The sequence below is a fragment of the Pinus tabuliformis genome, chromosome 7 (assembly GCF_031772625.1).
Source record: "Pinus tabuliformis cultivar Carrire ecotype Pingquan chromosome 7, CPIR1, whole genome shotgun sequence".
Lineage (NCBI taxonomy): Eukaryota > Viridiplantae > Streptophyta > Pinopsida > Pinales > Pinaceae > Pinus > Pinus tabuliformis.
The window spans coordinates 271,132,253-271,204,341 of record NC_142293.1 but is presented as its reverse complement, the minus strand read 5'-3'; positions in this window follow the sequence as shown (position 1 = coordinate 271,204,341).

Here is a 72,089-nt window from a genome sequence, read left to right as displayed (position 1 = left end):
ATCAATGTCTAACGATGTGCAATTTTCTTCAGCTAATAATTTGGCAAGCCCCTGACCTCTGACTAGCTTGGTGGGCTCCAGCTCTATGTTAAATTCTATCATCTTTGCAATCCATTTTGCCCTTCTTCCATCAACATCAGGTTGATTCAAGACACCTTTTATTGCAACAAAAGGCACATATGCAATTATTTTTGAATGCAAGATATAAACTTTGAAAGCCTTTAAGGATTTAATAAGAGCATATGCTTGTTTTTCTATAATATCATACCTTAGTTTAACATCCCTCAAGTTCTTGCTGAAAAATGCTACTAGATGTTCTGAACCTTCTTCATTTTGCTGCAATAAAACTGTTGCAATGGTGTCTTCAGAGGCAAAAGAAAATACATTAAACTCCTTGCTGTAATCTGGACTGATTAATGTGGGAGCCTCCATAATAGCCTTTTTAATAAACTCAAATGATCCTCTTGCTGCATCAATCCATCTTATCTCTGATCCTTTCTTCAACATGGAGGTCACATGCTTAACCAATTCTGCAAAATTTGGAATAAACCTCCTCACAAAATTAATTTTGCCCAAAAAGGACTGGATATCCTTCTTTGATCTCAAGACAGACAAAGTCTATATTGCCTTTACTCTTTATGGGTCAATCTAAACACCTGCAGCAGACACAACATGTCCTAACAGCTTGCCTTCTTCCAAAGAAAATTGTGATTTTTTGGGATTGACTGAGATTCCAAACCTCCTGCACTTCAAGAATACTTTTTTCAAATGCTGTAAATGATTTTGATGGCTGCTGGAGTAAACTGTTATATCATCAAGGTAGATGAGGACAAATTTATCCTTCTCCCCCACAAATGCTATATCCATAGCTCTCTGAAAGGTTGCTCCAGCATTCATCAATCCAAAAGGCATCTTAGCATACATAAAAGTGCCCCAAGGAGTGGTAAATGCAGTCTTTTCTTGATCATCTGGGTGCACAACAATCTGATTAAAGCCTGAAAATCCATCCAAGAAAGACATTACTTTAGCTCCTGAGACTTTTTGCAGCAAATGCTCCATCTTGGGCAGAGGATAGTTGTCTTTCTTGGAGCATTTGTTTAAATTTCTGAAATCAACACAGAGTCTGATTTCTCCACTCTTCTTCCTCACCACCACCAAATTGGCTACCCATTTCGCAAACCTCAGAGGTACTATGATCTTGGCAGCTAGCAACTTTTTAATTTCTTTTTCAATCAGAGGAAGAAGCATAGGGTTTATCCGTCTCAGCTTCTGTTTGAAAGGAATCATGTCTTTCTCCAGAGGGATTTTATGCTGAATTATGTTCTTATCATACGTTTTCAGATCACTATATTCCCAGGAAAATACATCAGCAAACTGCCTCATTAAATTACAGTAGTCAACACTTTGATCAGCAGACAAATGAGTGGACAAATTCACATACCTAGGCTGACCTGGACTTCCTATATCATGCTTACAGACTGATGATTGATCTTCTTTTTGGGCAGCCTTGTAAGGCACATAATTTTGGTCAAACAATCTTTCTAAAGGAATTAAACCCCTAGGAATATGATTGATGGGAAGTTGAACAATGTTGTTTTTACCAATTTTATTTCTAAGCTGGGACTGGGGGTTTTCTAACAAGACATCATTTTCTTGGTCAATTTGCATTTCAGAGAACTCATCAATGACTTGAAGGAACCTATTTATCTCATCATCATCATCAAAAACTTTCCAATGGTGGACATTATCAGGCAAGGAAGGTCTGTACTTCATTTGGACTTCATAAACTAATTTGGGAGGCATGGGAGGTATAAATAGACTAGCAGAAATAGCAAGGGAATTAGCAAGCTGATTTTGGGCTCTAGGGATATATGAAATATAGAAATAATCAAAAGAATCTCTGATTCTCCATACCTCATCTCTGTATGCTTTCAGCCTTGGGTGCTTTGCTTGAAATGTTTTATTTACTTGCTGTATAATTAAATCAGCATCTCCAAACACCTTTATGCTTCTAATTCCTCTGTCTTTTGCTGCATTAAGGCCCAACAACAAAGCTTCATATTCTACTATGTTGTTTGTGACTTGAAAAACCAGCTTAAAAGACAGCTGAATGCTTTCTTGTTGTGGAGATACTAGCACCACCCCTGCTCCTGCAGTCTCCCTGGTACATGCTCCATCAAAGAACATCTCCAAAACCTGACTTCCTTGCTCTTCTTAAGCCTGAACTGTTGGTTTCCTAATTTTCATTGAGGCCTTCTTAGACTCTTCTATTTGGAGAATACAAGCTCCAAAATCAATGTCCACTGCATATATGGGATGATTTGTAGGATTCTTCTCATCGCTAATGATGTATGCCAAATGTGCTTCTCTATACAATCTCCTGCTTTCTCCTCCAAACACTGGGACAGGCGCATAAGATAAATCATTCTGTAATGTCCCACCTAGTCTCTTAATCCACCCTCTGGACAACAACATGCCTAACTTAGGAGGGACATCTGCTACCATAATATCCATCATCATACTCTTCATGGGCAGCTGAGTTAAGGTAATTTCCAGATCCTTAATCAAACCTAGGCATTTCACTTTCCTTGAATCAAAAGAAAATAAATCATGATAGGGTCTAGCGATATCAAGGCCTAACTCTTCCATGACAGCTTTAGGCATTAAATTGTGGTTGGCCCCTGTGTCTAGCAGGAAATTGTGGAGGATTTTGTCATGAACGGTTAATGAGACATAAAAAGATGGAGAATTATTATTAGCAGATTCAATCATAGGACTGAGCACAATGGCAGGCTTGTCATCTTGCAAATTAACAAAGTCAGTGGAGGTTTGTGTGGTTTCTAGCTCAAGGGCTTCAAGGATAGGCTTTCTAGATACTTCATTCTTCACCAACTCTACCAGAGGCACAACTGTTTTCAATTTCTGAACTTCTGACTCAAAGTTGAAAGAAGAAGATGAATTATCAGAACTTTTTACCTCTTGAATTGGAGCTTTGAGGATGACTGGATCAGCTGCTGGTCTTCTCTGCCTACTATTCTGTGACTCTGTTTGGACAACAGCTCTTTGGGCAGGATTCTCTTTGACATTTTTTGCATTTGATCTCAGGTTATACCTCTGCTGCTGTTCAGCTTGTAGGACAGCTTCTCTATCCCATTCTTGACTGTCTTGTTCCTACAACAATGATTGTTCATACTCAACCAATGTCAAAAACGCAGTGCTGCATTTATCCTCCATGCAGTGAATTTCATCCTCATCTTCTTCAAAATGTTCCTCCTCCATGACTACATTTTGGAAAGGAGCTTTAACTTTCTGATCTTCTTTTGATTCTTCACCCCTCTGCATAATTTTTAACTACTCATTTGCTCTTCTAAATGGAATAGGATTTCTTGGAGCAAATGTATTCTGCTGTCTTGTTTTCCCTGAATTCTATTCAACTCCCAGCTTAGAAATTTCAGCAGCCAATGAATCTATCATCTTAGTCATTTTTTCTAATTTAGGCTCTGAAGATGAAGCAGAAGAAGTATAAGCTTGAGCTCTCTGCCTCCTTCTGTTAGCTTGATTTTTTAACTTTCCTGCTGCCATGATATTAGACTCTAGTTCTAGTGCTGCGTCCTGCATGTCTGCTAGAGTAGCACATCTCCTTTCTCTCAACAACAAGCAGAAATCAGAGTCAAAAGCATTGGCATAAGTGAGTTTGGTGGAGGTAGGAGTAGTCTTTACCTCAGCTGGTATCTTACTATACATTCGATTGAATCTTTTATTAAAATCAGACAAAGATTGACCATTTTCCCTCTTCAGATTACCAAACTTAGTATGATAATACAACAAGTCTTTTTTATCTCCCCATTGATTCAAAAATGCATCATCTAATGCTTCAATATCTGTTATAGACCTTTGGGATAATTCTCTAAACCACTTCTTAGCCTCTCCATCAAGGCTCTGGATGAAAACTCTCATCCACACATCATTTTCACTTATATCTAAATTATCGGCATAACTGTAAAAATATTCAAGGTGTTCTTCTGCTATTACCCCCTCTGTTCCAGTGAATTTAGGCATATATTTTTGATATTCTCCCACAGGCATAGGATTTAAAGGGACAGGCAAGACTAGAGGTCCATATTTAGCAGCAACAATTCTTTCTATCTTTGTGGGTGCTTGTTGTCGTGCCATGATTGGAATATGTGGAAGAATAGTAGCAGATTGAATGGTAGGGAGTAATGTGATGGATGGTAGAGACAAAGGGATGTTTTGGACTGAATGGGAAGCTTTCTTTGGACTGAGATTCAAAGGGGAACTAACTGCACAAGGAGCTGAATTAATCTCTGAAGGAATTTCCTTAATAACAGTGTTGTGCTCTAAATCTTCAAACTGTACATCTTTAGCTACAACTTTATCTTTCAGAGATGAATTAGATTTCTTAGGCTTACCTGATCCTGATGCCCCTTTCTGTGATGCTTTTTTTGATTTGATAGTCCTCTCAGGGTCAGGCACTGATTTAGTTGGTGATCTTTGAGGATTTCTTCGAGTATGTCTCACAAACTGAGCTAGAAATTAAATGTGGAGTCACCAAAGGATGGTCTTCCTCCAATGGAGTCGCCAGATAGATGATTACAACAAAAAACTGTGTTCAAACCTTGTCTATCATCAAAGCTTGAAGCTGTGTCGTTCTCCCAAGGAAGCTGAGCTTCAATTCTCCTCTCCCCGGAAATGGCACCAATTAATGTTATCACCCCAAGAAACTCTCCTAGGTTGTATATTAGAGATGCTCAAGAACATTACAAACTCAACCAAAATATTGGAAAATGGTGGATGAATGAAAGAAATGCTGCACATTCAAGCCAGATAACCACTTTTACTATGTTTAACCCCAGACATGGGTGAACACCGCCAGACTACAAGGCTTTAGACCACCAATTACTCACAGTTTTAGGGAAAATATGAAGATGGAGAAGACTGATCACACCATCAGATGCACAGGACCTTGAGATGGCCAGCCGCAACCAGTTAAAAGGTCTGTCAATCTATTTCTTAATGCACAGACAGGATGATAGCTCTCTGGCATTAAAACAGCAGAAACCTGCATACAAATTCAATGATACAGCTAGATTCTAACACAAAGGTGGGATGACAGCCCCTCTAATGCTAAACATCAACAGCACATGAATAAATACATAATAGGCACAACCTGGAACAAAGAAGAAGAAGTGGAAAGTGAAAAATCAACCAGAAAAAGAAGCTTGTATTAGCTAGAAATGAAGACCAGAAGCTGCAGGTCTCATAGTAGTTACAGTCTCCAGGAGTTGAAGTTTTCAACAGAATAACACTCATCAACCTGACTACATTTTTCTTTTGGGTATATATAGAGTTTGTTCACAAAAAATCTCTGCAGACCCATGAGTGGAGGGGTAATAACTGACCACCAACTGCATTTACAATTAGATATGGGCTTTTGATACAGTTTGATTGTTTTAATGGACAAAATGACATTTACTGGTACTTTTCTGTCCTTCTTGAACAGGTGAAGTATGATTTGAATGCATTTCCATAACTGTTGCAGTCATTGAGCTGCTCGAGGATTGTCCTTCTCGTCCTTGACCGTGTTGTTCTTTAAATGTATTAGCTGAGGAATTCATGTGCAGATTGCTGGATCATCTCTTCCTTCTTCGTGTGCATGAGTCAAGCCAAAAACACTGAAAAATACATTAAAAATGGACGAAGAGCTGAGAAAGAACGCTGGCCGTTAGATCTGGTAGATTGACGGCTGAGATTGGATCTGAGAGGGCTATCGGGAGAAAGTGTGAACAGATGAATGATGGCCGTTGGATCGCGGCGGGAATGATCCAACGGCTGACGGGAGGCGGAGATGGGCACAAGTTAACGAGCGGGGAGACAGGCGGTATCGGGGCAGGCGGTATTCCCCGCACCGCTCTACGGGAATGGGCAGTTTCCGTATATGGAGGAGTGATGCAATAATATGATGACGCATGGCAGGTAGGTCGGTGGGGAAAACCACTTTCCCGCGGGCTAACAGTCGCGCGGTTTACGGAGCGGGGAAAGCGTACACTGTCGGATCATTGCGGAATGATCGGATGGCAGTGGAATTAAGACATGTGCTTTAATTAATATGACAGGTGAAAAGACCCCATGTGCTATGATCATGGTCATATGGGTTATCAGTGTTAGGACTTAAGCGCCCGGGGACTAAACGAAGAATGGGTTAAACAGGGTTTTAAACGGGTTATGAGGGTTTTTTAAGGAATTATAAACAAAAAGCGCCTAGAAGCCATTTTAAAGGTTTATGTGGGGTTATGGGAGGAAAACAAGGACAAAGGGGTTTAAAAGAGAATAAGGAGGATTTAAGGGGAAGGATGAAACGGAGGTGTGGGGAGTTATAAGGGAATAAGGCAAATGAAAGGGAAGGATAAAATAAATAGCTGCAAACCCTTTGCAACCCAAACCAGCAGTGTCTGACCTGATTTAATCCATCAAATGTTGCAAACTGTAGCAGAGCTAACAGTTCTAATCTTGGCTATATTAATTTTCTTCTTTGAGCTAGTTAAAACATAGAGATATTTTTAATCTTCTAGGGTGGGGTTGATGACCTCCTTATAATATCTTAATTTTCTTTTAGCTGCTAAATATTTCTCACACCACATTTTTTCTTTGAACTTATAAGTAACAATATTTTTAACGTTATTAATGTTTTGCAATACAACATTCTTGTCGATCTCCCAATGGATTAACTAGGCCCTGGTGTCTTTATACCAACCTCGTTTGAGCCTTAGGTGGTTTTGGCTAGAATTTAAAGCTAGCTTAGGAAGTTTATGGTCTCTTATGTTATTGAGTTTGTGGTTGTACAACAGAAGCCTAGTCATAGCTAGGCTCTTAATAGGGGAAGAACCCACTTCTATAAGGAGAATAGGATAGGGTGTGTTGCTTTTAATTTTGAGGTTATACGTTATAAAATGCTTCTGGAGTTGCTAAATATTTATCGAGGATTCTCTAGAGATGCTACAACCCCAAACCTCACATCCATATAAGATAACCGGAGTGACTAAATTTTCAAAGAGGAACTTATTTCTATCACACATTACAAGGTTTTTCGTTTTACAATTATTTTCAAGACCAAAATAAGCTTTCCATCCCCCATTAATCATTTTCTCAATGCTATAGTTCCAGTTGAGCTTGTGATGAATATCAATTCCTAGGTACTTGTAGGAAGATACTTCCTCCAAGTAACTATTGTCATACATAAAATTAGCGTAAGTGTCCTTCTTGGATTTAATAATCATAACTTTTGTTTTTTCAATGTTAACAATCATACCCATGGTAGAGCAGAAATCCTTAAGAAGTATAAGTTGCTTATCAAGATCAGATGGGCACCTTGCGAGAAGAACAATATCGTCAGCGTAGAGAAGAAGGATGATGACTATCCTAGCTAAGATCATGCTAGCACATCCTGCTTCCTCTAAACAACCTTCTAGCTTGTTGATGTAAATGCCAAATAGAGTAGGGGAGAGGGGGAAACCTTGTTTAACTCCGATGTTACACTTAATATCTTTCGACCACCCCTCATTTCTCTTTAACTTGGAAATTACATTCTCGTATAACCTTATAGCGACAGCTCTGAACTCAAAAGGAACCTTTAGCTCTTCTAATATGTTCCAAAGCTTGTTTCTAGGAACCGTATCGAAAGCCTTTCTAAAGTCCACAAAGCAACAAAAGAGATTAGATTTATCATTGCGGCATTCCTCCACAATGATCCTAAGCATAACGATGTGGTTTGTTGTTGAGTGCTGCTTTTTAAAACTTGCTCAGCCTTTAGCCCGATTACCTTCACTTTCAAGCCATATGCTCAACTTCCTTTCCAAAATAATACCATATAACTTGGCTAGGAGAGGGCTGATCATAATTGTTCGATAATTAGAGGGGTTATTTGTATCCCCACTTTTAAAAATAGGGATAATGAGGCTTTGAGTCCATGGTTTAGGGAACCCTTGCTTGACCGCTTGATTGAAAAGCTTGTGAATATGGGGGATGAGGATAGGACCTCCAATTTTTAAGATTTCAGCCTAGTAACCTTCAATGTCCTTAGCTTTCCCATTAGCCAAGCGATTAACCCAAAAATCAATATCTTCTAATGAGAAAACTTCTTTCATTATGAGCATGGTTTCAAAGTTATCCATGACATTTGGAGATTCATAAAGCTTATTAAGATAGAAATTCCAGTCGTGTAAAGCAATTTTATTATTATCTTTAGTTTGTCTAGTTAGAATTCGCCTCCATAATTTCTTAGGAGCTACCTTAGAGAGGTGTAAGAGATTCTCTTGTAATACCATTTGTCGACGCGTTTCAAACCAACTAGTGTGGTTCATCGTCAGGACAAATATAGATTCTCTTGTCTTTTACGAATATAGTGCCATTTTTTCCTTTTAGTTAGGGCTTTGTATATTTTTATCTTGCCAATTTTAAGAGCTTCATCAACAACTTCCTTAATTGCTCTCCTCACACTTTTGCAATCTTTGTCATACCATGGGTTGGTTTTGATATTTCTTTTATTACTTGAAACTTCAATTGAGAACTTGTTAACAGAATATGAGAGGGTTGTAGTAAAATTATGATAGAGATCTTCTATGTTGTCTATACTAGATAAAGGAAGAAAATTAGTTTTTAATTCATTTAGAAAGAGATATTTTTATTTCTATCAAAGATTAACTTCTTTTGGCTATAAGGATTATATTCTATGGGATCTCTATGCATGACAAAATTGAGAGTTATAAGTAAAGGCCTATGATCAGACTCAGGCTCGTGGTCGTTTAAGATGTAAAAATTTGTTATTTCATTGTATAGAGGGAGATCGGAGATAACATAGTCTACCATGTTGCTACCAAGCCCATGGATGCAGGTCATCTCGCTAGAATTGGGCCACTTCTTTAGACCGTTGCAAATTATGAGATCCTGAGCACTATAGATCTTGACTAGCTCCGACCCAAACAAATTCTCCTCGAGGTCTTAAGAGCTCCTTTTGTACCGGCTAGCTAGAGGAAGGTCTTTGTATAACCAAAGAGGATTAGGGTTGGAATGATTACTTAGAATAATAACTTGGTTGCTTGAAGTTCGAGCATAAAAGTCACCCATTAAAAGGATATTGCCTTCATTCCTTAGGCTAGAAATATCATTCTCTAAACCATTGTAAGGACTATTTTTATCTAGATTCTTTTTCTTATAGAAGTTAGAATTGATGGGGGGAAATAACAGATTTCTATGTAGGTCTTTTGATCATAAATGTCAGTAATTTCTTTTCAACTATATTGGTTGTAAGGGTTGTTTTAATAAATCCTAGCATGGGGAGAGATGTTCTTCTTAATGTAACAAGCTATATCCCCAATGCCTCTATGAGAGGATCGCTTATTCTAGGTAGACCATAATGTAAAGCCATCTATGTTAGGGACCTTAGATTCTTCGTGCTCCCAAGTTTCAACAAGCAAAATAATATCAACATCATTCGAGATCCAACTTAGCTTGGGGCCTTTGTTCCATGGAAAGCCCCGACAATTCCAAGAAAGAATCCGGAGCATGTTGAATTGCTATTTATTATTATCTTTTTGGTTTCTATCTCAAATAACGGCTTTTCTATTTCTGATTATTGCCCATTTTCCTTCCTTCTTAGCTTCCTTTACCTTTTGAACTTCCTTTCTCAATTCTTCTTGATCTTTTGGAATGAGATCTTCGTTTATAAATATTCTCGTTCCTTTTAGACTTGAGGTTTTACTAAGTATGTCATACTTATGATCAGTAGAGCTCACCTTTATTCGGATCAACCTTCCTTTATTCTCAGTTAGTTTCCCTAACCTTGTTGCTTCTGTGAGACACGTTGTTTCAATTCGTAATCTATTATTTAAATATAATATAAATAAAAATGGTTTATATATATATATATATATATATATATATATAATATTTTAATTTTGAAATGAGTTATAGTTTTTTGGCATGTATAACGTAAAAGTATTATATTGGTCCATGATATTGTAACAAACTTAAAGTAAAGTATTATGATACATGAAAAATAATCTTCATTATTTTTAGATTTATTTTCTTTTATTTATATATACTAGATTTATTTTATTTTATTTATAAATAAGAGTTCTTAACCAAAACTTGACTTAACAAAAATCCACAAGTGATTATAATAAAAATCCAAATTATGTCACACATAAATATGATGTGAAATCAAACTCAATTTCCGCAATCTTAAACTTGAATAAATTTGAAATTAAAACACTCCTCACAATACTATCATTCGTAACATTGTTCATTTACTTTAAATCAACGACATTAAAAGCCTAAGCATATAATAAATGTCAATCAATCCACCGAATCTTTGGGATGTTCGTCGTGAGGACTTTCCCGGCAAGTGAAGATCAGAGGTTCACACCACTGTTATTTATTTCTTTTATTTTGGATTCATTCATGTTTACGTACATTGCAATCTCCTTGCCAGATAACGAGACAATATACATTTTTGTGTGAATCTCATAAGATCAGGATTTGGGACTGTAGGCGAAATACGAAAGACAATACCAAAAAATTAAAACATAAAATTTGTGCAAACATCATATCAATTAATTTGAAGAATCAATTTTGTGGTATAAGTTTTAGTTGTTTTGTTTGTTTATTTGTTTGTTTTTTTTATTCGTCACTTGATAATTATAAGAGATATGTCATTTTCACATTTATTTTATTTTATTTTATATTTAAATTATTATTTTTCAATAATTTACATTAATTATAAAAAATGAAATTTTTGAATTTCAAAAATTATTTTAATTTCAAGAAAATTCATTCTAATGCGATAATTTCTAATAATTTTATAAATTTGCAATAAAAACCTTCATTTAGGCAAAGATAAAAAAGATGAACATAGATAAACATTTGGACTAGTAATAAACATTTGACCAAAATAAATATGATCTTGTTTTAGTTATAATCAATAAGAATTGAACCAAATTATGAATCCTTGACAACAACATGATATAACCAATAATTAAAATAGATAAAAATAGATGAACATTTGGATTCGAACCCAAGTAATAAACCCTGACCAAAATAAATATAATCCATGAATGAATGAATAGCATACGGGTGATGCTTAGCCACCCTTCCCCAAAGTGTTAGTGATGACGAGGTTTCAACCAGAAAAGATGAGTGTCAAATTTCAAGCGGAGGTTTAGGGTAGGAGACCATGAAGTATGATGTTTGGAAGTTTGGGAGACTTCAAAGGGTTTTTTTTTTAAACAATAAAGGTATTTACGAAGCTTGGAACACTTCAAAGATTTTTTTAAAACGACAAAGTGATTTACCTTTTTTAAATTCTCACGGGCTATTTTTAAAAGTATAATTCTTAAAAGGGTTTCATTTTACGTGGCTCCAATAATATTGTGTTAAAAGGCTCACATGATTTTTAATGGCTGCCTTGAAGTTTCCTTTCTATTAACAAAAGGAAAATCGTATTCAAAAAAATGGGGTTGTAAAAGTTTTTTCTTATTATTGAAAATAAATAAATAAAAGTTATGTGGAAGCATTTCCATTATGAGAAAGCTTTTAAATGTTTATGTTTTCAAGGTTTCTGTGAGAGGTTAAAGTAAAGAGTTTCAATTTATTGTTGATTTTGATAAAGATTTGAAGGTAAATTTATTTGGGATTCTTGATATGTGTAGTTGTTATTGTTCATGATTCAATTTGCTTGTTGAGTCATAGTCAATCAACACTTAATAAATGGGAAAAACCAAGAGGCTAAGATAGTCAAAGCAACAACAAGAGTTGTTTCCGATATATTTGAACGAGTTGGAAGACAAAAGGCAAAATAATACATTCGCATTAAAACACATAAAAGAATGTGTAGATGATAACATTTTTCCTCTCATTGCAGATGCAAAGACAACGAAGGAGTCTTGGGATGCCCTTAAGAGGAGCTTTGGTGTAGGGAGGCGGGGGGTTGGCAGGGGGGGGAAGGGGGGGTTGAAGATGAAGGTGGATCTATAACAATAGATATACAACAAAATGAACAATTTGGTGTATCCCACTTTACAACAATGTTGGTTTGATCTCTTGAGAGATCAACCAGTTCTCAAGTCTCGTTCTTCTCTATGGTAGAAATTTCTTGATTCATTGCATCAACCCAATGTTTCTCTTTTACTACCTCTTCAAAATGGGTTCATTGAAAAGAAAGAAAGACAAACATATTATATTAATCAAAGTCATGCTTATGCTCATATATTTCTCTAATGCTTCTAGTTTTCTGATTGTCTTATGGAGATGATGAATCATTGTTAAGATGTACCATTTTCAGAGTGATATGGCTCTTCCTGAACCTGAAATCTTGAATGATTATTATCTCTTACTAGAAGTAAAAAAAGAGCACAAAAATGCTCGTGAATCCCACTGTGCTTAGCCACAAGTGAATGATGAATGTAAAGAATTTGCAGAAGAAGCAGAGAAAGAGCACACAGAGGCTCTTGCATCCCATTATGCACAACCACAAGTAGATGACGATTTTGTGAATCCAGTGTTAAAAAATTATATATTACGGAGCAATGGAACACATAAAATATTGCAGAAATATAAACACAGCAAACGCACAAAACAAGAGAGACACAGATATACGTGGTTCACCCAGTTTGGGCTACGTCCACCCGAACAGCCAGTCCTTCCTTTCTATTATCCAGCGAAATGAAGAGACACAACCTACAGAAAATCCGCTGTAATATCCTCTGTTTTCTCTCACAGTCTCACCTCTCTTTTTCTCGCTCACACAGAATACACATCTATCACACAGCCTCAAATACAATACCCTCATACAAAGAGAGGGGTTGCCTTCTAGGGCAAAAAACCCTAAACAAACATAAGTTCTACCGTCAGATCATCCACCTAATGAACGGCCCAGATTGACTAGAAATTACTATACTTTTACAAGGCAATTTTACATTTATTTTTGGCTTCGGGGGCGCTGCCCCCGAGCCCCTATCGGGGGACTGTTGGCCCCCGGACCCCCCAGCCGGGGGGATGGGCCCCCCCGGACCCCCGCGGGGGGGAAAAGTTCCCCCCGCGTGGAGGGGTGTACAAAACTTCCTGGGGTATACATCCGGCTGAAACAAAGACCTCTGAACAATCATGCTCCACACACAACAATCTCCCACTTGGAGAATGATTGTAGCAACTCCAACGCTGCTTCATTTGCTGGACAATGGCTCCTCTTTGGACCTAGTTGTTTCTCATCTTCATCGTCATCCTTGAAGACCAATTGAAACTGAGCATGTTCTCAGTTTCTCCCTGGTTACAACTTCTATTAGCATATCTGCAGGATTCTGGCTAGTGTGTATCTTTTCCAGCTTCAACTCTCCATCTTCCAACACTGATCGTATGAAATGATACTTGAGCTGTATGTGTTTAGTCCTGGAATGAAATGCGGAGTTCTTTGCAAGATGAATGGCACTTTGGCTATCACTGTATAACGTGCCCATATCATGCTTCTTACCCAACTCACCCATAGACCTTTGTAACCAAATCATTTCTTTACTAGCCTCTGTAGCAACAACATACTCTGCTTCTGTTGTTGAAAGTGCAACAACACTTTGGATTTTTGAAACCCAACTGACAGCTGTTCCTCCAACAATAAATACATATCCTGTAGCGCTCCTCCTGTTATCTCTGTCACCTGCCATATATGCATCAACATATCCTTGTAGGGAGATGTTTGAACCACCAAAGCATAATGCTTGATTTGTGGTACCTTTCAAATATCTGAGAATCCATTTCACTGCCATCCAATGTTCCTTTCCTGGATTGTTCATGTACCTGCTTACAACTCCCACTACATGTGCAATATCAGGCCTTGTGCAGACCATTGCATACATTAAGCTTCCAACTGCTGATGCATATGGAGCTTTAGACATATAATCCATGTCTTCTTGCGTCTTTGGGCACATTTCCTTGCTAAGTTTGAAATGGCTAGCAAAAGGTGTACTAACTGGTTTTGCATTGTGCATGTTAAATCTTTTCAACACCTTTTGTATATACTCATTCTGAGACAATGTTAATTTACAATTTTTCCTGTCTCTAGTTATTCTCATACCAAGGATTTGTTTTGCAGCTCCCAAATCTTTCATTGCAAATGAATTTGCCAATTTTCTTTTTAGCACATTTATTTCCTGCATGTTAGATCCTGCAACAAGCATGTCATCTACATACAATAACAATATAATATAGCTGTCATCATTTTGCTTTTTCAAATAAACACAATGATCAGAGTGACATCTAGTATAACCTTGTTCAGACATAAACTTGTCAAATTTTAGATACCACTGCCTTGGAGCCTGTTTTAAGCCATACAAGCTCTTCTTCAACCTGCACACTAGTTTCTCCTTCCCTTTCACCTCATATCCTTGTGGCTGCTGCATATATATCTCTTCCTCCAAATCCCCATGGAGAAAGGTTGTCTTTACATCTAACTGCTCAAGATGCAAATCTTCAGCTGCTACAAGACTTAAAATAGTTCTGATTGAAGTCATTTTAACAACAGGAGAAAATATTTCATCAAAATCAATACCTTTCTTCCGTGCAAACCCCTTCACCACAAGTATAGCTTTATACCTCTGTTTTCCTCCATCTTCTTCCTTCAGCCTGTAAACCCATTTATTCTGCAATGTTGTTTTACCTGCAGGCAACCTGACTAAGTCCCAAGTCTGGTTATGTGCTAAGGAGTCCATCTCTTCTTTCATGGCTTGCTCCCACTTCTTCCTGGTTTCTACCTGCACTGCTTCTTCATAACATTCGGGTTCACCAGAATCAGTCAACAATAAATAATATAATGAAGGAGAGTATCGTTCAGAGGGTCTACTTATCCTGGTAGATCTTCTAACACCACTTTCAAGTGTTTTAGGTGCCTGTTGCTGTTGTGGTGGTTGCTGTTGTTGATTTTTATTATTTTCAAGCACCTTTACCTTTTTAGTGATGTCATCAAGAACTGTGTATTCCTTGTTTTTGTTTTCTTTCTTCTTTTCCTGCAGCTGATTCTTATACAAGACTTTTTCATTGAATATTACATCTCTGCTCCTAATGATTTTGTGATTTTCATAATCATATAAGCGATAACCAAAATCATTAACACCATATCCAATAAAGGTACATTTCTTTGACTTTGCCTCAAGCTTTGTTCTATTTTCTTTATCAATATGGACAAAGGCCTCACAACCAAAAGGATTTAAAAAAGAGTAGTTTACCTTTTTACCTGTCCATGCTTCCTCCAGAACACCACCATCCAAGGAACTTGAAGGCCCTCTGTTTATTAGATAAACAGGAGTATCTACAGCATCTGCCCAAAACTGTAAAGGCAATCCTGCATGCAATCTCATGCACCTTGCACGCTCCATGATTGTTCTGTTCATCCTTTCTGACACACCATTTTCTTGTGGTGTTCTTGGAACTGTCTTCTCTCTGCGAATTCCATGCTCTGAACAGTACCTATCAAACTCTTTGCTGCAATATTCACCTCCATTGTCTGATCTAAGACACTTCAATTTCTTTCCTGTCTCAATCTCAACCAAAGCTTTCCATTTCTTGAAAGTATCAAATACATCAGATTTATTCTTAATACAATAAATCCACGTTTTTCTAGTTGCATCATCAATAAAGGTAACATAATAACGAGAGCCACCAAGAGATGATACCTGAGCAGGTCCCCATACGTCTGTATGCACAAGCTCTAATTTTTCGTTCTTCTTTTCTTTCCCAACTCTAAGAAATCTGACTCTCTTCTGTTTTCCATAAATGCAGTTCTCACAGAAGTCCAAATCAACATTCTTCAAACTTGGCAACAAATTCCTTGGGTGAAGAATCTTCATCCCCTTTTCACTCATGTGTCTGAGGCTATGATGCCATAATTCTGCATCTGCTCCTTTGGAAGTTAAAGCATTAACAGAGTTAGAAATACCATTGCATAACTACAATGTACCAACCTTTTCGCCTTTTGCTATTACCAGGGCTCCTTTGGTGACCTTCCAAGCTTTATCTGTGAAATTTGTCACACAACCTTCACCGTCTAACTGCACTGTTGAAATCAGATTTTTCTTTAGATCTGGAACATGTCTTACCTCCTTTAATAGCCATTGGTTTCCATTCTTCTGTTTTACAAGAACCTTACCCATTCCAACGAGACGAACTTGTCCAAAATCTCCTTGAACATAGTCATGAAAGTATTTCTTATCAGGTGTGGCATGGAATGAAGCCCCTGAATCTACCACCCAGTAATCAGTAATATTTTTGAAAGAAAGAATCAAAGAATCTTGTAACACCTCACCTGTCACATTTGCTTCATGATTGTTTTCTTGCTGTGCATCTCCTTCTTTTCCCTTCCAAGATCTACAATCTTTCTTTAGGTGTCCTTTCTTTCCACATTTCCAGCACACTATTCCCGATCTGGACTTGGATCTGCCTTTCTTTGATTTACTACGATATCCTGAGCTCTTTCCTTTTTCCATTTTTCTTCCTCTAGACTCTGCACTCAAAGCATTTCCCGATGTCTCACCGGAGCTTTTCCGTCGCATTTCCTTGCTAAGGATAGCACCGACAACATCATCAAACTTTAAAGTACTAGATCCAGAAACAGAGTTACTAATGGCCATTGCCAAACCATTCCAACTTTCTGGTAATGAGCACAAGAATAACAGAGCTCTAACTTCATCATCAAAGTTTACCCCTACAGAACTTAACTGACTTGTAACTGTATTAAAATCATTTAAATGGTTTGCAACAGATCCACCTTCTGACATATTCATATTAAATAACCATTTCATAAGAAATACCTTGTTTGAGGCCGAGGGTCTTTCATATAGTTTCGACAACGCCTGCATCAAACCCTCTGTCGTCGTTTCCTTCGAAATGTTGAAGGCGACTGATGCATCAAGGCACAACCGTATTGTTCTGAGTGCCTTTCTATCGAGAAGGTTCCATTCTTCGTCTTTCATACCAGTCGGCATCTTTGTTTTTCCGCCCAATGGTAGGTATAGATCTTTCTGATACAGATAATCTTCCATCTGCATCTTCCACAGCGAGAAGTTTTGGCCGTTAAATTTCTCGACCCTAAACTTACCATCTTCCGCCATTGCTCCCACTCGAACTAGGAACCCTTCTTTCCTACGAGTTTATCAACCAAATAGACCTTCGGCTCTGATACCAGTTGTTAGAAAATTATATATTACGGAGCAATGGAACACATAAAATATTGCAGAAATATAAACACAGAAAACGCACAAAACAAGAGAGACACAGATATACGTGGTTCACCCAGTTTGGGCTACGTCCACCCAAACAACCAGTCCTTCCTTTCTATTATCTAGCAAAATGAAGAGACACAACCTACAGAAAATCCGCTCTAATATCCTCTGTTTTCTCTCACAGTCTCACCTCTCTTTTTCTCGCTCACACAAAATACACATCTATCACACAGCCTCAAATACAATACCCTCATACAAAGAGAGGGGTTGCCTTCTAGGGCAACCCCTCACCCCCCCGCACCCCCCCGTGTGGAGGGGTGTACAAAACTTCCTGGGGTATACATCCGGCTGAAACAAAGACCTCTGAACAATCATTCTCCACACACAACATCCAGAAATAATGTTTGTAGATGACAATGAAGTTCCCATTTGAGCAACCAGTGTTATGGTGAATACCAATTCAATTTGTTGATGTTCAGTTTGATGAAGACTAGTTGGCTAATGATGAATGGTTACAGATCATGCAACAAAAACATATTATTCACATGATGTTATTCGTTGAGAAAATCCCACTTAGGTTTGAAAACTAAGTGCAATACAACTTGTTTGGAGCAAAATAGGTTAGTAGAGAACTGTAAGCGAGAGAGGTAGAGAAGGAAGCACAAGAAGAGAAAGCTCTCATTACAAAGCAAAAATAATATGGTTTTACAAATATTTTTAAACTTAACCTTGATTTTGAATGTGCAGATGTTAGCAACAACCAAGAAGAAGCAACAAAATTTGAAGATGAATTAAGGTTCTTTGAAGCATGGCTTGCAACACCATGTTTTGATAAAGTCTGCATTGAAACTACATAGATGAATGTTGAAGATAACTTGGATGATGAAAGCATTAATGAAATATTCATGTATTGGAGTTCTGAAGAGATAAAATTTTATTCTCATCTTATGTTGGAGAAAATTGATGTTCAAAACACTAATGATGAAGAGCACACTATAGAAGATGATGTGTGGCAGCAAACCACATATAAGCAATTTTTTAAAGAAATAGATGGTATCCATGGACAACCCAAGAAACAATGGAAGAGTTGCACCAACAAATGAAGAAACTAAAGTTTGCAGCGTCAAACAAAGGGACAAAGTTGAAGCAATTTAGAGGATATAGGATTTGGAAGAAAATGAAACCTAGCTGATGTCAAAATTTTTAAATTGTAAGCCTAATTGAGACTTAGACTAGCATGCATCCTAGTTTATATTTTTTATCATTGTAATTAAGGGGGGATGTTGTAGAAACTAATTCCAACCACATGCTAGGTGTCATAACTATGAAACCAAGTCTTATAGTCAATTTGAATTTAGTCTAGTTCGGTTGAGTTCTAGTTGAGTCATTTATTGTTGATGTCTCTTATTGAGCTGAGAGGCTCATTCTACAACCTAATATGAGGGGGATGTGTAAGTTTGTCTGTCCTTCTACTCCCCTTTAAAATAAAAAATAAAAATAAAATTTATGTTCTAAATAGAAAAATAATGTCAACTATAATAATAAAAATGAATAGAAATAAAAAAATGTATGAGTAAGATGTTTAAATCTTATACTTTTCAAAAATATATCAACAAGAGATTTAAATGAACTATTTGAAGATCTATGTTAACTAATTTATGTTGGTATCAACTTCATATATATCTATATATAGAAAAAAATTGTTAAAATATAAAATATTCAATGCTATATATAAAAAATATTCAATGTGGGTTATAAATAAAATATTTTAATAAGAATTAATATTAACATATAATTAAAAATATATTAATAATAAAAGACAATTTTGTTTGTGTGATAAAGTGTCTTAGTGTACATGTGATGTAAAATATTTTAATGTAAATTAAGTATATATTATATATCATTTAATTTTTTTTTATGTATATATGTTTGCTCAAGGGGCTTAGACCCAGGTTCAAAGTGTGTTGCGCACAAACAAAACCCTCAACCACGGGCCCTTTTGGCAACGACCTGCAAGAAAATCACAGTTTCACCCAAAGCAGTTATGCCAGGTTGCAAAACCAGGTTTCTGCAACCAGAGGGATATTGCATTGTGGCACCCAGTGTGCTTTTTTATATTTTATACTGATCTACAACTTTGCATACATAAAAGACTTCGCATTGATGCTTCACTTCATAGATTTGTGCTTATTACACAAACATTTCATAGAATAATATAACATGTACATAAATAAGTAAAAAGCATGTATATCAATACATATGAATATAGATTATGAATACAGATACACAAGATTTTGCCAAAACTTCTTATTCTTTATTAAGATAGATCTTTTAATACATACAACTTCTAGACTTGCGCACCTAGCTATAGGCAGTCTGCGCACTCAGCTACGGAGCCTTCTCTTTTAGACCCAAAATACAGAATAAAGACAGAAAGTATGATCAATACATCTATGACTCCCTTCTTTTGACAAAGAATTACATCTCCTTATATATATTTCATTACTAAAAAATCATGGTACAGATACTAGGATTTGAAAATACAATGAGCTAAAACCCCAATACCCATTACAAAATGAGGGGCTTTGACCCATCCCAAAGCCCCTAGACATTGCGTGATAAATAGAACTTTGCGGACTCCGGGAGCTCTGCTCCTCAAAATGTGGAGTCTTTGACCAAAACTAGACCAAGTTGGGTCGCACCCAGTAGGCCCCCAACACTCACATGTGACTCGTCCCGAGTCACTCAGTTGTTGTGTCCTGAATATTTGTTACGATGCTCATGTTGGCGGAATTATACTACTAAAGTCTTTCTGCTACCTGCTTCTTCTAGCAATGCCTCTATGGTTGGTCTAGCAGTCTTATGCAACACTTATTTCTCCCTCCATTGTAGTTCTGTTAGCTTATTGTCGATTGCATGCAACAACTTGAAGGCCTCATCCTGCCACAGTTGAGTCCTTTCTGTTAAAATACTTTCCTTTCACCAAAGATCTTCAATTTGCTTTTGAAGAGTCTTTCCTTCCGCAATCCTTGTGAGCCTTTGTGGGACTGGTAAGGTCTTTGCAGTAGGCCAAATTTTGTCGAACTACTTCTGTTTCATCTAGAACTCCTCATCAATCATGGAAAATTTTAGGGGCAAAATTTCTCCCTTAGGAAAAATTAAGGGGTTTTAAATTTTTAATGGGCGAATATTTTGTATCATAGTACATTTTTACAAATCACCTCAAATAGCCCACCTTATTTTAAGGGAGAGGGTAAAAAAGGTAAATTTAGCCCTTGGGCCAAATACCATATTTATAAAAGAGGTATGGTAAATTAATAAAAATATAAATAAATGAGAGGTATGGTAAATAAATAAAACATTTTTTTTATTTACTCCATAAGTCACCTTATATACATGCAAGGGTGTAAACAAATAAAAATATAAATAAAGTGGAGGTATGGTAAATAAATAAAACCTCTTTTTATACTTACTCAAAAGGTATGGTAAATAAATAAAAATATAAATAAACTAGACGTATGGTATATTTAGTCCATAACCCTCATTCTATTTATGACGGCTAAAAAAAGGTTTTATTTAAGTGAATCCTATGGTCCAAATACCATATTTGTAAAAGAGGTATGGTAAATTAATAAAAATATAAATAAATGAGAGGTATGGTAAACAAATAAAACATTTTTTAATTTTTACTCCATAAGTCACCTAATATTTACGAACACTCAAAAAATGCATTATATTTAGGTGAAACCTATGGGCAAAATACTATGGGCCAAATACCATGGGCTAGATTATTATTAATACCATGCAAAAAAACATTATTAACCCTAATATTAGTATCAATAAAAATAAAATGGCACATGGTATTGACCCATGGTATTCACATGGAATGTAGCCTATTTAAATGGGGGAATTAAACCACCATAGATCCATCTTTACTCTAGATCGACCAAGCCCCGAGAGGGATCAAATATCGTGATATGCAAACTAGCATAGAGTGAAAAAATATTTGATCATTCTCAGGGCTTGGTGGATCAAGAGTAAAAATGGATGTTGTAATTTAATGTAAAAATTTTTAACTTGGTTAAAGTAAAAAATAAAATAAAAATCAATTATTAATTTTATTAATTTTTATAAATTACTAATAGTAATTTTTAAGCTCCAAGTTTATGTTAACCCATCGTATTGACCCAAGGTAATACCATGGTATTCATGTGAGCATAGACTATTTAAAAGGGAAATTCTATCATCTTAGATCCATCTTAATTATGGGTCTACCAAGTGCTCAGAGGGATAAATAGATTTCATCCCCCTAAGTGTGGTAGATGTGGAGTTAAGGTGGATATAGTTTGGTTTTTATGATAATGAAGATATTAAATAGACTTAGAAAATTATATTGTAAAAACATCTTAAGGTGAATGGTTAAAGCTACATTTAGTCACTTCACAAAATTTAGTAAAAAATACCAATATCTCCATTAATATTGGTTTTTAACTTTTTCTTATTTAACAAAAAAAATTCAAAACAATGAAACCTTATCACTCTTTCCGCATCTCACTTGCAGATGATTTCTCACCATTTTTCAAACATTCTCAATATGATATCTTCATGAAAAACTTTAGGTATTGATGTTAGATTAGTTGTTTGAAAAATAAGCTGGTTTGGACAACCTTTCATCTTCTGTGCTATTCTTAGTTTGTCCTAATGATCTGTAGGGGTTGGAGCCACTGCACCATATTTTCCTAAAAGGTGGAGAGTGTTCACCAAAAAGGAAATTAATCTACATGTTACAACATTGTTAAAAAATATGAGACCTATGAAGGTAGTGAATTATGCTAATAAGCACTTTCGATTGGGAGAGATGTAATTAAATTTTATTATTTAATTGAAGATTTCCAATTAAAATAATAATAAATCTACATTTATATATTCATATATTGATTGGAAGGATTCTCACAATGGTCACTTCTTTCAATTAGATCCCCTTCAAGCCTTTGGGATACCTAATACTTTCTTATATAATATAGTTGGGGCTTGCTACTTGTTGGTGTGTTGGGGTAAACAAACTTGATGTGTTTTTTTTTTATCTCGCAGTTGGAGTCTATGGAATAAGAAAGAAATTTGATAACTTGAAAAATTGGTAGCTTGACAAAAGTTGTAGAGAAAAGATTAATCTCTCCTACCTTGACAGAACTCTTTGTCAATATCAACACCTACAAAAACTTTGTTGTGGAATATTATCAAAACTAATAGAAGGATATGAAAGAGTGTATTGTAAGAACCTTGACAAACATGGCCACTGAAACATGGAACATTGTTTGTAGGAAGAGAAAATTATGTTTCTTTTTTCCAAACATGTATGTTAGTATATTTTTTCCACTGGAAAAATATGTAATTTTTCATTATATATAGAAAAATTACATATTGTAGATGCTAGAGCATATGATATAATTGAGTCACCACGGACCGCCACAAACTTTTGTACTACTATTTGTCCAGATACAACACGCAGGGTGACTTGTCATAATTTTCATTGTAAATTTCCTTTCTTTATGCCTGTATAAGTTCGTATAAGAGCCACGCAGGGCCTGTTCAGATTATGTAACTATATATATAAGCCTATATACATTACAAAAATTTGTTGTTTTTACAGTAATGTGCAAAATAACAGCAAAAAATTTAGGGACTAATGTCCCTCTGATATCGCTGGTCTATGTATGGCCGATGAAAATAGCGGTATTCATCTGTCCCCCTTTGCTCGTGTATCAACCACTCTCCTCTCGGTAATGCTGCGACCTCCTTGGATAGTTGGCCAGCACTGCAGTTATGCTCCCTGTAGATATGTTTGCAAGAGATATTGTTAAATTCAGCCTTGTACATATTCACTTCATTCAAAATGTTACTGAGTGTGTGTATGTGACATGCAGTAATGCCATTGAACCAATCTATGATGATCTTTGAGTCCCCAAAGATGTTTAAATTGATGTAATGATGCCCCAGAGAGAAATGAAGTAAGTGACGGAGGGTAATGAGTTCCGCAAAGTTATTTGTTCCCTCTCCTAATGCCATCTTGACCTTGTAGAAATGTTGTTCATTAATGTGTAATAAGAAACCTCCCCCGCAGCCCCATTGATTTGCAGCGCCATCAAAGAATGCCCAAGGGGTGCTTTTGTCAATGATTGGCGAGGCATGAGTTCTGCGTTCTCTGGGTGGTGGTGGGTCAGTCAGTTCATTATATGCAGAGATTATACCCGCCACAATGTGAGGCCATTTTGCTGGTCTGTTTTCAAATATGCAGCGATTGCGGGCCAGCCAGGTGTACCAACTGACAATTAGAGGAAGGGACTATAATTTTGATCCCTTATGGCGAGAAGACCAGTCATCCCAGGCAGTACCAAGGTTGATGCCTGCCCACTGCCCAGTAAATCGAATAGAGAGTGATATATCTTGCCAAAGAGAGTGTATGATGCTGCAATGTAAAAAAAGGTGCTCGGTCGATTCAGATGCACATTTGCATAATATACACCATGTTGGGATGGTAAAGGATTGGAGAAGGAGGTGTTCCCCTGTGGGTAATTTATCTCTGAGGATGCACCAGAAGAATAATCTGATGCGCGGCGGTGCAGTGAGCTTCCATATGTTTCTCCACCAACTTGTAACCTGTTCAGGTCTTCTGTGATGGATCAAGGAAATATATCCAGACTTTGGAGAGTATCTGCCATTCTCCGCCTGGCTCCATATAAGTTCGTCCGGTCCTTCCTTAATCCTGATGTGAGATTCGGTGAGCGCTGATATGTAATCCTACCATTCCTGGTGCCAGTGTGGGGGTAGACCTAGAAGACGAGCAGATTTCCAAGCTTGTGAGAAAATACCTGTGTTTTGTGGATCAACAATGTGTGAAATAACCCTGATCTCATGAGAATGGAGATACTGAATAAGGTCTCTAGAGAGCAGATGCCTTCCTCCACCTCCAGTCCATGGGTCTATGCCAATCCGAGCCCGGGATCTGTCATTTATTCTCCACACCAGATTGTCTCGAATGTGAGGGAGGGAGTGAAGCAATGCCTTCCACACCGATGAGATGCCTGTCATTAGCCACCTAAGCAGATGAACCCGGTCCATGATGTTCTGTGGCCAGATGTATTTATGATATGTAATGTGGGTCCATAAGTTCTGTCCTGTCAGCAGGGTCCATCCCATTTTTGCAGCAAGGGCTTGCGCAAATAGAGGGAGATCTTTTAAACCCCACCCACCCCACTTCTTTGGCAGTGCGATCTTTTTCGAACTAATCCAGGCAAAGATTCTTTTGTCTTGATTCCCATTCCATAGATATCGATTGCACAGTTGTTGCAGATGGGATAGGATATTCCTGGGGATCCATGCTAGTGCCATCCAAAATACATGTGTAGCTTCCAAAACTGATTTGATGAGGACAAGTCTGCCTGCCCTAGATAAATATCTATGACTCCAGATGGACAGTTTCTTCTCCAACTTAGTGATAAACCAGACCCAATCAGCAACCCTTTGACAGGTAGGTTTTAGCCAAAAGCCCAGATATTTTAGACCTCTATCCAAGGGGTGAATACTATAAGGAAAAAGCTGATGGGCAAAATGGGATTCATGGACAGAAGTACGGGCAAAAGTGATGGTGGACTTTGTTTGATTGGCAAGCATCCTAGTGGCGCATGAGAAAAGGAACAAAATCTTGGAGAAAGTGAGGGAATCGTAGATGCTTCCATCCATCAGGATAAGCACATCATCTACAAAAAGGAGATGAGTGAGAAAACAATCATCAGAAATCTTGAGGCCGCACAGGTCTCCTGCCCTTTTAGCCGATGCAATGAGTCTACTGAGCCCTTCCATGACAATAAGAAAGAGGAGAGGAGGGAGAGGGCATCCTTGTTTAAGCCCTCTTTCAGAATGAAAGAAATGAGATGCCAAGCTGTTTATGAGGACACTGAAGGTGGGAGTGGTAATACAGGCCATGATCCAGGTGATGTAATTAAGTGGAAAACCCAAATGGATGAGCAACATCTTAATGTATAGCCAGCTGACCCTATCAAAGGTTTTTGACAGGTCAATTTTGAGAATGATTCCCTTCAATTGTCTGGTCCAAATAGAGTGGATTGTTTCCTATGTCGATCCAATGGCTTCGTGAATCTGTCTAGAATAGAGGAGGGAAAATTGCTGAGGGGCAATATGCTGGGATAGTATAGGCCTGAGTCTGTTAGCGATGATCTTAGATATACTTTTGTAAAGGCAATTGCACAAGGAAATAGGCCTATAATCATCAAAAGAGGATGGAGAATCGGACTTTGGGATGAGAGCAATGAAGGTCGAGTTGATGGCATGGTATAGTGATCCCGTAGTTCTACTCTCCTCCACCACTTTCAATAGATCCTGCCCCAAGATCTCATAGAAAGCAAGATAGAATTCAATAGTCCAGCCATCTGGCCCAGGACTCTTATCCTTCTTGAACCATTTTAACGTGCCTTCAAGTTCCCCAGAGGTGACCGGAGCATAAAGCTCTTCAGCTTCTTCATCGTTGACAAATCTTGGAAAGTGACTAGCCACATTGATAATATTAGCAAGATTTTCTCCAGGAGGACTCTTGTATAGATTCTAGAAGTGATTAATGCCCAAGTGAGAGAGCTTGTTGAAAGAGTCAGCAAATCCTCCCTTAGGTAAAGGAAGTTTCCATATGGTATTTGATACCTTTCTCCCCTTTGCAAAATTTTGATAGAATCTGGTGTTATCATCGCCAGCTTTTAGCCATGTGGCTCTGCTCCTTAGTCTCAAGGACTCCACGTGCTCCTTTAGGATGTGAGCCTTCTGATTTTCAATTCTATCAAATGTGCTTTATTTGCTGCAGAGTTGAACCCCGGACTTCTTTCATCAAGTAAAGTGCTCAACTCAGATTCAATTTGGATCAGCTGAGAGTTCTCCCGAATTAAATTCTCTCTAGCCCAGGTTATAGAGATATGTTTAAGCTTGGAAAGGTTATTACAAAAACCTTTCGCCAAGGATTCTGCTTGATTGATGGGGTTGGCAGACCAGAATCCCGTAACTAAACTGATGTATGCAGTCTCCTGCAACTAGACATGGTTGAATTTTAACAGGGCTTTAGGCTTATGATGTGGTCCTAGAATTTCCAGATATATAGGAGAGTTATTCGATAAGCCTCCTGAGCCCACCCATTGTTTATAGTGGTGGAGATGTTGTATGAGTGGGCTCTTCATTAAAAATTGATCAAGTCTGCGGGCTAGAGTAGCTTCTCCCACCCTTCTGTTTCTCCAAGTGGGTAGGGGTTTGTGCATGGGGACATCTACAAAATTTGTTTGTTCCAATAGATTTGTCATGTACCCCGAGATAGCATCCACCTGGGCTGAAGACCCCCAAGATTCCCTGAAACCCAAGGAAAAGTTTAGGTCCCCTCTGATGATGATGTGATCAGCAACAAGGATCAAGAGGGTAAGAATATGTTGCCAAAAATGTTCCCTCTGATGACAGGGCCCGTATACATTCACGATCCTCAGATTTTTCCTGAGCTCAGCTGAGAATATATCTATGCCCATGAAACCTGAGCCTCCCCAAGAGGCATCCACCCTGATGGAGCAAGGGTTGTAGCCAATGGCCAGTCCCCCAGATCTCCCTACAACATCCATAGCCACAAAAGACCATCTCGGGGCTAGAGATTGTAAGGCACGGGTGATGTGATCAGCCATGCCAAGAGTTTCTTGTAGAAAAATAATATCAATCGGGTTTGCCTCAAAAAGTCTCTGCAGGGCTAGTTTCTTGGAGGCACTAGCCATGCCTCTACAATTAAAAGATAGAAACTTCATGGGGGAACTCCTCTCGGGGTATTCACTGCTTTAAGAACCCCATCAAGTGTGGATTGGCGGCCAGAGGCTACCTCTACCCCAGCTCACTTGATAAATTTGGAGAGATCAGACTTCCTATCCCGGGTTGACAGAGTCACAGAGACAGGGATGGTAAGTCCTAAACCAGATTAACTAACCAGGGTACCATTTGCGGGAGTTCTGGAGCAGAGGAAATACTGATGTGAAGATGAAAACCCAGAGGGTGATGGCGAGATGGAGGATGTGGAGGGTGATAGGATAGAGGGGGCAGTAGTGGCGATAAGGGGAGGGGTCGTCATGATGCAATGTGCCATGGATGTTTGGACTAATGATGCAACAACAGATGTGCTATAAACAATAGATAAAGTAGGAGAGATCAGAGAATTACCGAAGACTTTCGCGGCCCCAGTAGCAGCCCGAGCCCTGGTCATCGGCGGTGATGGTGGCCTGTGCCCCGACTCCACTGTCTTGTGTGAGGGAGAGATCACCAAGGGGGCAGGTTCCGTAGTAGGGGGACGAGTACCCACTGGTGAGTTTACTCTGGAGGGAGCAGGTGTCGTCTTTGGGGAATCCTCTAATTTCCTGTTGAGTGGACAATCTTTGAAGAGGTGTCCCACCTTGTGGCAATGTTTGTAGCGAAAAGGAACCCCTTCATAATCCAAGATCTGTACCCTGCTATATTTCCCCCACTGAAGCGTAATCTTCTCCTCCAGACCCTCACGAGTGTCCAAATGGACCAGAATGCGAGCTAGGGTTCTGTTTTTTGATTCAACAAAGGTGCGATCATGGTCCAAATATGTGCCTAGTGCATTTCCAATCTGGATAAATACTTCCTCGCACCAGTAATGTAATGGGAGTCCTTGCAATCGGACCCAAAGGGGTCCTACCCTGATTTTTTCTCGCTCAGGGTCAAACAAAGGGCTCCACCTCTTGAGCAACACTGGGGCCATCTCAATATGCCAGTACCTGGCAAGCACCAAGTCAGTGTAGTTTTCCTTCGCAAAGTGTAATGAGAACCATCCCCTGGGCAGGAATCAACCTCTGGAAATTCCTTCAGAATTCCTCCCCAAATCTCATTAACTCATTGAGTCAGTCTGTTGGCCGATTACGCCCTACCTCAAACATGTCCAACAAGCACCGTGTTAGCCATAATAGCAACCTCCCCAATAGCAGAGGTCTCGCCGAACCTAATGGTGATATCCTTTGTAGTAGCCTTGACGCACTTGGTCTTTCTTTTACCCGAGCGAGGTGCAGAAGGGTGGTTGACCAGAGCGTTTGGGCAGCCAACCGGGGGGGTATGTTTTGCAGATTTTACCCTCACCACTGGGGTTTCAAAACAACCCGACGACTAATGGGCTGAAGAAGGAGGTTTTACCGCCAGAGAGACCGGGGTGTCCACAGGGGGAACATAGAAGAAAGTAGAAAAAGGCAGGTGAGGGTCGAAGGATGGCGAAGGGGGGGTGTTCGCTGATAGAAAGTGAAGGGTGCCCGGTGAGAGGGGGGGATATCCAAAGCTGGTGAATCAAGTGAGAGTGACCCCGAGGGAGGAGGCACAGAACAATGCTCAGGGAAAGTGACCACAGGCGAGGGTAAGGGCGATGGCGGTTCAGGAACCGGAACTGATGCAGAAACCATCGATGAGAAACAGGGGTTTCCGAATATAACCCGGTCCGGAAAGGGCTCCTCGGAATAATCAACTTCTTCAACCTCCATAGTGTCCCCCATAATCCTAGCCAGAAAGTGACAGTGGAAAGCGACGGGCAAGGTAGAAATGGTAAACGACGGGCAGCAGAAGACGATGTCGGTACAGGGTTTATGCAGTCTGTAGTAAATTGCAGTAAAAAACCCTTAGGGTTTTACCCTAATCCCGCACGAACGACTGTCGCCATCCTCACCCATGCATGGTTATATTTAGTGGATGTAAAATTAATAAAATAGAGGGAATAAGTTTTACCAAGGAATGGTATTACTTTTTCATTTTTGTATGTTAGTATATTACAACTTAATGAATATGTTTTCTTATTATCATATATGGTTTCATACTTTAACAAAACATTCGCCAAGACTTCACAATGTTTTATTATTAAGTAAAAGATTTGCCAAGATCTTACAAGATTTTATAATTTAGTGAAAGATTCTCCATCACTGTACAAGATAATATAATCTGGTGAGAGATTCGCCAAAAAAATTATATATACATATTATATTATTGATAAAATCACCTCCCATTTTTCCTATGTATCATGGGGATTAGCCCATTTATTATACATATAAATTTAGGGTGGTTCTTAAAATTTTCCCTATCATCAATCCATTGAATATATGGATCCTCCTGCAATGAGATCCAAATCTGCATGGTTTTATCTAGTAATATGGCACAGTCGTCCACTGTGTCAGCAATGCCTTTCAATCTAGATTTCAAATCCTTTTCCCTCTGCTCTTGTACTTACTGTGACGTGACTGGCTAAAACCTCATTTGCAGCTCAGTAATCTTGAATTCATCTCTACAAGCTTGTTCCTTGATCTCTTATTGTGAGGGCAAGCTTCGTTACCTTCTCTGCTGGTGACTCCTCTTCGCGGACCTTCACATCTGGAACTAAGCTACAAGTATATGCAATGACTTTTTCCAGCTATCTTTGTTGCTAGTGTGCTCCGTACCTTTCCTTAATCAATTGATCGAGCTCCTTCTTCAGCGAAGCGCTGTCCTTCTCCACCTAAATTATTAACAATGAAGCAAATTTTTCACGCTCCTTTTGTTCATTTGTAATACTTTGATGGAGTTCATGTAATATCTGAATCAGAATCACGACAATGTTCATGTTGACATTGTCCTGAAATTTTACTCGTTCTCTATCCTTTAGTGATTCAAATTGCAATGCTCCAGCTGGTACCTACAAATTCTTTACTCCGACCATTGTTTCTATTCATCACTCTGGCTATGGTAGCTGACCTATCTGTGGTGGTTTTGTGGCTGTCTGTGCCAATACTTTTAACTCCACGATGCCTTGCAGTACCTCTTTCAAAATTATTTTGTAGCGATCATCGTCCTTGTCCCAAGTCTCAATCATTACTTCCTGGACCTTCTCCCTAATCTCATGGATGTCCCCATCAATGAGGACAAGTGGTATCACACCCTTAGATTTTCTCGCCTTCTATTTCTTCCTTGGGTCCGACGTAGTTACTGTAGTTACCCTCTTTTTGATGATGGATGGCGATTCCTCTATTGGATCTAAATCAATGAGAGGGTGTTGGATATCTTGTTATGTCTCTAGCTCTGTATCCTCTGCTTCTTTTCCTTTGTCTCTCCCACTCGGACCAATGTGTTGCGCAGTTCCCCCTATTGTTTTAGTGTCGTCTATGGTTGGGGTCATCCGTTTGGATGACCATTGCTGTATAACTATGCCCAGGTCGTCTTTAGTGACCAAGTATGGCAGAGGGTGCCATGTCTCCATTGGATCCTTCTGTGCCTTGATGTCGGCTCTGTGAAAATCAATCTTGAATGTTGCGATGTTGCAATACTGCCCATACAAACTAGGTGAAAACCTGGGATACTAGTTCACCACCATGTGCAAATCCATGTTTAATAGCACAAAGAAAATTATGTTTTCCTGTGCACGCAACGACTCCTTAGAATGCCACAGTGAGGCATACCGCATGACTTCACATACATCTATTTCAATAGGAGGAAACTATGAGTCCTCTGACTCCTACCATGCGATTAGCGCGATGATCAAGATCAACCACTCGTAGTGAAATGCTTTTCCTTCCTCCTGTGCTTCTTGAAAATCCTCCAAAAACTCCCTACATAAGTACCCGACCCAGTTTAACAAAACCCGATCACTGCATTATACAACCAAAGAAACCATGGATGTGAGAACTTCATTCACTCTGCACTTCCTCATTATTTTCCCTGCTAAAATATCTGTGGCAAAGCATACCCCTTGGTCGCTGATACAGTTGATATCATAACCACGTGACTTCTTGATAATCTCGAACTTTTCCTTCATGATTTGTGTCATTACCTTATCTTGGTTCTTACCAATGAAATCTTCAACGAGGTCCTTTCCTTGGTGAGGTAGCTCAGTAATCCTCCTGATCAACATTTCGTTGATTGGGATCCTCATCCCCAACCGGAAGCATCCATCATGCACAAACGTTGGTAATTTTTTCACACATGTTGTGTTTGATGTGCTTCTACCAAAGTGTGGCACATATAGCATGTTTAACAAGCCTGATCTCTGCAATCCTGTAACCCATCGGTGCAGCTCCAACCTTGTAACTCCACTCTCTGGATAATATACCTAGTGTAGGTACTTGCTTGGTTCAAACTACAAATATTTTCTTTTGTCATTAAAGTCCCAATCCTCCATTTTCAGTTGCGGGATTTTCCCCAATACTTTGTCTTCAAATGGAACTTTCTCTAGTAGCAACGGTGTGAATGTGCCGAAATTTGCATCTTTCGGATCTTTGACTAGTTGGGCGCTCAATTTTCTTGGTGGAAAATATGGTGGTGGAAAATAGGGCCCGTAGACGTATCCCACATTGGGTGAACTCCATTATCAAATTGTCTTTTGCCTTGGATCTCATGGTTTCTTTTTCTTTCCACTTATTTCGTGTGTTTATGCTATTTGGTTACATGCTCCTTTAAATGCAATTTTGTACACATCCTTGAAGTAAAATATTTGGATCAATTTTGGTATCAGAGAAGGTCTTCTTGATGCGAGTTACATGAGTGAATGATAACCAAGGAAAAGCTCCAAAGAGGAGAAGGAAAACTCAAATCCTTTGATCCCAAAGTGGAGCATGCAGCACGAAGATGAGAGATGGCAGATGTGGAAGCTCAAAGGGAAGAAGAGTGAAATTATCACAAGATCTTCTTCACCATGGCAGATAAAGTTGACAAGTTGTTTGCAGAATATGAGAAGACAATCAAATGTAAGAAGAATGAACCAGATGATCATGCCTTGGTAAATCATGAAGGTCGAGGAGAAGAACCCCCTTCCTCTCCTTCCTCAAGTGAAATTTCTTCTTCTTCCTCTTCTCATCATTCTAATAGGGATCATAGGAATGCACCTAAGAAGCCATTTGATGTAAAGTTTTATTTTCCTATGTATAGTGGAGAATCTAATGTATAAAAGCTAGATAACTCGATCAGACAAGTTGAAGTGTATTGTCACATACAATGAATCAAAGAGGATGAAGCCAATATCTAGCTAGCATCCATTTGAATGAGTGGCATTGTTCTTGTGTGGTGGGAAGGAAAACTACAAAAATTTGGTAAGAGTAGTCGTAAACTTCTTTCATCTTGGTTTGAGTTTGTTTATGCTTTTAGAGGACAATTTTACCCTTTCGGTTATAGATAGAAGGCCATGATGGAATGACAACATTTGAAACAAAGTAAAGGTCAAACTCTTCAGAATTTTACTGAGGAGTTTTGGAAACAACCATTAACATTGAATGTTCCACTAGACACTTCTGAGACGTTGATGAAATATATTGACTCTTTGCATAATTATCTGCATCATTCATTGTTATTATTTGAACCTACAACCCTTGATGGAGTTAGTGTTAAGGTTGTACATCTTGAAAGCAAGGGGGATCATGAGAAATAATACCACCCAAAGAGTACAACAACAAATAAAATAAAGGAAGCAAATCCCTCTTGCACTCACTATAAGAAAGAAGGGCACGATGAGGAGCATTGTTGGAAATTGCATCCAGAATTGAGGCCAAAAAGGAACAACAGAAAAGGGAAGTAGAAGACAGTTGCAACTATGCATTAAGACCAAGAATCTAAATCAGAGGATGATGAGAAGATCACAGTTGCGACATTTGCAGGTGTTGGGCCAATTGACCTAGGATTAGACTCAGGTGATGAAATGAAGACTGCAGCTCCTAAGATTGCAGAAGATGGACCTATCAACTTGGGTTTTGATTCGAGAGATGAGACAAGGATTTCAACAGATGTTGTGCCAAAAATAAAGAAGGCTCCAAATGATGCATGGCTCCAAGAACTTGGCTAAATCAACCAAAAAACTCAAGCAGATAATTTTGAACTAAATAAACTCCTACAAGAAGCAGAGAAGGAGAAACAAAGGTTGTAGCATTAGCTACAAATCGAGGAGGAGGCCTTGGAAAAGTTGTAGCATACCAAGCCTGAGGTAAAAAGTTATTCTTCAATTTCATTTTATTTTTATGATGATGATTTCACTACTTTTGAGAAACATACCACAAGAATTGGATCAAAATTTTTGAATAAAATGGGATATCAAGGAAAGGGCCTCAACGTTAATGGCCAAGGCATTGTGAATCCAATTAAAGTGGAGGAACTGCCTTGCTATGCAGGACTTGGGTATGTCAGAAGAGAGTTTGGAGAATGCTCCAAGACAGCCAGTGACCAACCAACGACAAATGACGAGAGCACTTTATAACAATCCAGTGATAGTGAGGATTCCATGGGCACTTCTCAGAGGCGCACACGAAGTAAGTGTTCTAAGACGATCTAGAACGTTTTGAGGAAAAAAAATCATTGTGGTCATTGCAACGAGGATGGACACTAGAGATTCACATGTCATATACTCCATGCCCAGAAAGCACCTATTAAGAAACCAACTGGTGTATATGTTCAACAAACGAATCATGCACAACAAGATGACCCATTCACTTTGTTGAGTAAGAGATGTTTTACTAGATATAGTAGCTTCTCATGGCCACATTCTGTAAATCATGTGTTGTGATATAATTGTAAAAGTGATCACGTGTTTTCCATCACTTATAACAACAATGATGATGTTTTGGCATTTTGTTAATAGTTAGGGTATTGGTTTCTATTATGATGTAAAATTGACCCAAGAGTGTGTGTTATAAACTCTTGGCAAGTATGAGGTTGTTCGAGTCATGTTTGGCTTTGTATTTGATTGCAAATAATGTACCACATATTTGCATGGAATGCAAATTTTGAAATTGTGGTTTGACAAGGAGACATATAGATTCCAGAATGTGTTCATCATTTTGGAAGACCAAAAGCTCCTTAGTATAGAGGAATGATCTAGGAGGATCGTAAAAGGCCAATTTTTTAAGTCCTCAAAATGTAGCGAAACCAATCTCAAATCGAAGAGCTCGTTATTTTGTATCCAATGGTGCGAACAACACCAAAAATGAACACGTATGTTAAAGTTATGGCCGGCTAAAGTTTCTCCAAAATAGCTAAAATGTTTGCAAGCAGTGCCCACAGTGCCACATGGCATTTTGACATCAACAGTACAAATGTTGACATCATTTTTATGGCTGCTGACCTTAGTAGGGTGAGGTGGTCATATAGATGACCAATTGTTGGTTGACATGTTGTAGGGTTGACATTAGCATACAGATGATGACGCGAGCGAGATGATGGGGGAATACAGACCAATGAAAGAGTGCCATGTGGTAGAGTGACGTCGGTGTGACATCAGCAGGTGGGTCGTCAGTTAAGTGGGCAGGAATTTTCGCAACAACAGTCACTAGAATACGACCACCGATGACAGAAAAGTTTTTGTCCCTTTAAAAAGTCTGGTAACCCCCAAGATCGGTGGAATGGGTTTTGTACTCTAAGGTCTAAAAATAAAAAATTAAAAAAAATAATGATTTGGTCCGGTTGGCCGGTAGTCAAACCCGACCAACCGAACCACAACATATTATATATATATATATATTATATATATAAACTATCGACCGTCGAGAAATGTGGGATCAGTGGGTGTTGAACCCACACTGACTGGTGGGTTGGCCCGCTAGCAATATCCCCATAACCTTCATGTACAAAAATAAAATAGACACTAGCTAACCCATAACGTCCAGTGCCAAATGTTAACTGCTAATGCCATGTTAAACCGCTAACCTAAAAACTAACACTCCCACAGACACTTGAACTTGGGTCTGTCAGTGGACCAATGGCCTGACAGCCTAGCAGTTTCCATTAGGCCAAGTGGGCCATCAATACGAAAGCACCTAAAAAATATTTAAACCTCGAACCTTTTTCCATTTAGATGGAGGAGGCCGAGGGGGAAACAAGAATTTCGACTGTGGGAGTTGGAACAATGCCCCAAGATGGAATTACGTCCAGTCTAGCGTGATTTTTGAGAAATATTCCTAGGGAATCTTGGGAGAATATTTTGTTGGGTATCTTGAAGGAATCTAAAATATTCCCTAGAGCTCTAGAAGTCACCTGCTCAAAAGAGGGTCAAGTTTATAGTCACTTGACACAATTTTGCGCCACGAATTCAACAATGATGTTTGTTTCTATAGCTGAGATTTGCATTTTAATACCATTCCAGAAAATGAATGTATAAGGGTCATTTATGTAATTGATTATAATGTGATTTCTACTTCCATTTTATGAAAGAGGCCTCTCCACATTGAGTAGGGCCCGAATACATAGGCCACACTAGGTGAACTCCGTTATCAAATTGTCTTGTGCCTTGGACCTCATGGTTTCTTTTGCTTTCTTCTTCTTTCATGTGTTTATGATATTTGGTTACATGTTATTTTAAATGAAATTTTGTATGCATCCTTGAAGTAAAATATCTGGATCACTTGTAAGCAGAGGATATGAGATTACATCATGTCATAGTCATTGGATGTGTCATTAACATGTGCATTAAGGTTGTGTGTGTTCAGTGAAAGAATGAATATGGATGAAAATGATTGAATTGATGTGAAATCATATTCTAACTTCCTTTTTTCAATGCTCTATAAACATTTCATTTCACATGCTACTTTTTGCGTAACCTTGAAATTATTTCTTGTAAGAGAATTTAACAAAGACAATGATTGTATGTTTCTTACACATGACAAAGTTGTGTATACTAAACAGTGTACTCATATTATAGTAGGGTCCAATACAAGGCTATCCAATGTTAAACCCTATGGCCTATTTATTGTGTGTACACATGTGAATTAAATTCGAATTTATTTTGAATTTTCAAATGACCTATCTTTGTTGTTATAGATATTGGTTTTGATATTCATAGTATTGGTATGAAATCATGTGGTATGTCTAAAATATAGAGATAAGATAGTGTTATAGACTGGCAATGACCAATTTAAGGGTCTTGGAACTTAAAAGATAGAACAATGATCTTATTTATATTCATGTACACTTTAACTATTCCATTTGCACCATTTACTAAGCCATCTTGTGCATCATAATTGCAAGCATACATTTCAACTAGCACGTTTAATTCTATGATAGGTTGGGAAGGAAAATTAGTTGTGTGTTGATGGTTTGGAATTTTGCCATGGTTTTCTTCATCTTCATGAATTGCATAGATACATATTTCATTTCCACACACGAGCGACAACATTTTCTTTTTATGCATTAAATTTCCTTGTTTTTATAAAAATATAGGAAATGTTAGATAATTTGGTGTAGGGGTATGCAATTTGTATTAATATATTCTATACCATCACATGTTTGCATATTTTTTAGGATTCTATTTAAAATTGATATGAATGTTTCATATGTTTTTAGTCATATGTAATTGGAAGCACTTCACATTATCCTTTCAGAAGTCTTGTGTTATTATTTGTTTGTTGGTTCTATATTTTTTTTAAATTATAGGCTCCTAGATAGGTTGTGCTTAGTAGAAATCACCATAAAATACCATGTCAATGTTTCCAAAGTATTTCGTTTGTACATGTTTTATGTTTCTAAGTCTATTGTTAATGGAATATACGAATCGATTGCAAAGAGGCTTCATCTATGTAAGCTAGTTATGGTTCTTGATATAGCTTTGATAAATTGTGTTGGCTCAAGGGGCTTGGACCTAGGTTCAAAGTGTACTGCACACCAACAAAACCCTCAACCATTGGTCCTTTTGGCAATGACTGGGAAGCAAACAACAGTCTCACCTGAAGTGGTTATGGGAGGTTGCAAAACCAGGTTTCTGTAGCCAGAGGGATATGCAGGTTGTGGCACCCATGTGTTTACTTATGTCATAGACCTATTTACAACTTCGCATGCATAAATAACTTAGCACTGATTATTTACTTCATACTATTTATTTCTCCATTTCCTTTAACTTTTGAACCTTCCATCAACTATCTGCGAAAGTTGTAGAGTATCATCCTGCCATGGCTAAGTCCTCACTTGCAAGATTTTCTCCTTCCTCCGAAGATCTTCTATCTGTTTCTCGAGGTTCTTTCCTTCAGTAATGATGGCAAGCCTCTGCGAGATCGGTAGGGTCTTCACAGTTGCTAGGATATCTTCCCACTTCTTCTACTTTAGCTGTATCTCCTCCTCAAACTTCTGAATGTTTGGATCCTCTTGCAGTGAGGCCAAAATTTGCATAGTGTCAGCTAGTAAATTTCCACAGTCCACCATTGTCTCGGAGATGCCTTTCTAAGCTGATTTTAATTCCTTCAAGTAGCATATTTAACAAGCCTTCTCTCTATAACCATCTAGCCCATTAGTGCGGCTCCAACCTTGTAACTCCACTTTCTAGGTAATATACCTGCTACAGGTATCTGTTCGGCTCAAACTATGGGTATTGCTCTGATCATTGAAATCCCAATCCTTCATATTTAGTTGTGGGATATTCCCCAACACTTCACCATCAAATGACACTTCCTCTTGTAAAAATGGAGTGAACGTGCCAAACTTTGCATCTTTTGGGTCCTTGACCGACTTGGCACTTGGTATTCTCAGTGGCATGTAAGGTGGGAGCACAGAGGGAATTTTGGCACCCTCTGTCTCCATCTAATGCACCTAGGCATACTCCTCTATCATGAATCTCCTTCGGTTCCTTCTGTTATATTGGTTTCTTTCCCTTCTACGCAGGTTTCTTCCCCTTGTCCTCCTTGTTCTTTGTTCACACTTCCTTCTGTGTCTTCTTCCTTGAATATGTCCTTAGTTCTATCCTAAAGGCCTCAGCTGGCCTCTTTTCCTATTTCTTTTGGGCTATGCTTATGTGGGTAACTTCTTTTGTGGCGACTTGAGTGCCTTGTGGAAATGTGTATATTGGATGTTGCGGTTTGACCACCCTAGGCTTCCATGATTCTTGCTAGTCCTTTCTTTGCAAATCCTCTGTAAAGTTCTTCAAAACTTCTCTCAGACGTACAATAGCTTACTTCTCTCACACTTAGTTGCAAGTTATCAAATTCTCTAGACAATAAAGTGTAAAATGTGGTTCAGGATATGATTTTTATGATAAATTTTAATCTCCAACCCCATGATTGGCTAAGATCTTTCTCATTTAATGTAGGTATGGTGCTACATTCGGTCAGTTGTGCTTCATAAATGTGTTTCTCCCGTTCCCTTTAACGATAACTTCCTCTTAATGGTAGCTTTTTCCTTCCAATGTGCTATCGGGAAAACTAGTGTCCATTTAGAGCTACTAGTCCCACTAAGACGGGTAGCTATCTTAGAAACAAACATATTAAAGTTACTTGTGTTTTCCTTTCTGAGAGATAAATGAGAGAGAAGCAAAGAGCACCAACCTCAGTCTTTCGCTAGTCTCCTTGCCTGTTTCCTCTTCTCATTTAATAGAGATTTCGCCACTCCTTTCTCGCTTGTCCCGCTTCAAAGAACACCTGTAGAGTCAAGGCAGAAAAATACCATCAAAGCATAGAGATCTATAACCATAAATAATGTAGGATCATATGTACATTAACCATATAAATGCATACACAAACAAGATTCAGAGATATACAAGCATATGGATGAAAACTCAAATAGCTTTATTGATAGAAGTAGTAGAAGAGAGGATTACAACCAGGCTGTCTGATCCAGCATCATCCTCCCAGTATGAAAGCCCTCTTCACCTCATACAAAGCAAGATCACCCAAAAATGTCTTCAAAGAGAAACCAATAGCACTTCCTTGCAAATTACAAAATTCCAGCCTCTTGGATCTCTTGGATGAGGGATCCATATACAGATATTTATAGGAGAGTGAGTTAGCTTCTGGGATTTTGATTAGTGTCATTTCACTGATAGTTCTTGGTTCCACTTGGAGGTTTCAGATCTCTTACTCATCCCTGGGTGAATTCAGAGAGGCAAGTGTCATATGAGCAGTTTCTAGAAGATTCTCTGGGTTTCCACCTAGCACACTGCTTCTGCCATTTGTCTACTCTCAATCATTGCACCCTACAGAAGGGCTTTCTAGTATGCATCGCACCCCCCGTGTGTAATAGGTGAGATGCATCACACCCTATGCATGGGGCAGTCTGTAGGGTCCAGTTTTGACCAGTTCTGAGTAGGTTTTAATGGAGAACTTCTGGGAGATGATGTAATTAGCTTACCTTTTTCCATTAGGGTATGAAACAACACTCTTAGGGGTTTAGAATCCCTTGGTTTATGGACATATGTGACTCGGGTTGCAGTGCCCAAATATGTCTATAACAGTTGCCCCCTAAAGCATGAGGTCATAAATCTTTTGATGTCTGGTGAAATGCTTTATAATGAGGATCCGAGGTTTTTCGAACTGGAAGGTGACCTATAATAAGATACAATACAATACATTATCTTCAAAATATTTTCATGATCTAGCTGGGGCGGGCATTCCCATGCTCAGATTTATAAATTCATATCCATGTACATAAGACAGACAATCGTCTATGTGGCATACTGATGATTCTAGTAGAGCCATCATCCTTTAGTTTGGATGATCATCTGTGCAGCTGTGATGTATATTTGATGTCTTTATTTTCCTAAATATATCGCAGCCTGGATGGATGAAACTAGATACAGCGTCTTCAAACTCGTTCAATCTTCTCCCGAAGTACAAGTCGATCCATGTGAAAAGATGTTCTGATGTCGAACATGGAAAGACATTGCCTGATTACCAACCAATGATGTAAGCTGTTAACAGGCGCGAGAGGAGTCACCAATAATTATGATGACCCTCAAGGTACTGTAGTACAATTCACATGGTGTGAATACATGAGTTGATGTCGAACACCACGTAAAATCTTTTGGTCGAAGGCCATTGATGTAAACATGTTGCTGGAAGTGAGAAACTTGCCATTGAGGCATGCAAGCTTCAAAGTACTGAAAGGGTTGTTCCTAAGTCAACTTCTTGGCTAATGAGCTGATGTCGATAATAAGTGATCCGTCGTAGGAGGGTCTTAATGAATCCCACATCTACAACATGGAATGGAGAAAATGATTTTGTGGAGGTGAAAACAATCTGATGATATAAGGTTCAGAACGACAGTCATGAAAAATGGACAGTGAAGGTATTGCAGCAGATGAGACGTTAGCTAGGTTGGTGAATTCTCTAAGAGACTTCTCTTGAACATACCAGTGACACTGAAATGGATGGGTAGCGTTAACCCCAAGGTGGATGGTATGGTGGATCATTGGTGAAATGACCGGTGAACGGAATAACCCAACCCAAGTCAATCATGGTGACGGAGTGAAAGTGTCACATTCAAGAGCGACCTGCTACCAATGAAGATATTCAAGTTTTCTTCCCTTTTTCCCTAGTCATTGCGGACCAGTACCTCTTTATTTTTGTCAAGCTTGACGAGGATAACATATGCTTGTTCTATAATTTGCCCTTCAGGAAAACCTGTCGCTATGTTTTAACAAGCCTAGCGACAGTGAAACTCACTCTTCTCTGCATGGACAAGTTTTTCGCTATTGTTTTAACGAGTTTAACGACAAAGATAACTAAATCCTTTTCAATTTTAGAGAGTCTAAAAAGGGACGTAAAGGAAACTCCAGTGGTCCTTTTTCGTAATGTAATCCCTTAAGTCCAAAAAAGTGTAAAATAATACGAAAGGGATGACTTTTTAATAGTTTTAACGAGCCGAACAAGACAATTGCTTGATCTTTTTGTGTAATAATACCTTAGATCCAAAAAGATTAAAATCTAGAGGGATGGCACTTCCAGTCGCTTTAACGAGCTGGAGAGGCCAATTGCTCGACAATATTTTCATATTTTATTAGTCTGATGAAAAGAGCTTAAAGGAGACTCATTTTTTGAGGAACGAGTGATGTTTTTTGGATAGCTGCTAGTTCCAAGTAAGTTTTGGAACTTTTTCCATCATGACAGTGTAAAGAAGGTGGCTAATAGAATCACCCATTGCAGTTGTTCCTCAAAAGGGTAAACAATCAAATGGAGGCGTATGATCGGCTAAAAAAGAGTGGAGGTGACGGTAAGAACATGACCAAGGTTCAAAATTTGATAGTCATGCGATCAAAATGGTTATTTACCAGAGGTGGGGTTCATTTTTTAATGAGCTTAAGCTTTATCGGAACACTTTCTCATTGCTAGGTTTATTTTTTGACGAGCTTGAAGATCGCGTAAAATTGCTCATGGCTAGGTTTATTTTTTAATGAGCTTGAACTTTGCGTAAAACTACTCGTGGCTAGGTTTATTTTTTAACGAGCTTGAACTTTGTGTAAAACTGCTCATGGCTAGGTTTATTTTTTAATGAGCTTGAACTTTGCGTAAAACTACTCGTGATAATATTCAGAGACGTTGATTTCACCATTAACACTATGTCCTTTTGACGGTCGTGCTGCCTGTTCAATTACTCCATAAAATTGATTAGAAATGTGAATACATGCTTGAAGAATGAGTTAAACAACCATATTTTACTCGAACTACATGAATAGTAACATAAAAATAGTTTTTACCTCTCATTTTTACCATTTCATTCAAATTTGGGATTTTTGGAGCTCTAGAGGTGTTTTCCCCTTTGATTTTTACCAGCTGATTCCGGGAGATTCTGTGGACTATTTTCAGCGCCGTTTGGACCAGGTAGGAGCTAACCTTGAGCTCTTCAATTGCATTCTTTCCTTTTCTGATTTTGAGCATGCTTTTCTGTTCTTCTAGGTCTCTGGGGTTTGAAAAATTCGTTCTCTCCCCATCACACCTAATGTACATCAAAAGGTGTGATGCATACTGAGCTGGCCATTGGCCAGTCAGGATGTATCTCACCCAGTACACAGCTGGGGTGCGATGGGCACAAAAAGGAAAGTTTATGCACTGTTTTTCAAGGAAATTTTGCCTATTTTTGCCTGAATTAGGATCCTAATTATTCTCTTGTTTGTTTCTCAGAGATTCATTGGATGAAGATGGTCATTACATGGCATGAACGCGAGCATGAAGAAGAGGACATGGTTTCTTTACATGATCTTGGTATGGTGACTGCATTGCGGGACTGTGGCTTGTTCAAATTCTTCCGCATATCTAGCATGAGGCAACAAATCAATTTGTTGCAATATTTTCTCAATGCATGGGATCGTATCAACCAAGTATTCCAAATTCAAGGTAAATCCATCCCTTTGACAATTGAGGATATCTACTTCTTAACCGGTTTATCGAGGCGTGGTGCCCCTCTCTCACTATCAGGATCTGCTCATGGAAGTGAATCCGTGAGGGATTATATTCGTCGATTCTGTAGAGATGGATCTCAGCCGAGCAGGGATGACAAGATCAGTATTTGAGATGTCACTAACAGGTCCCTAAGGACTATCTTATTCACCTTTGCTAGATTGGCTGGTAGCGCAGCTCTTCATTTGGCCAACAAGTCTTATATGCAGTATGCTCTGGAATGCCTTGAACCAAAGGTATTTAACTGGTGTGATCTCAGTACTTCCAGTTATAAAAAAACAACTCACCAAGGTGAAGAACGGAAGATCTAACAACTTTGATTATGGTTCTATTCTCATCGCCTTCGCCTTGGAGAAGATCCCACTGATGCAGCCACAGTACATCTCACTCGGACCGCTAGTACCGACAAAACCATGGATGCAGAGATGGGTAGATATTATGGTCAGACATGCTAGTCAGTCACAAATTTTGTTCTCTGATGCCTTCTTTGAGTGGTTCGACCATCAGGAGATGGTCTTTTCTAAGTACCCATATGCTGGGATGGATTTCTGGGGTGACCCAAATTTGGTGCTACTAGTTGGAAAGAAGTGGGGTGTTATAGGTAAAAGATCTGACCATATCCCTGTTTATTATTTTTATAATGTTCTTATGTCTTTTAAATGCTATCCAGACTAATCAAACTCATATAGATATTGGACCAGTGCAACCAACAATGCGCCCGAGAGCAGCAGCTGTCATTCCAGTAGGAGAGGCTGTAGGGAGGGTTGTCCTTCGCAATCTAGACATAGCCGAGACCCTTGCAGTTTTGCAGGATCATGTTGAGGGTCTCACCCTTGGTATCCAAGATGTGAGGACTGATGAGTTACCTTTGAGATTATAGCACCATACTATTGGCGTGCCAATTCGATGGACTAGACTTTTACGTATGATCGCACAGGTGGTGACTTCTTATCACCAGCACCATTAGTCTAGGGTGCTTCTCTGCATTTTTGAGTTTTTGGGTCATGTGACCGATTTTGTCTTGGACATAGAAAATTTTGAAAACTATAAATAGTTATATATTTTTTATTTTCGGAGCTTTATTTTGGTTAAGTTATATGATCCTAATGCAAATGTTGATTGAAATGCTTTCTTTTATAAATGCTGCAAATGTCTATCTAACACATAATTTGCTAATGAATCAGTTAATGTGTTTATGTTTATGGAAATGTGTTGATATTGAATAGAATCAAACTGCCTTTCCAAAATCCTGACCCTTAGGAACATACAATAGATAGCTATATTCTGAACAGAATATATGCCAGTAAGTTGTAGGATGACAAGTTGTGAGTCTAGCCTGAAAAAAAGTCGGCGTATGCCACACACGATGGCATTAGAGAGAAGTTCTATCAACGCACTATACTCAGCGATGTTGTTCGTTGATCGACCAATACATACTCCTCTGAAACTCACTAACTTGCCGCTTAGATCAAAAATGGCCCAGGCTGTAGAAGATAGGTTCCGTGTACTACAAATAGCTCCGTCGGCATATCCAACAAATGATTCCAATAGTTTCAACATCTGCAACAAATGCAAAAGATGGATTACCTAACCAAAATGATCACTCTTGAAGAAAACAAAAATGTAAAAAAAGCATATGAAGAGGTCACTACACTTAGTCAAGCATAGTAACGCTTAAGGTACAACCCGTTTCGAGGTTGCGTCAGTGGAATTCCATCATAATATACTAGCTCGTAGGCTCCTTTTCCTAACACTCGTTTAACATTGTAGGGACCCATCCACAAACATTGGAACTTACCTGCTCCAAACTTATCGGATTCCTGATTGTAAAGAAAGACTAGGTCACCTTCTATGAAGACACGGGGTTTGACATTTTTGTCAAACTGCGCCTTAACTTGTTTCTTATGGGCTTCTTTAGCCAAGGCAGCATCACGACGGGTTTCATCCAATTGGATTAGTTCCAAGAAACGAGCCTCTTCCTCTAAGGTTCCGGGGAGAAGGTCGATTGCGAGCTTGAGAGATGAAATCTTACATTGAATGGGTAAGACGGCTTCCAAGCCATACACCAGCTGAAAGGGTGTAAACCCTGTCGCATTTAGTACCGAGGTTCTGTATGTCCACAAGGTTGAGTATAGGATCAGGTACCAACTCCGTTTGTGGACTCCAATCATCCTTTGCACCATGCGCTTTAGGAATTTATTGATGGCCTCAACTTGTCCTTTAGCTTGCGAATAATACAGAGTAGAACTGTCATGGGACAATCCTAGTTTGGAAACAAATTCGACCATCATGTGATTACGAAAATGCAATCCATGATCTGTGACTATAGCCTGTGGAACACCGAACCTAGAGACTACATGATTGAAAAAGAAAAGAGCAACCGTTTCACGTTGTTGTTTATTGTGGGCATCGCCTTGGCCCATTTCATAAAATAGTCGACTGCGACTATGATATACCCATGCTCCTTGGCCGACGTGGGGTTACATGTCGTGTAATCTATGCCCCATTTGGCGACTGGCCCAACAAAAACTACTGGTTGCAAAGGTGCGTGTGGTATTCTAGTTTTGTAGTCGAAGATTTGCCAAGCATGGCAACTTCTGACTGCGGTTATGCAATCTTTTAACATTGTTGGCCAAAAGTAGCCTTCTCATAAAATCCGTTGCGCCGTAGCGTAACCAGATTGATGCCCCCCATACGCGCCTGAATGACGATCATTAAGGACTTTTTCAACCTCCTCATGGGTGAGGCACCTTCGCAGAACAGTATCGATACCATGTCGGTAAGCATATCACCGAAGATCATGTAGTATTTTGCTTGGTATCGAGTACATCGTTGTTCAAAGTGGGAGGTATTAGGCCTGTGTGTTTGGGTCTGGAGATAGATGATTATGTCTCCGTACCACGGATTGCGTGACGATATGAGAAACAAAGATTCATCCATGATTGTTGCTTTGGATGTTGAATCGTTGGACGATGATGGGAAATCGCATAATAACTCTGCGAAAACTAGAGATTTCTTTGATTTGGACTTTACGAATTCCAGATCAAACTCTTGCAAAATAGCTATCCATTTTGAATATTTTCCCCCAAGTAACTAACGCGACAAAATGTAAGTCATTGGGTTGTAATCTAATAAAATGTTAGTTTTGCGAAAGAGAATATAGTGTCAAAATCTCTGTACTGCTTGAACAACTGCAAGAGCCATCTTTTCAACATAGGAGTATTTTCTTTCTGTATCATTTAAGTTTCGACTTAAATAATATATAGAATGTTCAATTCCATTTTCTTCTTGAACTAAAACCATTGTGATGGTTGTGTCTGCTGCAACTAGATACATGTTAAAGTCTTTTTGATAATCAGGAGTGTACATTAATGATGCTTTTATCAGAGATTCTTTTAGAGAATCAAAGGAAGCTTGTGCAACCTAATCCCAGTTGAAGGGTACTTATTTTTTCAAAATATGTGTATAACCTTTAGCAAGTTTGGCGTAATTTGGAATGAACCTCCTCAGAAAGTTCGCTTTCCCTTAGAGTTTCTGAATCTGAAGCAAATTTGAAGGTGGAGGCATATTGATGATTGCCTGAACCTTACATGGGTCGAGTCGAATTCCATCCTTAGACACCACGAAGTTAAGTAAACGACTAGAACTGACACAAAACAAAAACTTGTGTGGATTGAGTAATATCTTGTAGTATCGAAAACATATAAATATAGCTCTCAAATGCTGTGGATGATTAGTCCGTTTTCGCGAATGAGCTAGAAGATCGTCGAGATATGGTTGAACAATGTTCTTGATGTCATGGAAGGCATAATTCATAACCCTCTGAAAGGTTTCCACTACGTTCTTTAAACTGAAAGGTGATTTGCGGTACGTGAACGTACCCCGCAGACATATAAATGCATTCTTTGACTGGTCCCGTGGACAGATATTTATTTGATTATACCCAGAAAATCCATCCATAAATGAAAAGATTTCGCATCCGGCGCATTCATCAATTATCTGGTCGATGAAGGGTGTAGGGTAGTTGTCCTTTGGACAAGCTTGATTTACATCCCTGTAATCAACGCACACTCTAATCATTCCTTGCTTTTTCATTACAGGAACAATATTCAATACCCAATCAGTTAGAGGAACCAGGTAAATAAAACCATCATGTAAAATTTTTTCAACTTCTGCTTTAATGGTAGCGGCTTTCTTCGGGTGCACTTGGTGAAGCATTTGTCATACTAGTTTGACATCTGGATACATCTTTATTTCGTGTTCAACGTTACTTGAGTCAATGCCTGGCATTTCTTCGTGTGACCATGCAAAGACATCTCTAAATTCGTGAAAGAGAGCGCAATGTATTTCCAGTTATGAAGAAGAACAAGATTTGTCGACATGAATATTCTATACAACATTAGGTTTGATCGAGATATTGATGGTGATAGTTTCTTCAATATTGGACAGATTTCGCTCGGAATCCATTGTATTTACAGCATTTGATAGAAAATAAAAAACTGAAGGATGATCAAGGTCATTGGAATAATCTTTGTTGTAATCCAGAAGATGGGAACGATGGTGGTAATCTTCCCATGGTGCCTCTCCTATAATCATCGATTGAATAATTCCCTCATCTGTAGAATGTATATGTGACCAAGGATCTGAAGAGGTGCCATATTCCTTTGACCCATCTACCCAAACACTTGATGAGCATTGATTTGGGTTTGCCGCCTAGGTTGAGAAAATTGATTGCTACAAAATCTCTATTAGGCTTGGAGGCAAAAATTGTTGATGATCCATGTTAATAAAATGTTCGGAAATCTTCTGAATGGAAGATATCATGTTGCAGGTTCCTACTACTGCCACTTCCACCAGATTATTCGAAGGCGGTAGGGAAAAAGTACCCATCAAGGTAGGGTCTTTCAGTAGGCCTACTCCGACATTTTGAAGTGAATGAGAGCTTCCATGGATCATTGGAATGCTTCCTGTAACTTGTGAACTGTTGGGGAGAAAGGTTTGTTGATCAATGATTGTAATTCTTCCTTGGAAAGGAAATGCAATCTTTCTAAAGTAAGTTGATATAACAGCAGCCATGGCATAAATCCAAGGCCTTCCCAGTAAGATATTGTAATCGAGGTTTCCATCGATAACTTCGACATCAATTTCTATTATTTTTCCCCCCAGTTCAACTTGTAAGTTACTTAAAATCCCGTACGGGGTGTATGTTCGTCCATTGAATGCTTTTAATGTCGTTGATAATCTTGAAAAGGGTAGTGATCCTTAAGTTTTCCAGAAACTCATTGACATAATGTAGGTAGATTCCCCCTCATCAATAATTGTTTGATGAACAATTTTGTTGAGGGCTTTCACTTGGATGAGGAAAGCGAGTTGAGCTGGTAACTGAGGTTCAAATCCTTTATGATTAAAGACCACGAGATTGGAATCCGTTGGGTCAATCCCACCTATTGTTGATAATAGAGCCTGCTTTTGGGAGGGGCAATTTTGCAGTACTTCAAGTGTCGACATAGCGGACGACGATTGGGCCAGATCCTCTACTATATTATAATTCTGTGTTGCTCGGGCACGAGGATTAAATGTCAATTTGTGTACTACTCCCTTTGGCGGCTTTATTGTTAGCTCAGGAATGATGGGTGGCACAACTTCAGTTGAAGTTGTTGTCGAACTACTAGGTTGATCTGCAGCCTTGTTGTTTGATAGTTGTGGATTCCTGTAATATTTATTCCTTGTCGATATCAAAGCATCATTTTGCTATTTCGAAATGGACAACATAAGCACTTGGGATGGGGAAGCATTGTCGCTAGCAACCAGATTGGTTTCTGGGTTTGGAAACGGGTCAGTCAATACCACTGAAGTTCTTGAACTCTTAAAGATTTTCTTAACTTCAACTTTATATGGACAATCTCTCGTCCAATGGTCCTCATCGCATATGAGACATGGCTGATTAGGTTTCTTTTTCCCAGAAGGGTTTGTAGAAGATTTTTTAGGAGACAAATCATCTTGTTTCTTCTTTTTACTTTTCCCCTTTTTCTTGCCCTCTGGTTGCTTCGGTTCTCTGAATTTGTCGGTCGACATGGCATTAACTTCTGAGGCAAGAAGTTCGTCATTTTCATTTTGACCAGAAACCGTACCGGCTTTCTTAGATGTAGCCTTTTCGATTTTCACGCTGGTTGTGCTTATCACGCTATCGTCGGCATGAGAATCTTTGCTTGATTTAGGAGGAGGAGGAATAGAAAACTTTGGTCTAGGAGCATCAGGAATTTTGTCATAGAGCGTGCCAGACTGAGTATAGATCAAGTCTAGATATTGTGCATGAGCAATGACTTTCTCTTTAGTGACAGCCCCCCCTTTTGCCACATCTTCTATAATATAAGGTAATAATGACTTAATAAACCATCCAACTAGCAGCTGATCTGGAACATATGGTTTTACCATTCAACAACAATGTTGCCACTCATGAATATGATCAGATATGTGAGTGGCTGTCGTCTACTTAAAATTGGTAAGAAGCTTTGTTCCTGTTTCGTACCTTATGGGTAACTGAAAATGGGTTAAAAACATTGTGGCAAGGGTGTTGAAGTTATCGAATGAAGCTCTAGGAAATTTGATGTACCAATTTGCTACATGACCAGTTAACATTCGCTAAAAGAGGCGAAGCCTAATCAAATCATCATTGAGAGTGTTGGACGAACACCACAGATGAAAGGTCATCACATGATTCGAGGGATCTTCACTCAGATTTCCATTAAATTTAGGAATATCTGACAGAAGTTTGTGAGGAATCGTCGGCCACCAAGGGGCGTAAGCAATTGGATCATTTTTTAGCCGATTTAGATCTGGTAATTCCAACGTTGTGATGAAAGGCAACTGTTGATTCAGGTTTGGCAAAGCATACCTAGGATAAGATGGGATTGCCTGAGCAGTGGGTCTTTGCATACCAACATAATGTATTTGATGCTGATAACTTTGATAAGGTTGATGGGCATAACCATTATGATATGATTGATGGTGGCCGTTTTGAATATACGGTTTCCCATTACCCACAAAGCTTTGTTGCTCAGGTCCTCGGTAAGCTGGCTAGAATTGTGGTTGTTGATATTGCACTAGCCAAGGTTGTGAAGCCATTCTCTGTTGTCCAATACTGGATGTTTGACCAAGATGAGGGGTGATAGTACCCATTTGAGCCTGAGTTGCTTCAGTTAAGGAGCCACTAATCGACGATTGTGGTTACGTCGTTGAGACAAGAGACTGTTGTATTACGACCCGAGAGACTTGAGGTTGACATAGAACAGGTGGCGCTTGTACTTGCAACACCATTACAATAGCTGGTGTAGTGGGAATATTCGACACAGGTAGATTTGGTTGCATTGAATATACAACTTTTGGCTGTTGAGGCAGTGTTGGCACCAAACCATTGGATGTAATTCCAGCTTGACCCGAATTTTGTTGTGAACTCTCATATGGTTGTTCTCCTGGAGGGAACAACGAAAAGGTATACTGCCCCCCATATGGCGGCAATCTAGTGTTAAAAGGAAAAATTGGTCCTTGTAGACTAGACTGCCCAAAATGATACTATTGTGGAGGATCAATTTGTTGAAACTCAACATAAGAAATTCCAGATATTATTCTGGACGAACAAATGGGAACAGACCGTATTGTCGAAACAGTCCTTGGGTTGACTCCTTCTAGCGGTTGAGAGCTAGTTGGGATAGATGGTGCACCAGCAAACATTGTCGGAGTAGTGGCAGAAAGTTCTGCTACTGCTGTATCAGATGACACAGTCCTAGATGTCGATGGTTGTTCAGACATATTGATTCTATCCAAAAGACTTCCTAGCGATTCTATAGGAACCGATGAAGGTTGACTATCTTCTGTATTAGAAGGATATAGGTGGATCCTAGTTCCAAAATGTAGTGGGGTACTGGATGGAATATCCTCCACAGTCTCTTCTATTGCAATCAGTCCAAGTGGAAGAGGCAGACCATCAGGTCCGTAAAATATTTTTGGTGTTGAAGAAGGTACACACTCTGTAGCGACAGATGTTGGAGGGTTAACACCTTCTGAATCAGTCCTATATGGAACTAGTTCGGGAATAGATGTGTTTACCATTACAGTAGGATCAGTTCTAGTATCCTCTTGTAACTGTGGAACTTCTTTTGCAGAGGCAGGGATACCAGAAATAGTTGGGGTAACTGGAGTTTCTGAGGATGTTGAAACACAAGTTTCAAGCAAACCAGGAGACTTTGACCCAGTTAAACGAGATCGCTTAGCCTAAAATCATTTCATTTCTGGAGTCAAAGACGGTTGAATCGTTAGTCTCCACGAACGACGGCGTTTTGATTGAATTTCTTCCATGATTACGGATTACTTGATCAACTCAAAATAAAAAAGGGGAAAATGTTATTATGAATTAAATGAATTTTATGATGCTTTGACACAACTTTCTTTTTCAATTTTTAAGAGTTGAGAAAAAGCTAAAGATGACTCTAGTCGCCTTCGATTTTTAATGAGCTTGAAGTGACAAGTGCTCAGATGGACCTTTTCTTTTAAGGAGTCTAAAAAGGAACAAAAGTGACTACTCTAGAAATCTAGATAGAGGGATTACCAAACCAATCGCAAAACTGCAGAATACTTCTTACACTACGGCAGTCAATATTCCCAAATGTTGTGTTCAGTGCATTGCGATCGATAGGGTTGCAGACACGGTTTCATAAGGATAAAGGATGTAGCCTATTGTGGTCTCCCAATATATACTTGACGGTACGAGACAACACGATTCCGTACTGGCACTTGTTGTCTCAAAGAGGAGGAATCACCCAACCTACGATGAAAGTGATAGTTACCAGGATTTACGATGCCACAATACATCTCTAGCCTAGACTTCTAAATGTTTTGTGTTAGGTTCCAAAGCGTTTTTATGTTCATTGAAGTTTATTTTACAGTTGACATTTCTTAAGAAGTTTGCCTTTAAGGTTCACCGTGTGATGTAGATATACAATTCGTAAATGTGAAATATAAGATGATAAACAGTCATTTACTTTCTTTTTCAATGAAAATCCTAGCTACTAAGGAAAGAGAAATGAAATTCTTTCAACATAGAGCAGAGAGCACACACTAGATGCACCTTTCCTAAATCAACTTTAGCATGCAGTCTTAATGCAAATGCACATGCATGTATTATTTTTTTAGTTTCCTTAATGTGAAAATGAAAAAAAGAAAAAAAAGTATAGATATGAACTATTCTCTTTCAAAGCGACAGTACTAACAATTTTCTTTTCAAAATAAAAAGTAAGGTCGAGACGACACTTTGTGATTTTGAATTTAAACTGCTTTTGACACTTGAAATACTAATGATTCAAATCAAGTGCAATGGAAAAAGTGTAATCGAATATCTAAAAGAGGAATGCTTTGTGACACTCTTTTTCTAGACTGAAAACGACACTTGCGACACTTTCAAATCAAAAGACGACAATTTGATTAAGCTACTATTTTCAAAGGAGAACTGTAAATGATGAAAAATACATAAAAAAACATTCACAATTCCTTCTTATGGAGGCTGAATAATACAAAGGAAGATGGTTTCAACAAAGACATACTGATCACAGATAACAAAACTACTGAATAAAGCTGAAGACAATGAAGAAAAAACCAAAATCTGGAGGCAGAAACAGTCTTAGTCAATAATCGCACTTGTAACACAAAGAAACAGGGATGCATCTCACCTGCAATAGATGAGAGGTGCGATGCATCCAGGTTGCCAAGAAGAGACAGTGCGATGGTCCAAGGATAAGACTATGCTTGGTTTTCACTCACAATTTGCAACTAAGTTCAGGGGTTTAAGCTTGGCTAATGATAGTCAGTAAACACAAAGTATAGGGGCTAATCTAATGAGGTTATTTGAGCTACCACCAGGGCACTTAGGATGTTTGCAAGCTAGATGTTCAATTCATAAACCAACTTGGAGATTGACTGAAGCAGCATTGATTTACTTTGTAGTTGCATAGAAAAAACAGTTCGAAGGTTAGCTGGCTTAACTTCAGGATTCGTCTGTGGTTTATAAAGCAAACAACAGTAACGAAACAAACAAGCTATTCGCTCCCCAACGGAGTCGCCATTTTGTTATCGGGAAAACTAGTGTCCATTCAGAGCTACTAGTCTCACTAAGATGGATAGCTATCTTAGAAACAAACAGATTAAAGTTACTTGTGTTTTCCTTTATGAGAGATAGATGACAGAAAAGCAAAGAGCACCAACCTCAGTCTTTCGCTAGTCTCCTTGCTTGTTTCCTCTTGTCCTTTGATAGAGCTTTCGCCACTCCTTTCTCGCTTGTCCCGCTTCAAAGAACACCTGTAGAGTCAAGGTAGAAAAATACCATCAAATCATAGGGATCTATAACCATAAATAATGTAGGATCATATGTACATTAACCATATAAATTCATACACAAACAAGATTCAGATATATACAAGCATATGGAGGAAAACTAAAATAGCTTTATTGATAGAAGTATTAGAAGAGAGGATTACAACCAGGCTGTCTGATCCAGCATCATCCTACCAGCATGAAAGCCCTCTTCACCTCATACAAAGCAAGATCATCCAATAATGTCTTCAAAGAGAAACCAACAACACTTTCTTGCAAATTACAAAATTCCAGCCTCTTGGATCTCTTGGATGAGGGATCCATATATAGATGTTTATAGGAGAGTGATTCATCTTCTGGGATTTTGATTAGTGTCATTTAACTGATAGTTCTTGGTTCCACTTGGAGATTTCAGATCTCTTACTCATCCCCGGGCGAATTCAGAGAGGCAAGTGTCATATGAGTAGTTTCTAGAAGATTCTCTGGGTTTCCACCTAGCACACTGCTTCTGCCATTTGTCTGGTCTCACTCATTGCACCCTATAGAAGGGATTTCCAGTATGCATCGCACCCCCCGTGTGTAATAGGTGAGATGCATCGTACCCTATGCATGGAGCAGTCTGTAGGGTCCAGTTTTGATCAGTTCTGAGTAGTTTTTCATGGAGAACTTCTGGGAGATGGTGTGATCAACTGACCTTGTTCCTTTAGGGTATGAAACAACACTTTTAGGGGTTTAGAAGCCCTTGGTTTATGGACATATGTGATTGGGGTTGCAGTGCCTAAATATGTCTATAACACAATGGTCATATTTCTGGCCAACTTCGATGAACCTTCCCTTGTGGTGCAGTCATCCTTTCTTCATCATAGTTCCTTCAGACTTCTTCATACTCCTGAGTGTCACGCAATAATCTTCCTCTGGTGAAGTCCCTTTATGCAGAGTAGTTTATAGTATTGTGCCCACTTTCAACTGGAGGTGACACTAAGAGTTTCCTCCCTTCATTTTTTAGTGTGAATTTCTAGGGACATAATCGTCCATGTATACTTTCAATATGATACCATTCACTAGTCCTATAATTAGCTGACCATTTAATTTTGCAAGCTAAATTGCACCACCATTAGAGATTTCCTTGATGATATTTGGTTGTAACCAATGTGTTTCAAATTTTCCTCGGAACTTCATGAATTTGTTGTCATATAATACTACAAGATCTCCTTCCCTGAATGTCTTCTTCCTGATGTGCCTGTCATGTCATGCATTCTCCCTTTGTTTTTTCACTTGTAGATGAAACCCTGTTATGAACCTATCTTCTTTTAGAGCCAGTAACTGAAACATCCTTTCCTTCATAATGTCAGGGTTTGCCATATTGGGAAAATTGCAATCTTCAAACTTGGCACAATGTAATCCACAGGAATAATTTCCTCTTGCTTGTATACCAACCTAAAAGGTGTCTTCCTTGTCAATTTCTTGCATTTTGTCATCCATGCCAATAAAACCATCGTAATCCTCAAATCCCAGTGATCTCTTTTCACATTGCGTACCTTGGTCAATGCATTCTCTAGAATCTTATTGAAAGCTTCCACTGTTCCATTTACCTGAGGATGATAAGGAGTGCTCTTATGATGGTAAACCTGAAATTCCTCAGTCAATGCTTCAATGGTCTTATTCAAGAAGTGTGTCCCTTGGTCACTCATCAAAATCCTTTGGAAGCCAAATCTGGACAATATATATTTAAATATTAACTTCACAGGAGTCTATGCATTACAATCCTTCACTGGTTGTGCTTCATCCCATCTTGTCAAATAATTAGTTGTAGTGATTATATACCTCACACTAGTGCTTTTCCCTGATGGATTGATAGGTCCAACAAAGTCAATAACCCATTTGTCAAAAGCCTGCAAAGTTACATGTGGTAGTAGTGGCATCTCACCTCTCCTATATGGCTTCCCTGTTCTTTGACATACATCACCCACTTCTTCTCCTTCTCCTTGGGTTTCTTATCCTGCGTGAGCTTCGTCTTCTACTCTTTTGTTATCTTCTTCCTTGGGGAAGTTCTGAGCTCTACCCCTTCAGCTGGCCTCATTTCAAGTCTTTTCTTGGGATGTTCTCATGTAACTACTTGTTTCCACGGTGACCTCGCATGACTTGGGGACATGGGTACATTCGCTACTCCGGTTTGACCACCCTAGGCTTCCATGACTCCTTCTAGCCCTTTCTTTGCAAATGCTTTAGGAATTTCCTCAAATATTCTCTAAGGCATAAAATAACTCACTTTTCTCACACTTAGTTGTAAATTCTCAAACTGAATTCTTGAGACAACAAAGTGTAAAATGTGGCGCAAGACATGGCCTTTATAGTGAATTTGAATTTCGAACCTCATGATCTTGGGTGTATGTTATATTCTTTCCACTATTACCGAACATGCGGGTGGGGGGGGGGGGGTGGGGGGTCACAAGGGGGGTCATAGCTCCCCTTGTACATTGCATTGAGTGTAGCAGGGGGGCAGTAGCCCCCTTGCACCGAGTCTGAGGCAGCGACTTGGGAAAAATAAATTGGACCCTATATTAGGTGGTTGGACCTACCTATGGTTTTGTGCATGGTTTTGCACATGGTTTTGGGCATGATGGTTTTCTGTCCATGGTATTTTGTAGATCCGATCAAGGGAACTGTGGTTATGTTCTAATCCAGGATTAATGGATTGGGGTTTATGGATGCTTTGGCATGTATATATATGTATTGTAACATTGAAAGGATTATAGTGAAAAATCAATCTAGTAGGCCCGGTTTTGGGATCCACGGAAAAATATCTGTGTATATCTATTTTATGTTTTATGCTCTCGCCATTGTTTATTTTCTTCTTTTAGAATTCGTATGCAGGCAATTTCTATATGGGGTTCAAAACCTACATTTGGTATCATAGTTGTTTTGGCTTCAAGGGGATGCCTTTGCTGTTGAGTGGTTTTTCTCGAGCCTGCGGTAGACCCTGTTCAGTGGGATGTAACAACCCCGAAATTAAACAAGCATTAAATCTAACAATTCATATGATTAATAATCAAAACAACCCTATTCAACTAATTAGCATAGAATTTTGGGAAATAGGAGCAAAGACAACTTACCTGTAGAGATGATATTCCTTACTTGTAATTTTGATGTTGAACGCTATTTGAATCCCGCTAACCACAACAAAGTTTTAGGGACAACTCTCCACCCAATTGTAGGCTCAGTTGCACAAAATATTTCTACAACTAGCCACCCCTGAGCCCTCAATCAATGTACTATTGCCAAGGAATCCTTTGTCTCACAACACTTTTTGATCTGAATTTAAACATGAACGCAACAAATTACAGAGATAACCATAAATACAGAGATGCAGCGGAAATAATACTTCATTTCTTTAATGTAAAATATTGAAATAAGCTTACAAACAGAAATGGAAATAAACCAACTAGGGCGATGGTAACTTATCTCTGAGAAGAGATGTGGTGGCTACATGCCTCTGAACTGTGTTACAATGAGGCTCAAAGGCCTATTTATTGTTGAGAAACATGGAAAACCCTAAACATTCAAAAACCTAACCCTAGAAGATGAAACGCCAAATTGTGGGCCCTGTTTGGATAAATTGGTACATCAACTTTCTGGGGTTGTAACTTTGGCATACGATCTTCGTTTCACATGTACAATATCTTGTTAGAAAGATCTGTCTAAGGAATAAAACTTTGGGAAGAGAACCATGGGTCCATGGGCACATGTTGCTCCTAGTTCTCCCAAAAAACATCGTTTAGGGCCTCAAAACGGCTTCAGAAGTTCATGACCTGAAAAACTGCTAAAAATAGTAAACTGTGCTACAATTAAGGAAACTGAAAAGCTGAAAGAAACAATGGTGGGGGTCTAAGTGGAATTGGCGGGTGATCACCAATATCCACTTGGATCATTCCTCCCCCATTAGGAATTAATGGTCCCCATTGTGTTGAGTTCCTCCATGAGATGAGGAAACTTCTGTTGAACTTGGTCCCTGCTGAGCCACTTGCCTTGGTGAAGGAGTTGTCCTGCTTTGAAAACTCGATACAGTTGCATATTCTACTGGCGAGTGTGCTTGATCTATGTGTCCATGATTTGATCAGTTGCATATTGTTCCATGCAATCTGGATTTAACTTTGTGGTTGTGAGCTGTTCTGCAATGTCCGATGTGTCTAGTAATGGTAGAAAGTATAGCCGAAGGTGGTCCACTTTGAACACTAGGTGCAGGCCAAGGAATGGGGGAATGTTGAGCTCAAATTCATTGCCTCCCATAGCCTTGGTAATGGTGTAAGGACCATATTGGAGTGGTCTGAGTTTCCGATAGGCTCCGGTAAGGCGTTCCTTTTGCAAATGCAACTAGACTTTGTCGCCCACATGAAACTTGTGTGGTACCCGATCTTGATCATGTCGCTGCTTGTACTTGGCATTTGATTTCTGCAGAATGTCATGGACTACCTGGTGAATATGTTGGATGTGCTCAATGAAGCTGTTTGCTTTATCTGTTTCGACTGGACATGAGCCGAATCTGCATGAGTAGCTACAAATGGCATGGCCACATCAATGGGGCATAGTGGCTAGAATCCCAAGCCCACCTAAAAAATGCCATGGTGAGTCGAGCTATGGAGAGCCCGATTGTAGCCATGTTGAACATAGGCGAGGCTCTCGTCCCATGTGCGTGGATGCTTTGATTTGTACATGCGTAGAATGTGTACGATCATCCTGTTGACAACCTCTGTCTGGCCATCAATTTGAGGATGGAAGGTTGTGGACTTAGTGAGTTTGGTGTCCAGCATCGACCAGAGACTGGACCAAAATGTACTGAGGAACCTACTCTCCCGATTTGAGATGATAGACTATCGGATCCCAAATTGTACCCACACTCATTCAAAGAAGAGTTTAGCGGTGGCTTTTGCTGTGATATTCTTCTTGTAGGCTGCCATAATGGCCATCTTCAAGAACCTGTCAACAACCACAAAAATACATTTGTTTACATGCTTAGTGGAAGGAAGGCCTGACATGTAATCCATGGAGATGGATTCCCAAGGTCGACTAGGGGTAGGCAACAGAGTATAGAGGCCTTGCTTCTTGATGGTCAGTTTGGCAATGGCGTAGGCAGTGCATGATCTGATGTACTTCCCGACATCTTGTCAAAGATTCGGCCAATAGAAATACTTTTGTAATACTGCCACCATTTTCTCGACCTCGAAATGCCCAATAGCCTGACTATAGTGTGTTCCCATAATCATCTTGGCCCGCTCGCTTGAAGGAACACAAAGGTGACCTAAGTGGCATAACAGGGCATCCTAGAGGTGAAAATGTGGAACATGTTGACCCTCCAAGAGTGTCTGGTATGTGTGGCCAAATTCTGGGTTACTTTTGTAGAGAAGTGGCCAATCAGAAGTCTTGTGCCCACAAGAGTTGAGCACGGTGGTTAATGCCATGATCGGTGGTCGACTAAGGCAATCTATAACATTATTGGTGTTGCCCTTCTTATACTTGATATTCAAATGGAATTGTTTCACGTATGTGGACCACTTTTGATGGCAATCATTTTGCAATTTCCCTTGGGTCTATATGAACTGCAGGGGTTGGTGGTCTGTGTGTATGACTATTTCCTTCCCCAAAATGTAATGCTTTCATTGTCAGCAGGCCAGCACAATGGAATACATCTCTTTGTCATAAGTGGGATATTTCCGGACTGTGTCTGAAGGTGTCTCACTGTGATATTCCACTAGATGCCCGTGTTGAGTAAGGACTGCCCCAATACCATAGTCAGAGGCATCTGTCTCGACCACAAATTGTTGTTGCAAGTCTGGTAATGTGAGCACTGGTGCCGAGCAGAGGCGATCTTTCAACTCTGTGAATGCCTTCTGTTGAGATTCAGACCAAAAGAATTTTGCTTTCACTCCTCCCTTGGTGACTTGAATCAAGGGCCAAGTGATATGAGAAAATCCCAACACGAACCTGCGGTAGAAGTTGGAAAGACCTAGAAAGTTGCGGAGCACTGTCAGAGTGGTTGGAGATGGCTAATATCGAATGACTTGGATCTTGGCTGGATCCACATGAACCCCCTGTTCATCAATAATCTATCCCAGATACTGAACCTGGGTCATGCCAAAAGTGCATTTCTCCAAATTGGCACATAACTTGTATTGTTGTAGTGTTTGGAGAACCTATCGGATGTGGTGGAGGTGCTACTACCAACTCTGGCTGAAGATTAGGATGTCATCCAGGTATACCACTACAAATGAGTTAGTGAATGGCTGCAAGATGTCATCCATTAGCCTCATGAAGGTTGCAGGAGAATTTGTCAATCTGAAAGGCATAACCAACCATTCGAAAAGGCCCTCCTTGGCTTTGAAGGAATTATTCCACACATCAGAGGGTTCAATTGGTAGCTGGTGATATCTTGACTTCAAATTGATCTTGCTGAAATATTTTTCCCCCTTCAGTTGAGCCAGGACGTCATCAATCCATGGGATCGGGTACCTATTAGAGACAGTGATCTTGTTTAGCACCCGATAGTCAATACGGAGTCTCCAAGTCCCGTCCTTCTTCTATACCAACACAATCAGGCTCCCACAGGGCGATGAACTCGGACGAATGTGACCTTTCTGCAACTGATCCTGAATTTGCCTCTTGATTTAATCATTCTCCAGAACAGAGCACCAATAGATTGGTTCATTGGGCAGCAGTGCAACTGGGGTTAGATCGTTAGAGTGCTTGACCTGAGAGTGTAGAGGAACCCTTGTGGGGGAGGTGAAGATTTCCTCGTACTCCTCCACGACCTTGTCCATCTGTAGTTTTCGTGCGAAGGGGCCCTGTCTGGAGGTCGTGGCCATCGTCTTCTTCTTTTCTTGAGGGCGTATCATCAACAAAAAAATTTTCCCGGTTTTGGAAATGAGCTTACTGCATTGTTTTGCAGTAAACAAAGAGATGTTGGTAGGCGATGCTACCTCCGATATCCTGTACAACTTATTTCCCAAAGTAACAATAACAATACAAGGCCTTGATTCATACACAGCATGTCACTTCCACAAGTATGGCTGTCCTAATAATACATCACAAACATCAAGGGGAGCAATGTCCCACAATACCTCATCTGTGAAGGGCTTGATGTTGTTGGAAGGAAACACTGCTGACTCAGGCAAAGATCATGTCCTTGGTGAAGCCACCGATGGTGTACGGTTGTGGATGTGTTGTGGTCAGTAAGCCCAGCTACTTCATGATGTTAGGATATTCCGACACATAGGAAATAGTTAAGTATAGCTTGGTCTAGTATAGAGTTAGGTAAAGTGTGTTTCTTTACTATGTACATTTTGTAACTTACAATCCGACGGTCACGATATGTAGTGATCTGACGGTTCATTCTCTCCTCAGTATTACCGACACTTGATCCACGGCTTAACACCTGATTGGTCCATGATCTCTATTTAAGGAGCATGGAGGGTCATTTGTAGGTTAATCGTCCATGAGAGAAGCTTATGTAAATTTTCATTCTTTTATTAATAAATTGCCTGAAGTGGCCGCGTTGGCTCAGGCCGTGGACTGTTTCCCTCTTTGAGGGTTTTAACCACGTCAAAAGTACTGGTGTATTGATATGTGATCTGTTTGTGAGCGGTGTCCTTTGGTGTTCTGTCTGAGGAACTTACCCTGTAAATTCCTACATGGTATCAGAACTATTTGAGGGCCGCGTCCGTTGGTGATCCAAATCTGAAGCCTATAGAACTGCATCCGACTACCGTTTCCTAGATCTACTATTTCTTACTGCTTTTGGGCCGAGAGGACTGCTCTGTTGTGTTGGGAGCATCTGTTGCAGTGAGGAACCCCTTTCGTTTCATGCGAAAAGGTTTCTGGTAGCCCTAGCTGCATCATTTTTAAGATCTGGAGGCATACCGTGTTTACTTGCAGTTTACAGTTATTTTCTCTCTGTTTATTTCGGTTTTGATTTATTTAGCCTTTTTTATTACCAGATCTATACCTTTCATTTCTGCGTATGCTCTTTGCCCCGCGACTCTGTACGATCTAGGCAATCAGAAACAGAAAGGAAGGATTTTTCTCATGTGTATGCTCTTTTCCGCTGCGCCTTAGTGTGATCTTGGAAAATCAAAAACATTGAGAAAAATATTTAGTTTCCGGCTAAAGCTAACTTCGAGCCGCAAGTTTCATTTTTTTTGTATGTCCGTGTTGGGTTTTGTGTTTTTTGTTTTGTATAGCTCACTTGGTTCAAAGCTAATTTATGAGAGTAGAGGTCTTGAGTTCAAGTCTCCTTTTTGTGGGGGTGGAGTTTTTCATTTCCGCACATTCCCGCACTTCGTCGGCAACTTCATCAAATTTTCTTCAAAAGCCATAATTTCATCCGGAAGCTGTTTTCAGAACCATTTTTTTTTAAATAGCCTAATTTTTCGAGATCTTTCCATTGCAACACTTAGTTTCAGCATCTATAACTTTAGTTTCTGATAAAATGGAAATTCCATGCCAAGTTATTCTTGATAGCACCAACTACTTCCAATGGTGGTCCTACATTGTGGATTTACTTAGAAGTAAAGGTCTCTACAGAATAGCCACAGGCCAAGAAACCAAACCGAAAAATGAAGATAAGGCAGCTAAATGGGAAAATAGGCAAGATCAAGCACGTGGGTTGATAGGGATGTCTATTTCTCCAGATCTTAGATTCCATATTGCAGAACTTGATGCTCCTGATGAAGCAATGAAACAGATTACTAAAGTATTTGGAATTAAAAATGAACTTAGAGCCCATCAACTTGAAAATGAGTTGCTTACATTGGACCCCAATATTTTTTCTTGCATTGAAGATCTTTTGTCCAAGTTCAAGACCCTTAGACTTCTCTTGGAAGGTGTTAAGGTTAAGAAAGAAGATAGTAACCTTATCTATTCCATTCTTACTAAGTTGGAACCAGCCTACTCTGTGTTTGTTTCCACCTTCCATTCTACAAGAGAAGCCTTCATTTCTCAAGGACAAGACTACAAGTCCCCTTCATTTGATTCTTTTTGTGATTCTTTAATAAGAGAACAAGAAAAACTCTTACACCTTGGTCTTCTTAATCTTGGAAACTCTTCTAAGAAAGCGTTAGCCGCCTAGCAGCAACCAAATCCAAAGAATCCTAAGAAGTTGTATCCTAAAAAGAATGGTCCTAAACCAAACAAGGGTCCTAAGCAATTTCAGCCTCAAAATGAAAAATCATTTCAACAAAATGATAAGACAAATAAAAACAAAGGGAAGAAGACTGATAGACATTGCAACTTTTGTAATCAAAATGGCCACTTAGAATTCAAATGCTTTAAGAAGATGGAAGCCTTGGAAGCAGCAATGAAGAAGCATAACATCCATTTGGAGCACTCTTCAACTTCAAGTTCATCTTCAGGAATGGCACTTTCTGCATGTGGTTGTCAAGCATCTTGGTCTGGCTATGCGCTAAATGTATCTTCTTCTTCTCATTCTCATGAGTGGCTCATTGATTCTGGAGCTTCTTATCACATGGCCAAAAACAAAGCCATGTTTTCTTCTTTAAATGATTGTAACACCAAAAATATATATGTTGGTGATGATAGATCTATTAGTGTTGTAGGGACTAGAACTGTTCATATAGACAATGGTCAGTTTAATGATGTATTATGTGTTCCAACCTTATCCTGCAACCTTCTATCTGTATATCAAATAACTCATTCAGGTGAAGGTAAAATCGTTGAATTTTCACCTCACAATGTTGTAATTAAGGACCTAAGAGATCCTAGACAGATTTTAGCTACTGGCATTGCTGATGATTCTACAAGGTTGTATAAGTTTCACAACTTTGGGTCATCAAATCTTCCCTCAGTATTTTTTGCTCATAATGATGAAGTGAGCAAACTTTGGCATGAGCGATTTGGTCACTTAAACTATCGCTCTCTTCAGAATCTATGTAAATAAAATATGGTGACAGGTCTTCCAATGGTATCTTGCAGAGATGGTGTTTGTTCCAGATGTGTACTCGGAAAACATCATCGGGACAGTTTTGAAAAACGTGCCTCTTGGCACACCTCAGCCCCTTTATAGCTTGTACATAGTGATTTATGTGGTCCACTTCCAGTTGCTTCATTCTCTAGCTACAAGTATTTCTTAACTTCCATTGATGATTTCTCCAGACGCACTTGGGTATACTTCTTAAAACTCAAGAGTGAAGTATTTAACATGTTCTTGGCCTTTAAGGCCTTTGTTGAAAAACAATATGGACATCAAATTCTTAAGCTAAGATCCGATAATGGCAGAGAATATGTTAAAAACACATTCATCAACTTTTGCATTGAGAATGGAAATCAAATGCAACACACTATTCCATATACTCCACAACAAAATGGTGTAGCTGAAAGGAAGAATCACACCTTAAAGGAAATGGCTAATTGTATGCTTCAATCTAAAGGACTTAGTCTTAATTATTGGGCAGAAGCAATTAACTGTGCAAATTACATAATAAATCGCACTCCTACTAAGGTTTTAAAGAATATCACTCCAGAAGAAGCATGGAGCTCAATTAAACCAGATGTAAGTCACTTTCGTGTTTTTGGAAGTGAAGCATGGGCCCATATTCCAGATGAAAAGTATAAAGCTTTAGAACCTAAGAGTGAAAAATGTATTTTTGTTGGATATTCTGAAGATGTCAAAGGATATAGACTTATTCCACTTAAGTCCAATAATGTTATCATTAGAAGAGATGTAAAGTTTGCTGAAAATATATCGGCCTACGAGCCTAGTTCAGCGGATGTGCCACCTCTCCCTATCTCTTCTACTTTTGAAAATATTTCCTCTTCAGATGATGAAAGCGAGGATGACAATCCTCCCCCACCTTATCAGGATCCTCCTTCAGCTCCTCAACTTCCAAAATGGGTCCGTGCTACTCGGGATGTAGCAGGTGATCTTGCCGGTGATCCTACATATCAACGACGTACACGTTCTCAGTTCGATAGAGCCTCTTATTTACTGGCTCAAGCATCAACGAATTATGATACTGACACCTTTGCAGAAGCTTCAGGCCATCTAGATTGGGATGAAGTTATGAATGAAGAATATCATTCATTATTGGCAAACAATACATGGGATCTTGTTCCTCTACTAAAGGGACGAAAACTTGTTAGATGCAAATGGGTTTATAGAACCAAGTATGGACCGGATGGGAAAGTTGATAAACATAAAGCTCGTCTTGCTACTAAGGTTTTTCACAAGTTGAAGGCATTGACTACACTGAAACCTTCTCCCCTATTTCCAAAATGAACTCTATCCGCCTTGTTCTTTCCCTTGCTGCTTCTTTCAAATGGGAAGTCCATCAGATGGATGTTAAATCTGCCTTCTTGCATGGGGACTTGCATGAAGAAATCTATATGGAACAACCTAGATTGGCTTTATACAAACAAACTCCAGCCTTGTATGTCGGCTTAAGAAATCCCTTTATGGTCTCAAGCAAGCTCCTCGAGCTTGGTATGCCAAAATGGATAGCTTTCTTTTAGAATCTAGCTTTTCTAGGTGTCATTCTGACAATACTGTCTACACCAAGAAAGTGGGCAAGTCTCTTATCATTCTTGTTCTCTATTTTGATGATCTTATCCTGACTGGTAGTGATCCAAACCTTATAAACCATGTGAAGACTAGCCTTAAAAGGAAGTTTGAAATGACAGACTTAGGACACTTACATTATTTTCTTGGTCTTCAAGTCTTGCAATCCAAGGAAGGTATTTCCCTTTCCCAGTCCAAGTATGCATGTGATATTCTATGCCATTTTCACATGGAAGACTGTAAGCCAGCCCCTTCTCCCTTTCAGTCTGGAGTCAAACTTTCAGTCACTTGTACTTCTCCTGAAGTTGATGCTACCTTATATCGTCAACTTGTAGGAAAACTTTTGTATCTAACCCATACTCGTCCTGACCTTTCCTTTGTTGTTGGCCTTGTTGCTCGGTTTATGCAAAACCCACGTGAAAGTCATTGGAAAGCAGCTAAAATAATACTTCGTTATGTTCGAGGTACAGTTCAGTTTGGGATTCATTACAGTGCCGAAGCATCTATTCTATTGGTTGGTTTCACTGATTCCGATTGGGTTGGTGACCCTGATGATCGGAAGTCTACTGCAGGTTATGTGTTTACTCTTGGTTCAGGACCTATTACATGGGCTTGCAAGAAAAAAGGTTCCATTTCTCTTTCTTCAGTAGAAGCAGAGTATCATGGTGCCATAGAAGCTAGTAAGGAAGCCTTGTGGCTTCGTCAAATCCTGTCAGAGTTTGGCTTTCAATACCAGCATCCGACTACAATTTGGTGTGATAATTAGAGTACCATTCAACTATGCAAAGATCCAGTCCAACATCAGCGCAGCAAACACATTTAACTGCACATGCACTTCATCAGAAAGCTCATCCATGACCATGTTCTTGAAGTGCAATATTGTTCAACAGATGATCAAGTTGCAGACATCTTTACAAAGGCTCTCACAGAGGCGAAGTTCACTAAACTTCGATTTATGGTTGGAGTTCAGGAAGTTGTCACTAAGGGGGGATGTGCTCTAGTGCCTCCTTCCTTCTCCTATTGTGTCATATTTGTAAATCCTTCAATCCTATCCCAAGTTGTTCTTAAGTGGGGATGTTAGGATATTCCGACACATAGGAAATAGTTAAGTATAACTTGGTCTAGTATAGAGTTAGGTAAAGTGTGTTTCTTTATTATGTACATTTTGTAACTTACAATCCGACGGTCACGATATGTAGTGATCCAACGGTTCATTCTCTTCTCAGTATTATCGACACTTGATCCGTGGCTTAACACCCGATTGGTCCATGATCTCTATTTAAAGAGCATGGAGGGTCATTTTTAGGTTAACCGTCCATGAGAGAAGCTTATGTAAATTTTCATTCTTTTATTAATAAATTGCCTGAAGTGGCCGCGTTGGCTCAGGCCGTGGACTATTTCCCTCTTTGAGGGTTTTAACCACGTCAAAAGTACTGGTGTATTGATCTGTGATCTGTTTGTGAGCGGTGTCCTTTGGTGTTCTGTCTGAGGAACTTACCCTGTAAATTGCTACACAAGACCTCTGCAGAAATGAGGTTATTTTGGCTCCTGCAGTCGACAATGAACTGTAGCGAGGAGCCCTTTACCCACATTTGGGAGTGGAAGAGATGATCCTCCTCCTCTGGATCTTCGGGTTCCTCCTTCTGGATCTTCATGGTGGCAATGGTGGCATTGGGCTCCACATCGATAATCTGCTTCCCTTTCTCATTCCCCTTGTTGGGTTCTGACTCAGAGTCGGAATATGCATCTGATTCTGAAACCTTTAGCTCGGCCACCAATGACTGCTTGGCCCGACACTCACTTGCGTTGTGAGTGTTGTAGGGAAAAGTATCCCACTCGGATGACCCTATCCCACTCTAAGGGTGATAGTACCTCAGCAACAACTGTAAAGAAAACTACTTAAGGTTTACTTCTTTATGAAAGCAAGAGAGAATGAAGGAATGCACTAACCGTTGCCTTGCGCTTAATGTCGAATCCAAACTCTTCTCTTTGCTGCTTGCTCCCAGCTCCTTGCTCTTTTGCTGGCCCAGCTTCAATGAGATCCTGCAAAATAACAAAGAAGGAAACTACAAGAAGCATGCAATCATAACTGATTCAAGGATTAGCATAAATCAAACATACAATTATCACAATACATCATTGAAACAAGTGCATATAGAAGAACCTCAATAGCTTTTATTAATGGAAGAAGTAAAGTTCTGAGAAGGTTACAACCATTGAAGGCCCCAATCCAGCAACACCTCCCAGCAGAAAGAATTTCTCCTCTTCACCTCCTTCAAGCAATCACCCAATAGTTCTATAGTGAAACCAACAGCATATCATTACTTTGCACAAAATTCCAGCCTCCTGAGCTCATAGGAGAGAGCTCAATATATAGATGAATTGAGAGAGGATGAGTCAGCTTGCAACTGATGTGTAGCTGCCTTGTGTCCTCTCTCTCTTCAGTTGATCTTCAGTTCTTGAGTCCACTTGGAGAACCTTGCTTCCACTTGGAGAAACAGAGCCTCTGACTCATCACAAGACGAAATCCCTGATCCAAGTGTCATTTTTGGAAGATTCCAGAGCAATGACTCAGTGTGCCACTTGTCCCATCTCACTCAGCGCAGGTGGCCTTTGTTCTACCTGCTTTGCAACGCAGGTACACCATGGAGGAGTTGAGTTTTAGCGCAGAAGCCGAGTGGAGCACCTGCTTTGATTTCAGGATTGCTTGTTTTTGAGTGTTTTCAGGTGGAGAACTGATCTGAGAGCTGTTGGTTTGCTGACCTTGTTCCTCTAGGGGTAGGAACATCATGTTTAGGGACTTTGGATCCCTTGGATTATTGACAATTCATGCCTGATGCTGCAAGGCACAAAATTGTCTATAACAGATGCCCCCTAAAGTATGAGGTCGTTTATCGGGTGAAATGCTTTATTAGGAGGATCCGAAGTTCATTCAATCTGCTGAGAAGTGTCCCGTAATAAGATACAATACAATACATTATTTTTCATACTTTTTCATGATCTAGCTGAGGCGGGCATTCCCATGCTCAGCTTTATAAATTCATTTTGGTACATAGAACAGACGATCGTCTGATGGTAGACTGATAATTCTCTGCTGAAATTATCATCCTTTGAGAAGGATGATCATCTGCTGCAATGATGTACATATCAAATGTCTTTATATCCTGAATGTATATCGCAGCCTGGATGGATGAAACTAGATCCGGGGTCTTCAATCTCTTCCGATCTTCACTCGATGTACAAGTCGATCCATGTGAGAATTTCTTGAAGTCGAACATGGAAAGACATCGCTTGATTACCGGTCAATGATGTAAACTATTAACAAGCGCGAGAGGAGTCACCGATAAGTATGATGACCCTCAAGGTACGGCAGTACAATTCACATGGTGGGAATAAAGGACTTGGCATCGACCACCATGCAAAATCTTCTGGTCGAAGGTCATTGATGTATACCTGTCGCCGGAAGTGAGAAACTTGCCATTGAGGCATGCAAGCTTCAAAGTACTGAAGGGGTTGTTCCTAGATCAACTCCTTGGATAATGAGCTGATGTCGACAAGGAGCGATCCGTCAAAGGAGGGCCTTAATGAATCCCACATCAGTGACACGGAACGGAGCTAGTGATTGTGATGAGGTGAAAACAAACTGTGATGTATGATTCAGGGTGGCGGTCATGAAATGGATGAAGGACAATGTATGGCAGTGGATGGGACACGGTTGACTCTTTGCAGAACAACATCTCTTGAACATATAACGACACTGATGTGATGGATCGGTAGCATTACCCCAAATGTGGATGGTGTGGCGAGGACCATGGTGATGAGACCGGTGAATGAAACAACCCAACCCGATGTGATACGGAGGACAAAGTGTCATGTTCAAGAGCGACTTGCTACCATTAAAGCTGTGAAGTTCTCCCAATTTTTCCCCAGTCATTGCTGACCAGTACCTCTTTATTTTTATCAAGCTTGAGGAGGATAACATATGCTTGTTCTATAACCTACCCTTCGGGCAAGCCCATCGCTATGTTTTAACGAGCCTAGCAATAGGGAAACTCGTTCTCGTCTAAAGACAAGTTTGTCGCTATTTAATGAATTTAACGAGTCTAACGACAAGGATAACTCGGTCCATTTCATTTTTAGAGAGTCTGAAAAGGTACATAAAGTCAACTCCAGAATTCCTTTTTCGTCATCTAATCCCTTAAGTCCGAAAAAGTATAAAACAATACAGAAGGGATGAATTTTCGATGGCTTTAACGAGCCGAACAAAACAAGCGCTCGATCTTTTTTGTGCAATAATCCCTCAGGTCCAAAAAGATTAAAATCTAGAGGAGGGATAGCTCTTCCGGTCGTTTAACGAGCTGGAAGGCCAAAACTCGGCAAACTTTTCATATTTTACGAGTCAGAAGAAAAGAGCTCAAAGAAGACTCGTCTTTTGAGGAACGAGTGATAAACAGGGATAGCAGCAGATTCCAGGTACAGGTTGGAATATTCCAATCACGGCAGTGTCACAAGGATGGCTAAGTGAAATCACTCTTCGCAGCTGTTCCTCAAAATGGGTAAACAAACATATGGAGATGAACGATTGGCCAAATGAACGGATGGAGGTGAGACTGCAAGAACACGACCAAGGGCTTTAATATGGCTGTCAAAGGTTACATTTACCAAGGTTATTTACCGGTTCATTTTTTCTGGGTGAGCTCGAACTCTAGGGGAAGATTGCTCACAACTTATGTTTATTTTTTAACGAGCATGAACTATGTGCTAAAACTGCTCGGATCTTGCGTTTATTTTTTAACGAGCATGAACTGTGTGCTAAAACTGCTCGATTATATGGTTTACTTTTGATTTTTTACCATAACTAGCTTCTCTTTTTCACTGATAGCACTGCATTTTCAAATTTCTGCAACAAACTAGTTAGAAATGAGTAATATTTACTTGAAAATGAGATTAACACATTAATATTTACCTTGAACTACGTAAAAAAGCAAATAAAAAGGGTTTTTACCTCTCACTTTACCATTTCATTTGTATTTTGCTTGTTGGAGCTTTGGAGGAGCCTCTTTCCCCTTGATTTTCATCAGCTGATTCCGAGAGATTCTGCGGACGATTTTCGGCGCCGTTTGGACCAGGTAGGAGCTAAACCTTAGCTCTTCATTTTCATGGTTTCATTTTCCTGTTTTATGCCTGTTTTGCTGTTCTATTGAGCCTCTGGGGTTTTGCCAGGGCGCCCTCTGATCAGCGCAGGTTCCCCATTTGAAAACTGCGTTGGGATTCAAGCTGTTTGAAGGCAGCTTGTCCCCCAACGCAGGTAGTACACTGGGCACCTGCGTTGGGGCATAAAAACAACAATTTTCCATAGATTTTGATGAAATTTTCGCCAGTTTTTCATCAATTTCAGGAGCTGACTCATTCTCTTGTTTGTTTTGCAGGGATTCTTGATCAAGATGGCCCTCACATGGCGAGAACGAGAACATGAAGAAGAAGATATGATTTCCCTTCATGATCCTGTTACGGTGGGCACGCTACGAGACTGTGGTATGCTGAAGTTTTTCCGTATCTCAAGCATGAGAGCACAGATTTCACTACTGCAGTATATGCTTGATGCTTGGGATCCTGTTAACCAAGTATTCCAGATCAGGAACAAACCTATTACATTGACCGTGACAGACATTTACTTCTTGACTGGCTTGTCAAGGCGGGGTGTCCTCATTTCTTTATCTGGTACAGTTCGGGGGAATGATTCCGTGAGAGACTATGTCCGCCAGTATTGCAGGGAGGGGTCCCAGCCGAGCAGAGACGGCAAGGTAGTCATCCGTGATGTTACTGGCAGGCCTATCAGGTCTATTCTGTATACTCTTGGTAGGATGGCCGGCAGCGCATCTTTACATGTTGCCAACAGGTGTCATATGCAGCACGCCTTGGAGTGTCTCCAACCGAAGATCTTCAACTGGAGTGATGCAGTGCTTACTCAGATGAAAAGTCAACTGAACAAGGTGAAGGATGGGAAGCTGAAGAACTTTGGTTTTGGTTCGATTCTAACTGCCTTCGCCTTGGAGAAGATCCCTCTGATGCAACCTCAGTACATTGATCTCGGAGTGCCTTCTCCTACCGAGCCACGTATGCAGCGATGGGTCGATCACATGTCCAGACATGCAGGTCAATCCCAGATTTCTTTCAATGCCGCTTTCTTCAGGTGGTTCGATCGCCAGGAGATGGCTTTTTCCGAGTACCCATATGTTGGTATGGATTTCCAGGGTGATCCGGATATGGTACTGCCAGACGGTGCTCAGTGGGATGCTACTGGTAAGAAGTTCAACCATATTACTGTTCATTGTTTTCATTTATAATGTTCTTGTGCTTTATTCTATCAAGACTTTAATTGAACTCATGTATGCTTGCAGATGTCGGTCCTGTTCGTCCGGCAGTTCGTCTGAGACCACCTGTTGCTGCTCCGGCAGAGGAACCTGCTCGGAGAGTTATTATCCGTGATCTTAGCGATACTGAGACCCTTACAGCTGTGCAGGGGCAGGTTGAGAACCTTACCCGTGGTCTTCCGGATGTACAGATTGACGATTTACCTTTACCGATGCAGCAGCATACTATCGGTGTACCTAGACGATGGACCCGTCTTCTGCGCATGATAGCACAGACTATGGCTTACTATCAGGAGCATCACTAGGCTACGGTGCCCCCTAGCATTTTTGAGTTTTTAGGTCACATGACCAATTTTGTCTCGGTTACAGAACATTATGTATGAACTTTATGAACAGCTTATATATATTTTGATTTTCGATTTTCATTCTGGTTGATTTGGATGATTCATATGTACACTTTTTATGATGTGTCCCTTTTATAAATGTTGCAAATGTCTATCTAACACATAGTTTGCTAATGAGTCAGTTAATGTGTTTAAATTTCTTGAAATATGTTGATATTGAATTGAATCAAATCGTCTTTCCAAGATTTTTACCCTTAGGAACATGCGATAAATAGCTGGATTACGAACAGAATATATGCCATTGAGTTGTAGTACTACGAGCTGTGAGTCTAGCCTGACAATTAGTCGGCGTATGCCTCGTGTGACGGCATCAGAGAGTAGTTCTATCAACGCGCTATACTCAGCGATGTTATTCGTTGATTGCCCAATACATACACCTCTGAAACTTACTAACTCGCCACTTGGATCAAAAATGGCCCATGCTGCGGAGGATAGGTTCCGCGAACTACGACTCGCTCCGTCGGCATATCCAACACATGTCTCCATAAGGTTTGACATCTGCAACGAATGAAAAAGGGGAATCACTCAACCAGAACAAGAACTTTGGCGAAAACAAAATACAACAAAAGCATGCAGGTTACTATTTAAGCATAGTAACGCTTGAGGTACAGCCCGTTCCGGGGCTGCGCCAGTGGAATTCCGTCGTAATCTATTAACTCGTAGGCTCCTTTTGCTAACACTCTTTTAACAATATAGGGGCCCATCCATAAGGAATTGAATTTACCTGCTCCTAATTTATCGGATTCTTGGTCATAAAGCAAGACCAAATCACCTTCTGAGAAGACACGGGGTTTGACATTTTTGTCGAACTGAGCCTTGACTCGTTTCTTATGGGCTTCGTTATCCAAAGCGGCATCACGACGGGTTTCATCCAAGTGGATTAATTCCAAGAAACGAGCCTCTTCTTCCGAAGTTCCGGGGAGGAGATCAAT